General features: G+C 42.2%; 2 protein-coding genes and 1 pseudogene across 2 annotated transcripts; 2 read left to right on the top strand and 1 right to left on the bottom strand.

The window, feature by feature from the left end:
- Positions 1-2,507: 2,507 nt before the first annotated feature.
- Positions 2,508-5,255, bottom strand: LOC133132307 (uncharacterized). Its single transcript, XM_061247649.1, has 2 exons — positions 5,061-5,255; positions 2,508-3,614 (listed from the first exon to the last, which is right to left on the bottom strand). Exon 2 carries the CDS (start codon positions 3,597-3,599, stop codon positions 2,751-2,753), a length of 849 nt encoding a protein of 282 aa, XP_061103633.1. The 5' UTR covers positions 3,600-3,614; positions 5,061-5,255; the 3' UTR covers positions 2,508-2,750.
- A 14,074-nt stretch (positions 5,256-19,329) lies between these two features.
- On the top strand, positions 19,330-37,198 carry LOC133132310 (uncharacterized). The gene is made up of 3 exons (XM_061247651.1): positions 19,330-19,675; positions 21,198-21,661; positions 36,745-37,198. Exons 2-3 carry the CDS (start codon positions 21,213-21,215, stop codon positions 37,187-37,189), a joined length of 894 nt encoding a protein of 297 aa, XP_061103635.1. The 5' UTR covers positions 19,330-19,675; positions 21,198-21,212; the 3' UTR covers positions 37,190-37,198.
- Positions 37,199-47,133: 9,935 nt separating this feature from the next.
- Positions 47,134-70,408, top strand: LOC133133355 (uncharacterized; annotated as a pseudogene).
- The last annotated feature ends 1,681 nt before the right edge of the window (positions 70,409-72,089 follow it).

The raw sequence follows: 72,089 nt of genomic DNA, 5'->3' as shown, positions 1-72,089 counted from the left end.
AGTTAAGCTTAACAGCAAAGAGGTATCGGGTTCGAATCCCCGTCGGACAGGGCCTCTCTGTGCGGAGTTTGCATGTTCCCCCCGTGTCTGCGTGGGCTTCCTCCGGGTACTCCGGTTTCCTCCCACAGTCCAAAGACATGCAGGTTAGGCTGATTGGAGTCTAAATTGCCCGTAGGTATGAGTATGAGTATGAGTGTGTGTGTGAGTGAATGGTGTGTGTGCCCTGCGATGGACTGGCAACCTGTCCAGGGTGTATTCCTGCCTTTCGCCCAATGTATGCTGGGATAGGCTCCAGCACCCCTGTTCAGGATAAGCGGGTTAAGATAATGGATGGATGGATAATAAATAATAATAATAATAATAATAATAATAATAATAATAATAAATACTGGAATGGGTTCTCTGTAATTACGGCTCCAAACAATGGATTAGTAATTGCCTAACCTATAGATAATTATAGATGAAGTTTTGACTGTCGTACAATTTCTCTTATCAAGTATCGCCCGTGTAGCGTCCACAATTTCCCGGGGCTGTCAGCCAGCTAACCACCGTCAATGCGGGAGACAGCCTAAACAACAAAAAAAAGAAACCAAAACAGGAAAAGGAAAAAGAAACCCAAACAAAACGAACTGAAATATAATCGACCAGTTAAAATTCCGTTCGCGGAACCCAACATTCAACCTCGGCGTCTCTCTCGCGTCTGCCCCTTACCTGCTTCTTTTAAACCTGACTTATTAGTCAAACAGGAAACAGCTGCGTCACTCCCCCAAACCCGACAGCCGGCACGTCACATGCGTGGATCCATGTGCACACCGAGCCCCACCCAACTCTGGCAAATCCAGCCCAGCTACCAGGCTCCTGACATAAGCACTGTTTATCTGCTCGTGTCCCACTAGGACATATGACTCTGTTTAAAAGAGACCTCTCTGTTGACTTCCTAATTCAAATTCTCGAAATTTTCTATTAATATGACTAAAGAAAATGCATTACAAGTCATTGTAAAATATCGCGAGACGAAAGTAATATTGTTACTTTAGTCTCTCCGTGGGACGTTGCTTCCATCCCTGCCCTCTCTCCTGTCTCTTCTCCCTGGCTATCATCCAAGACTCGCTAACATGAAACTTGAAACCGATGCTACCATTTACTCATTAGATGTGTGAAGACAATTACAGATGTTTCCTAACTTAAACAAGTAAACTACAATTCTACAATAAAATGATTAGAAAGAGATCACGCTCCGTCTCCGTGCGCTTGACACTGGTTAACTTGCGACAAAGCGTATTTTATTTGACAGGAAAGATAGGCGTTAACTTGGGCGAAAACGAAACCACCCGGCGCTTACCGGGTACTTCCTTTTTAGAAACCACATTGCAGATTGCACATTGTAGAATTGGGAATTTCCCACGAAAATCGTGCCTTTGATAAGTGAGTCATGCAGTAACATATTGTTCCAGCAGCTGAAGTTGAACATTTCTTAGCCGCTCAATTTTACATGAGAGTTATGAAACATTTTGACTAATTGTCCGTAATTTTGCAGCAATGCGGGTTAAGTGCCTTTCCCACGAGGACATATGTTGAAAATAGACCGTGTCTTCTAATTCTAATTCTCGTCATTGTACATGAACATGAAATGACAGATTTCAACTTTTATTTCCTGCTATTTCTATAAAGATTTTTTACAACTTAGAATATATCACCTTTTGTATCAGACCACCCCATGTGACTGACAGGTGCTTCTTGTTCCCTTAGACTTAGAGAGCAACAAAAGAGAGTCTATAGCACAAGATGCAAACCAATCATCAGTAGTTACAATCGAAAGGTGAGATTACAATTTGGAATGAAGTACAGAAATGAGCCACAAAAGTTTTATGGACTGATGAGACCAAGATTAACCTCAACCAATGTGATGGAAAGGCCAAAGTATGGAGGAAGATGGCATCTGCTCATGATCTAAAACATGCAAACCCATCTGTGAAGCATGGTGGAGGTCAGGGCTTGGCTTGCATGGCTGTTGGAGTAGGCTCACTAATCTTGATGGAACGCATGCTGTTAGCAGCAGGATGAATTCAAACAAAGGACTTCATGAGGGAGAAAAAGTGGAAGGTTTTAGATTAGCCAACTCAATCACCAGACCTTAACTCAACTGAGCCAGTATTTCACCTCTCGAAGAGGAGATTGAAGGGAAAAACTTTTTCCTACAATGTTTCTTACGAAGAGTTGGATGTACCTTTGTAAATGTATACAAATGACGATGTCATCCTATCACTGAAAAATAAAACATTTGGATAAGAAATTAATAACTTGTACAATTTAGGCTGTGGTCTCATGGCGACATTTCAATGAATGTGACACACAGTTAAATCCATGGGTGAATCACAGGCTAAATCCTCAGGGATTGGTTTATCATTCCTGAAGAAACAGAAACACATCAGGGAAGACATTCTTCAGACTTTTCTAATATTTGTATGTATTTAATATAAAACAATGGTTACTTCAACCTTGTTTTACAAAAATAGAAACAAATTCACTGAGAAATGATTTGCCTGGACAAATTATAAGTAAGCACTGATTACTAACAGCCAAGATTATCAATGGCTCACAACACAAGGATACCTTTTTTATTCAACATCTGAAAATACAATCATATTTATTGTATGATTTATCAAAAGATTCTGACTGCCAAACTTAGAAAGAATAGTTTTATGCTCATGTCCCTTACATTTTATTTGATGGCTATTTTGACAGGTCTTTTATTGGTAGTAACCGCTTCCAAATCCCCAGCCCATATATGGCTGTGGTTTGGGTTGAAAAGCATTGGTTGGGTATGGCTGTGGTGTGGGTGGAAAAGCACTGTATGTGTATGGCTGTGGTGTGGGTGGAAAAGCACTGTATGTGTATGGCTGTGGTATGGGTGGAAAAGCACTGGATGGGTATGGCTGTGGTTTGGGTTGAAAAGCACTGTATGTGTATGGCTGTGGTATGGGTGGAAAAGCACTGGATGGGTATGGCTGTGGTTGGGGTTGAAAAGCACTGGATGGGTATGGCTGTGGTTGGGGTTGAAAAGCACTGTATGGGTGTGGCTGTGGTATGGGTTCAAAAGTACTGATTGGGGATGGTTGTCGTATGGGTTCAAAAGTATTGATTGGGGATGGCTGTGGTTTGGGTTTGATAACACTGATGACATTGATCCTAGAGGGGTCCCAGACACAGTCCTCCTCCAGACCACTGCGCACCACGCCACACTTAGGGGGCACCCAGGCCGTGTCATAGCCTGCTGCATGCCAGGTCTTCTGCAGGGGGTGCCCCTGGTAGTTAATCTTCATCACCCTCCCCACATTCACTTTGAGCACTAGGACCCTGCGGTCCCCTTCGGCTACATTCAGGGGGTAGCGGCTGGCTTTCTTAATGTCGCGGCTGACGTACACACCGGGCCCCAGCATGCCATCCTCTGAGGGAGTGAAGCCGTCCTTCTTGATGCTTTCAACAGCCTCCTTGCTGGTGCCATGGTACATGACGTAGGTTGAGTTGTTGGCAGGCTCAGAGTAACTCTCCAGGCAAGGAGGCCAAGGGCCCATGTTGTCATCTTCAGCCCAGTACATTCTTCTCCCTTTACACTGTAAAAAATTCAAAATTCAACCGAAATCACATCTGCAGAACATGCGCACGGTGTTGGTACGGATTGAGGATTTGCGATATTTCCAAAATTAGTAGTGTTACACACGGGTTCTAAAATATAAATGGCGCAGGCTGGGTCAACACCACAAATCAATAAAGTCATTGATACATTCGTAATTTATCTTTTTTTATATTTTACAAATTCTTTACATAACAATAATGTCAGCAGTTTGCCTGAGGTTAGGACAGTTAGCATCAGCAAAGTATTTTATATTTTCAACACATGTACTATTAGACATAATTTCATGTTTGTTTTGATTTAATAAATTCTATAGGGTCGAAATCCTAGATCCTCCAATATAATTAATTTATTAAACCTGTCAATAAAAGTAGGCTATATTGTGAGTTTCTGATATTTGTAGAATCATTTTCAAACATTATGACAGTTTATTTTGGCATCAGTGACCCTCGAATCATAGCCAAATGTTTTAATAAACCTATAGATAAATGTTTGTTGTGAGCCTATGAAATCTATATATGTAGACTAATTTAAGAAATAATAAGAAAGTGCAAGAAAAAGAAACATCTGTAACTACAAACGATTAGTTAACTTAATCCTTTTTATAAACCTAGAAAGCGTCACATGGCATAAGCACTGTTTATCTGCGCTTGTGCGCACAGATAGCTTTCCCACTAGGACATATGTCTCTGTTTAAAAGAGACCTCTCTGTTGACTTCCTAATTCTAATTCTCGTAATTTTCTATTAATATAACTAAAGAAAATGCATTATAAGTCTTTGTAAGATATCGCGAGACGAAAGTAATAGTTGGTCCCTCCATGGGACGTTCCTTCCATCCCTGCCCATGTCCATCTCCTGTCTCTTCTCCCTGCCTATCTTCCAAGACTCGCTAACATGAAACTCGAAACCGATGCTATCATTTACTCATTAGATGTGTGAAAAAAATTACAGATGTTTGCAAACTTAAACAAGTAAACTACAATTCTACAATAAAAAAATGATTAGAAAGAGATCACGCTCCGTCTCCGTGCGCTTGACACTGGTTAACTTGCGACAAAGCGTATTTTATTTGACAGGAAAGATAGGCGTTAACTTGGGCGAAAACGAAACCACCCGGCGCTTACCGGGTACTTCCTTACAATAATAATAAAAAAAAGACTTAGCTTTCCTTCTCCAATGACCAAAGATACGGCTAAAAACCAAGTTCAAGATTCTTCATATGTTTTCAGGACACACATTCATGGTCACATTTTGGTCAACACGTGCATTGATTACATTAAGCAAACCTACTTTCCAATTCATTTACGCGTTCAATATAGTACTCCACAGCTCTTTGCGAATAACCCCCCAAACACAGACCTACTGTAGGCTACTTCAAAAGTAAGTCGTCAAACTAATAAAAAAATATGGTAGGAGTGAGGTTACCTTCGAGATTTGTAATTATTCTTGTAGATCACGCTCCGTCTCCGTGCGCTTGACACTGGTTAACTGGTTAAGCGTATTTTATTTGACAGGAAAGATACCACCCGGTGTTTCTTTCTTTTTACACTAATACATAACACATTTGCGGATAGATAAGCTTAACTTCCCTTAACTTTTCCCATTCATTCTCAACGGAAGTTCTTATCACTTCGGATGCGATATATTCTTGGCCGCACGTTGATATCGCGGCGCTGTTCCGAGAAAAACGAATGACGTCCTTACAGCGCGGATTGCTTTACTATTCGAAATCGCCTGGCGCGAATCATTTCCATGGGCTCCTTTTGGTAAGTCTTATCTAGATAATTATTTTTACTATTAACGGGTCCTCGAATGATATTTATGTTGTTGAGGTATTCCCAATGTATTATTGTTATTTTGAATGTTCCAATTGTTAGTTTTTTTATGTGGGAAAATTACAGGTAAACGGGATAATGTCTCTGCATGTCTGTTTCTCAACGTCGTAGCCAGCTACATTAACATGCTATCACATTACGGTTTTAAAATATCACCGTCATTAATAGTATTGACAATTTGTATACACGTTTGATTCGTGAAGGTTCAGACATAAAATGTATTATTGTTGTTCTTATTGTCTTATTGTTGCTCGTATTATTGACATAGGCCTAACTTATTGTCATTCAGACATCTTGGTATATGTTCCTTTATTTTCCATTAATATATTATTATTGTTGTTGTTGTTGTTGTTGTTGTTGTTGTTAACTTGCCCATATTATGTAGTTGCCCAGCTAAGTACTTAAATAATAGAGCAGTTTCCACAATTATTATATTATACAATTTGGCATTTGGCAGACGCTCTTATCCAGAGCGACGTACATCAAAGTGCATACCCATAACCAGGGATAAGTTCGCTGAAAGAACCTAGAGGGAAGTACAATTTCAACTGCTACCTGTACAACAAAGATAAGGATAAGGGCCAATTTTTATTTTTTTATTTTTTTTATTTTTTTTGAACAAAGAAACAAACAACAGAGCAAAAGTGACCAAAGTTCACAATCCAAACACTGCTTACCTAGCTAACTAAAAATACTGATACACAAAGCAAGTCACAGAGACAACAATTAACGTGTGAGTGTGACGTGTGAGTATTTTGGAAGGTTGAAGACCAGACGAGCTGCTGCATTCTGGATAAGTTGGAGGGGTCTGATGGCGGACGCTGGGAGGCCAGCCAAGAGGGAATTGCAGTAGTCCAGGCGGGATAGAACCATCGCTTGGACCAGGAGCTGGGTCGAGTAGGGGGTGAGAAAGGGGCAGAGTCTCCGTATGTTGTATAGGAAGAACCTGCAAGACCGGGTCACCGCCACAATGTTATCGGAAAGGGACAGTCTGCTGTCCATCACCACGCCGAGGTTTCTTGCACTGGGTGATGGCGTGAGTGTGATATCCCCGAGGGAAATGGAGAGATCCAGATGAGGAGAGGTATTAGCAGGGATGAGTATCATTTCAGTCTTGCCTGGGTTGAGCTTTAGATGGTGGTTGTCCATCCAGCTCTGGATGTCCCTCAGGCAAGCAGAGATACGGGCTGAAACCTGCGTATCAGACGACGGGAACGAGACAAAGAGTTGGGTATCGTCCGCGTAGCGGAAGGTACACCCATGTTACCTTCAATTATATGAATATACAGTAAATACATATACTTATTGTTGTTTTTTCTTTGTTTAGTACAATAATGACTGTAATGCCAGGCATTACAGTATAATTAGGCACACAGTATAATTAGTACAGGTCTCTTGGTTACTTTCATACATTTCATAACTAATGTTACTTTGATATCTCCAGGTGATCAGCATGTGGAGGCGTGTATATTTTCTCCCAGGTAGGCTGCAGATGTACTTCCGAAGAGGTCTGTGAAGTCCTTGGCAAAATCGGAACAATACCAGTACTTCAGGAGACCCAGCCTTCACCTTCCCTCCTGCCCTGGTTATTCCAACTGCCCCAGTCCCAAGCCCAGTCTCCTTTAATATCTATGCATATCCACCATGCTAATATTGTTACAAACAACAATATATAGTTATTCATTGATATTTATATCTATATTTATATTTATATTATATATATGTTCATAAGAATTGTAATATGCAATGCCCTCCGTAATGCTTGGGACAAAAACATTAATTTAGCTCAGTACACCACAATTTTATATTCATAAACAAACGATTCAAAGTGCAAGTTCTCATATTTTATTAAGGGGTATTTTTATGCATTCTGGTTTCACCATGTAGACATGACAGCACTTTTTATACATAATCCCCCATTTCAGGGCACCATAATGTTTGGGACATATTTATGTGATGTAAATTACAGTCAGGTTTACTGCATATTTTCTGTATGCATGACTGGTTGAAGTCTGTGACCCACTGAGACATGACTGTGGTCTTCTGTGGACAGTAGTCTCTGACACATCCACGCCTGCCTCCTGAAGGGTTTTTCTGATCGGTTGGACACAGGTTTGGGGATATTTCTTCAGTATGATGAGAATTCTTCAGCTATCAGCTGTAGAGGTCTTACTTGGCTTGCCATGCCCTATGCCCCATTACATGTTCTCTCTCCTTAATGCTGTTCCAAACAGTTGATTTTGTTACACTTAAGGTTTGGCATAACAAAACAGACATTACAGACTTTTTATTTAAGTTTTTCAGTCTCATAATGGCTTCCTTGACATTCATTGGAACAACTCTGGCCCTCATGTTTAATGACAATAATACAAACCAAAGGCAAGAAAAAGCCTAGAAAAATATGTTTATTGTTACTATATATAAAACACACTGTAATTTCAATATGGTGAAACCAAAGTCTGTAAACATGACCTTCAATATTTGCTGAGAATATGCATTTTTGATTACAAATCTAAAATTGTGGAGAACAGAGCCAAATAAAAAAATGTCTTTGTCCTAAACATTACAGATGGCACTGTATGTGCCATCTGTAATGTAACCAGTTAACAAAAATGTGTAGTGTGAAAGTCAGTTGCATCAGTAGTGTGAGTGAGTGGATGTGTGAAAAGTATGCTGAAGCAATGTTGTCTGATGCAAACCCAAAAAGAACCAACAGGTACGTGGGCAGAGAGTTCCCTCCTTCAGACAAGAGTCAGGCACATTTTAACATCTGGTCACAGGTGCTCCCAATTGCGCAAATGACCTGGTACTCCGCCAACAAGGCACCTGTGAAGTAACGCCAGAATAAGTAGCACAGAGCAGGGGGCCGTAACATATCCCTCATTTTAACAATTTGAAACAATAAAATTAAAAATTTTTTACAGAGTTACAATAACAGCCATTAAAAACAATATACTTAAAACAAATTGCATATCCCATATTGTTCAGAGTGAACAGTGGGGGACAAAGCCAAATACCTTCATTGTATTTGAGATAACTATTAAGTAGAATGATGGCAGAAAGGATTTCCTATCCATAGTGAAATGGAGCTGGAGATCTAATGACACAACAAACATGATTATGGAACAATTCTACAAGGAAATAGTTTCCATTATTTATGTCATGGTTTGCCAAAGAGCGGATTCGAGCCGTGGTGACCATAAGGTCTGGTGATTGAGTTGGCTAATCTAAAACTGTAGGGGGGGGGGGGGGAGTGTTGGTGTAGGAGTAGTGGGGGGAGGGGGGAGTGTTGGTGTAGGAGTAGTGGGGGGAGGGGGGAGTGTTGGTGTAGGAGTAGTGGGGGGAGGGGGGAGTGTTGGTGTAGGAGTAGTGGGGGGAGGGGGGAGTGTTGGTGTAGGAGTAGTGGGGGGAGGGGGGAGTCTTTTTTATTTTATTTTTTTAACTAAAATAAAGCTTTTTGGCCTTTACCTGCTTCGTCCTGAGCTCCTTGTGGTGGGTGGGTTCTGCATAAGAACAATAGGAACCCGTGGAGGGGGTGGGAGTCAGCTGGTGCTTTTCCCACTCCCGACACTTACGTCATGTGACTTTCTAGGATGTTAGGATGACGTTAACTAATCGTTTGTAGTTCCAGATGTTTCTTTTTCTTGCACTTATTTCTTAAATTAGTCTAAAAATATAGACTTGATAAGCTGAGTCCTCGCAACAAACATTTATCTATAGGTTTATTAAAACGTTTGGCTACGATTCGAGGGTCTCTGATGCCAAAATCAACTCATAATGTTTGAAAATGATTCTACAAATATCAGAAACTCACAATATAGCCTACTTTTATTGACAGGTTCAATACACTAATTATATTTGAGGATCTAGGATTTATTAAATCAAAACAAACATGATATTATGTGTAATAGTACATGTGTTGAAAATATAAAATACTTTGCTGATGCTAACTGTCCTAACCTCGTTATTGTTTGTGGCTGCCCGATCTGGGATCGGTACACCACAGGAGTGGAACGACCCGTGCGCCGGCGCCAGGAGCTGGGGAAAATAATTAACATATATTTCCCTATGTCGTATTTAATAGGTCGGCACCTTGGAGAGAGCCCGGGGAGGAGAATCGGCACCAAGGCCAGCAACAATGGGGAGAGGCGTGTGTGGAATGCGAACACTCACCACTAATAATTTCTGATTGAACAGGTGCAGCTGGACCGAGTTCGAGAAAGAGAGAGACGCCCTACAAAAGGCAGAGAACAGAACGGGGCTCATGACAGAGGAAGAGATACTTGGAGCCTGCATGTGCGTGTGCGTGTGCGTGTGCATGTGCTGAAATTAGAATTTTTTACAGTGTAAAGGGAGAAGAATGTACTGGGCTGAAGATGACATGATGGGCCCTAGGCCTCCTTGCCTGGAGAGTTACTCTGAGCCTGCCAACAACTCAACCTACGTCATGAACCACGGCACCAGCAAGGAGGCTGCCGAAAGCATCAGGTGTTATGGCTTCTCTCCCTTGAAGGACGGCATGCTGGCACAACGCTGGCTATGACACGGCCTGGGTGCCCTCTAAGTGGTATGGTGCCCAGTGGTCTGGAGGAGGCCTCTGTCTGGGACCCCAGTAGGATCGTGGTCATCAGGGTTATTGAACCAGAACCACAGCCGTCCTTTGGCTGTAATGCACAATAAGGGACATGAGCACCATACGGTTCTTTGTAAGTTTTACTGTCAGAATCTTTGGGAAATCATAAGTGCTGAAATCCAGGCTGTTAGCAATGACAGTGTAATATTTCCGGCCTAGTCTGTCCCTGTACGTTTGTTTCAATTGTCATAAAACAAGGTTGAAGAAACCGCTGTTTTACATGAAATAAATACAAATATTTGAAAAGTCTGAAGACTGACTTCCCTGGTGTGTTTCTATTTCCACAGTATTTAGCCTTGGCACATGAAGGCCACCTGGGCATTGTGAAGCTATAACAGTGCAGCCGAGACCTGGTGTGGTGGCCAGGGATAGACTGAGACATTGAGGCCCTAGTCTCGAAGACTGCTCTGCCTGCCTCTCTGCCTCTGCCATGAGTGGCAAGACTGGCCACCAGGTTCCACCACCCCTGGAACCTCTTGCCTGGCCGTCTCAGCCCTGGGATCACGTACAGCTGGACATCTGTGGGGAGATCCATGGGGTTCCCCACCAACAACGCTTCTTGGCGGTTGCCTACGACTTACACTCCAAATGGCCAGAGCTCACCACTACCGGCTCTGTGACCTCTCAGGTCATAAGTGACTTCCTGGACTCCTTCTTCTCTTGCTGGGGTCTCCCAAAGCCCATCACCACCGACAACGGTCCTCAAATGGTCTCTGCAGAGTTCACTACTTGTGAATCTGGCTGTGTTATCGCCCCCAGGCCAATGCAATGTCTGTACACTGGGTTATCAGTGATGCATCGAGTTATAGCATTTTTCTACTGTGCTGCAGTCATCATATGCCTGAGTGATGGGTATCAGGCATGGGTATCAGGCATGGGTATCAGCCATGGGTACCCCCCCCCCCCCCCTAATATTTGTGAACATTTGGAATTATATGATCCTTGATAGGGCGGCACGGATGGTGCAGTGGGTAGCACTGCCGCCTCACAGCAAGGAGGTCCTGGGTTCGAATCCCCGTCGGCCGGGGGCCTCTCTGTGCGGAGTTTGCATGTTCTCCCCGTGTCTGCGTGGGTTTCCTCCGGGTACTCCGGTTTCCTCCCACAGTCCAAAGACATGCACGTTAGGCTGATTGGAGAGTCTAAATTGCCCGTAGGTATGAGTGTGTGAGTGAATGGTGTGTGTGCCCTGCGATAGACTGGCGACCTGTCCAGGGTGTATTCCTGCCTTTCGCCCAATGTATGCTGGGATAGGCTCCAGCCCCCCTGCGACCCTGATCAGGATAAGCGGGTTCAGATAATGGATGGATGGATGGATGATCCTTGATAGGGTACAGAAAGGACACAATTTGTATCTATGTTTTAGCTCTGGGAGTCTTGCCCATGAGCGTGAATGCTTGCATTTCTGAATATTTAATACAACAGTATTTGTTCATTTAAGTTCAGTTTAGGTGAAAGAGTCAGTATGTACCAATTACGGTCACCCATGAAATTAGCATATTAATTTACAATAGACTGCATAACTAGAGGTCCCTAAACAGAAGTAATGAATCTACTGGTAGCCTGCTGTTCAAGTGATTTGCTGCCACCTACTGCCTGGCTGGTCAGTCAAATGAAGACGCATTAGAACTTGTGATTCACGATATCCGATTAACTTCAAAGACTCATTCAAAAACATTCATATGGGGTATTTACGAAAAACGGTTAATTGTGACTGTAAATGAGTTATAAATGCAGATAGTGATTATAAGAGTTGCAGAACGGCACATGCCATTTTGATTGTGTCTCCTGATGCCCATGCCAACAAACTGATACTCTACATAAAATTTGTGCACATGTAAATTACCATAAAAAGAAGATCTACCGCCACCGATCTTTATCTGAACATGGCAATGGGCCCAGTATATCTAAAGCAACCTGCTCAAAGGGACAAGATGTTATCCTGGTCTGCAAAGGGGCCCTAGGAGCTGGCAAGGTGATTTTGTTAGCTTCACAGTCGTGGCATGATTTGCACCATTCCCTAATGTCCTGTGTCCACCCAGGCCAATAAAATCGAGACCTGACTCGATTGAGCAGTTTCTCGACTCCAAGATGGCCACCCGTCCTACAGTTATGCAAACTGTGCAGGATGAGAGGCACCATATATCTGGGCAAAACTCTCTGTCCTCTCCCACCTACTCCATTCCCCTTATACGTCAGGACATCCTTATCTAAATATAGCATGTCCCACACAACACAATAGGGTTTCAACTCAGTACTAGATCGTAGTTCAGCAGCGTCCCGATGGCAGCCCTGAACTTTAAGTGAAATGAGCTGCCGCAAAACAGGATCATCACGCTGCCTACTATACAAGCTCCCGTCAATATTGTTATCAGATGTGTCCACCACAGTGACCACTCGGCAAGCAGCTGCTGGGCGAGATAAAGCGTCTGCATTGGTATGTTGTTTACCCGGTCTGTGCTGAATACAATACTAAAAAGAGGATAGTTGTTCCAACCATCTGGCAACTTGACCCTCCGTTTTTATTTATTTATTATGTAGCCACCCCAATGAGTTATGATCAGTCCTCAACAAAAACTCACGCCCTAATAAATAATGCCGGAAATAATGTGTAAATGCAACCACGGCCAGCAATTCTTTCCTGGTAGTTCACGCCTGATCATTTCTCAGGCAGACAGGGAATGGGCTGATTGGGCCGATCAGTTTGCTATGGCTAGTGAAGGTAATGGGTGGAGTGACGGCAGAAAGCTTACTGGTGGCATTACTTTTTGTTGGTAAAGCTAGGGAAATGTACTGGGGACTAGCTCCCGAGGCCCGCAGTACATATGCATCTTTACGGGCGGCTATGGGGAGACACCTGGGGCCATGCAGTCAAGCTGATTGGAACCGTGCAAAGTTGCATAGTAGAGAGCATGGTACTAATGAGAGTACGAGGGATGTTGGTAATATTATCCGAAGATTAGTTGATAAAGCTTACCCTTCTGTTGATTTACCTACCCGAGATATGCTTGCCAAAGATCAGTTTATAGCAAAGATTGGGAGCGGTGATATGAGGATGCAGCTCAGGAGTGCTAAGCCCATAAATCTGGAAACTGCTGTTGAGTTAGCTTCCGAAATTGAACAGATTAAAACTCTGGAAAAGAAAGAGACTGTGGCTGTTCTAAACATGTTTTCAGACGAAGCTCAAGCTAATGCCACAGCGCCAAGTATGCAAGCAGAGCTGCATAAATTGCAACAAGAAGTATGTGAATTGCGGGCCATGGCCAATAGGCCAAACAGAGGGAGGGATCCCAGGTTTAATTTCCCCCCACCCAGTAGGGGGCGGGAAAGACCCACCTCTGATGTACTAAGTAGAGCTTGTTGGGAGTGTGGTTGTAATCGCCACTTGCGCAGAGACTGTCCCTATGTGCAGGGAAATGCCAGCAGGTGGCAGCAGCGGGCCAAATTCCCACCCATGACGCATTAGGGCCCGAGGTGTGTGAAACTATGCTGAGGTCCCTAACCAGACCAAAAACTTTCATGATTGGCCAGACACACTTCCCTCTAGCCAATCATGTAAGTTTTTGGTGGACACAGGCGCCCAAGTCTCCATACTCAGCAGATCTATATGGCAGTGTATTGAACCACAAGGTAAACTGACCCCTTATAAAGGTAGTGTGAGGGCAGCTAATGGCAGCCCGTTGGGGGTATTGGGCATCGGGAGCACTTTTTGTGAGGTTCACCATCTAACCTTAGCCTGTAACTTCCTTGTGGTAGATTCCCCCTCCCAAGAAGCTATTCTGGGAACAGATTTCCTCATTAGGTATCAGGCTGTGGTTGATGTTGCCAACCAGCAGTGTAAGCTTATGGGGAAAGAGCTCCCCCTAGTGTGTGCCTTAAGTGAGGATCAGGTATGCCGAGTATGATGCCTTGTGGATGATGTAATTTTGCCTGCCGATCGGAAGTTATATTAGAGGGAAAAATTGAAGGTGTCTGTGAAGGGCCCAGTACGGGTATGTTTGAGCCAATTGACACCCTGACCAATAGATATGATTTACTAGTAGCTAGAGTAACTACTCCTCATGTCAATTGTATCCCTCCGCTGCCACCAATGTAACGCGCCGCTTCTTTTATAACAATAGAGAGATGTAAACAACAGTACAAGGTCCAGGCAATCAGTTAAGTGAATATACAAAAAATGCTTTATTATAAGAGATGCCACTTGATACTCACACAGTGCAGTGGGTGGGACTTGGGGGAAGTAGGTAGCGCGAGGTTGTGGCGTGCTCTGTTTTTTTAAAATAATAAATGAAATAAACTTTTTGCCCTTTACCTGCTTCGTCCTGCGCTCTGCATAGAGAATAATAGGGCCGCGGAGGGGGCGTGAGTCAACTGGTGCTTTTCCCGCTCCTGACACTTTAATACTTACTAGGATGGGCAGGAAAAGTAATATTAATGAAAATGTGGAATTATATGATCCTTGAACAGAAGGAACACAATTTTTATATAAAAAAACAAACAATATGGGAATTTTGCCCATACCTAGAATATTAATATTAATTTACAATAGACTGCATAACTAGAGGTCCGTAAAAAGAAGTAATGAATCTACTGGTAGCCTGCTGTTCAAGTGATTTGCTGCCACCTACTGCCTGGCTGTTCAGTCAAATGAAGAAACATTCGAACTTGTGATTCACAACATCCAATTAACTTCAAAGACTTATTCAAAAACATTCATATGGGGTATTTATAAAAAACCGTTAATTGTGACTGCAAATGAGATATAAATGCAGATATTGTTTATAAGTTGCAGAAAGGCACATGGCATTTTAATTGTGTGTCCTGATGCCCATGCCAACAAACTGATACTCTACATTTATGACCATAAAAAGATCACCCCCCCCCCCCGCCCCCCTTCGTTTTCGCCGACGTTAACGCCTATATTCCTTGTCAAATATAATACGCTTTGTCGCAAGTCAACCAGTGTCAAGCGCACGGAGCGTGATCTACAAGAATAACTACAAATTTGGAAGGTAACCTCACTCCTGCCATATTTTTTCATTAGTTTGACGACTTACTTTACAAGTAGCCTACCGTAGGTCTGTGTTTGGGGGGTTATTCTCAAAGAGCTGTGGAGTATTATATTGTTTCATCATTTGTTTGGGTGCGACTCTTGAACGCGTAAATTAATTGAAAGTAGGTTTGCCTAATGTAATCAATGCACGTGTTGACAAAAATGTGACGATGAATGTGTGTCCTGAGAACTTGTGAAGAATCTTGAACTTTGTTTTTAGCCGTATCTTTGGTCGTTGGAGAATGAAAGCTATGGGGATGTTCAAAAAGTTTAGGCAAGAATGCACCTCTTTATTGCATAATATAGGGGAGAGCCGGGTCGAAAGTCGTGGAGGGCGAAAGTAACGTGGGTATTTTCTCGAAAACGATGGGAGCTGCAATTTATTGGTTACTACAGATAACAGTGAATGAGCTTCATCCAAAATTTCGGCGCCATCGGATCTACCGCGAGTTAAGTAAAAAATGGTAAATAATTGTGTTTACTTGTTTAAGTTTGCAAACATCTGTAATTTTCTTCACACATCTCATGAGTGAATGATAGCATCGGTTTCAAGTTTCATGTTAGCGAGTCTTGGATGACAGCCAGGGCGAAGAGACAGGAGAGTGCGATGGAGGGGCTGGGCGGAGAGCCAGGAGCGACCGAGGGTGAAACCCTCCTAAACGAACACGCGGGCGTGCTCGTCACTAAATACCCCGGGGTAACAGGAAATGAGGGATACGCAGACACTAGAAGGACTTTCTCCTTTGTTTAATTTTTTTAAGGAAACAGAAAAGAAGCCAAAAACGGCTAAGCGAAAATAAAACTAAAAAAAGTGCCAAACAATTATGCACCGGCGGTCACAGACCGAGGAGAGAAAATAAAAATACTACCGAGCGATAAAAAACTAGGCAAGAAAATAAAACCTCGAGTCGCAGCTCGGGACCAAAACACAAACCAAAATACATACCGGAGGACACCGTCCTCCAACCACCGGCTCACACGAGCCCAAAAAAACAAAACCCTTGAGGAAGATGTCAGCGAAAGAAACACCAGCCGAACACCTTCCTTACCTTCTCTGAATTTCTCTCTAGTTATAGAAACTAGAGACCACACACTAGCGACTAGCGACTAGCACGATACCTGAATCTCAGTGGCAGAGTCTACCTGTGCGTTACCGGCTTAGTGCAATCGCGAACGGTTGAACACGGTTGAATAACCTCCCACCAGGACACAGAGAGGACAGGGATGGAAGTAACGTCCCATGGAGAGACTAAAGTAACAATATTACTTTCGTTTCGCGATATTTTGCAATGATTGTAATGCTTTTTCTTTAGTTATATTCATAGAAAATTGCGAGAATTAGAATTAGGAAGTCAACAGAGAGGTCTCTTTTCAACAGAGACATATGTCCTAGTGGGACACAAGAGCAGATAAACAGTGCTTACGCCATGTGACGCTTTCTAGGTTCATAAAAAGGATGAACTAATCGCTTGTAGTTCCAGATGTTTCTTTTTCTTGAACTTTCTTATTATTTCTTAAATTAGTCTTTAAATATAGATTTGATAAGCTATGAGTCCTCACAACATACATTTATCGATAGGTTTATTAAAACATTTTGCTACGATTCGAGGGTCATAATGTTTGAGGGTCGAGGGTCATAATGTTCGAAATTGATTCTAAAAACATCGGAAACTCACAATATAGCCTACTTTTATTGACAGGTTTAATAAATTAATTATAATCGAGGATCTAGGATTTCGACCGTATAGAATTTATTAAATCAAAACAAAAATGAAATTATGTCTAGTAGTACATTTGTTGAAAATATAAAATACTTTGCTGATGCTAACTGTCTTAACCTCCGGCAAACTGCTGACATTATTGTTATGTAAAGATTTATATGAAAATAAAATATGAAAAAAATTATAAATGACTCATGTATGAATGACTTGATTGATTTGTGCTGTTGACCCAGCCTGCGCCATTTACATTTTAGAACCCGTGTGTAACACTACTAATTTTGGAAATATCGCAAGTCCTCAATCCGTACCAACACCGTGCTCATGTTCTGCAGATCTGATTTCGGTTGAAATTTGAATTATTTACAGTTTAAAGGAGAAGAATGTACTGGGCTGAAGATGCCATTATGTGCCCTAGGCCTCCTTGCCTGGACTGTTGCGATGAGCCTGCCAACAACTCAACCTACGTCATGTACCATGGCACCAGCAAGGAGGCTGCCGAAAGCATCAGGTGTTATGGCTTCTCTCCCTCGAATGACGGCATGCTGGGGCCCGGCGTGTACCTCAGCCGTGACATCCAGAAAGCCAGCCACTACCCCCTGAATGTAGCCGAAGGGGACCGCAGGGTCCTAGTGGTCATAGTGAATGTGGGGAGGGTGAAGAAGATTGACTACCAGGGGCACCCCCTGCAGAAAACCTGGCATGCAGCAGGCTATGACACGGCCTGGGTGCCCCCTAACTGTGGCATGGTGCCCAGTGGTCTGGAGGAGGACTGTGTCTGGGACCCCTCTAGGATCAATGTCATCAGTGTTATCCAACCCAAACCACAGCCATACCCAATCAGTGTTATTCCACCCATACCACAGCCATACCCAACCATTGCTTTTCCACCCATACCACAGCCATACCCAATCAGTGCTTTTCAACCCCAACCACAGCCATGTATGGGCTGGGGATTTGGAAGTGGTTACTACCAATAAAAGACCTGTCAAAATAGCCATCAAATAAAATGTAAGGGACATGAGCATAAAACTATTATTTCTAAGTTTTGCAGTCAGAATATTTTGATAAATCATACAATAAATATGATTGTATTTTCAGATGTTGAATAAAAATGGTATCCTTGTCTTGTGAGCCATTCATAATCTTGGCTGTTAGTAATCAGTGCTTGCTTATAATTTGTCCAGGCCAATCTGTTCCTCAGTGAATTTGTTTCTATTTTTGGAAAACAAGGTTGAAGTAACCGTTGTTTTATATTAAATACAGTGGTACCTTGACTTACGAGTTTAATTCATTCCGTGACCGAGCTCGTAACTCAATTTCCTCGTATATCAAATTATTTTTTCCCATTGAAATGAATTGAAATGCCATTAATCCGTTCAGGCCCCAAAAAACCACCCAAATTTTTTTTGTCCCGTGTTTTTAAATAAGAAAAATAGCACCGCATTGTATAAAAACATAATGAAAGAGAATGTAAATAAATAAACTGGTTTTCCTTAATTGCTACTTTTTTCCACTTCACTTTCGCTAAACTTAATCTTCTCCACTGTTTTTTTTTTTTTGCTTTTTCGCCACGCTTTCCACACTTTCATCTGCAAGGCGTTTTAATAAAAACCTGTCCAAGGAGGTTTGTTTCTTCCTCCCTTTCAGAATGTTTCGGAAATTAGTTAGGCAGGTGTCATTAAATAGCGTCGACGCACGACCAGTTTCAACTTTTCCCGGGTGTTTCCTTTCAATAAACTACGAAAGTCTCTCCGACCCACATTCACTTTCGCTCGCTCGTACCACAGATTTTGGCTCGCAACACAAAGCAAAAAATCGACCGAGCGACGGCTCGTAACTCGGAAAACTCGTAAGTCGGTGCACTCGTAAGTCAAGGTACCACTGTACATACAAATATGAGAAAAGTCAGAGTGTCTTCCCTGATGTGTTTCTGTTTCTTCAGGAATGATAAACCAATCCCTAAGGATTTAGCCTGTGATTCACCCATGGATTTAACTGTGTGTCACATTCATTGAAATGCCGCCATGGGACCACAGCCTAAATTGTGCAAGTTATTCATTTCTTATCCAAATGTCTTCTTTCAGAGACAGAATTACAGCATTATTTGAATACATTTGAAAGGTACGTCGAACACTTGATAAGATAAATTGTACAACAGTCAAAACTAAATCTGTAATTATTTATAGGTGAGGCAATTACTAATCCATTGTTTGGAGCCGTAATTAATTTTCAGGGGAGAACCCATTACAGTATTATTATTATTATTATTATTATTATTATTATTATTATTATTATTATTATACTGTAATGGGTTCTCCCCTGAAAATTAATAATAATTATTATTATTGGTGTACATTTTTTACGATACACCAAATACTTAGTATTACAGTAACTAGGATGGGCAGGAAATGTAATATTAATGAAACAGAAGGAACACAATACGGACAGGTCGCCAGTCCATCGCAGGGCACACACACCATTCACTCACACCTACGGGCAATTTAGACTCTCCCATCAGTCTCATCTGCATGTCTTTGGACTGTGGATGGAAACCGGAGTACCCGGAGGAAACCCACCAACACGGGGAGAACATGCAAACTATATACCATAATACTCATACCATGAAGAAGAAAGAAACACCGGGTGTAATGGAATGTAATTTAATGTAATGGGTGGCTTCGTTTTCGCCGACGTTAACGCCTATATTCCTTGTCAAATATAATACGCTTTGACGCAAGTTAACCAGTGTCAAGCGCACGGAGACGCAGCGTGATCTACAAGAATAACTACAAATCTGGAAGGTAACCTCACTCCTGCCATATTTTTTTTATTAGTTTGACGACTTACTTTACAAGTAGCCTACAGTAGGTCTGTGTTTGGGGGGTTATTCTCAAAGAGCTATGGAGTACTATATTGTTTCATCATTTGTTTGGGTGCGACTCTTGAACGCGAAAATTAATTGAAAGTAGATTTGCCTAATGTAATCAATGTCACGTGTTGACACAAATGTGACCATGAATGTGTGTCCTGAAAACTTATGAAGAATCTTGAACTAGATTTTTAGCCGTATATTTGGTCGTTGCAGAATGAAAGCTATGGGCATGTTCATAAAGTTTAGGCAAGAATGCACCTCTTTATTGCATAATATAGGGGAGAGCCGGGTCGAAAGTCATGGAGGGCGAACGTAACGTGGGTATTTTCTCGAAAACGATGGGAGCTGCAATTTCTTGGTTACTACAGATAACAATGAATGAGCTTCATCCAAAATTTCGGCGGCATCAGAAGTCGTTTGGCGGATCTAGCGTCGGAAAACCTTTTTGCGCGAGTTAAGTAAAAAATGGTCCAGTAAGTCTTTTTTTTTCATTGTAGAATTCTATTTAAGAATTGTTTAAGTTTGCAAACATCTGTAATTTTTTTCACACATCTCATGAGTAAATGATAGCATCGGTTTCAAGTTTCATGTTAGCGAGTCTTGGATGCTAGTCAGGGAGAAGAGACAGGAGAGAGGGCAGGGATGTAGGTAACGTCCCATGGAGTAACAATATTACTTTCGTCTCGCGATATTTTACAATTTTCTTTAGTTTTATTAATATAAAATTACGACAATTAGAATTAGTATCTCTTTTCAACAAAAGATATGTCCTAGTGGAACACAAGAGCAGATAAACAGTGCTTACGCCATGTGACGCTTTCTAGGTTCTTGAAAAGGATAAAGTAACTAATCGTTTGTAGTTCCAGATGTTTCTTTTTCTTGCACTTTCTTATTATTTCTTAAATTAGTCTAAAGATTTGATAAGCTATGAGTCCTCACAACAAACATTTATGTATCGGATTATTAAAACATTTGGCTACAATTCGAGGGTCACTGATGCAAAAATAAACTGTCATATTTGAAAATGATTCTCCAAACATCAGAAACTCACAATATAGCCTACTTTTATTGACAGGTTTAATAGCTGAATTATAACCAAGGATCTAGGATTTCGACCCGATAGAATTTATTAAATGAAAGCAAACATGCAATTATGTCTCATAGTACATGCGTTGAAAATATTAAATTATTTGCTGAGCTAACTGTCCTAACCTCAGGCAAACTACTGACATTGACTGTTATGTAAAGATTTTGTAAAATATTAAAAAAAAGATAAATTACTAATGTATCAATGACTTGATTGATTTGTGTTGTTGACCCAGCCTGCTCCATTTATATTTTAGAACCCGTGTGTAACACGACTTTGGAATTATCGCAAATCCTCAATCCGTACCAACACCATGCGCATGTTCTGCAGATCTGATTTCGGTTGAAATTTAAATTTTTTACAGTGTAAAGGGCGAAGAATGTACTGGGCTGAAGATGACAACATGGGCCCTAGGCCTCCTTGCCTGGAAAGTTACTCTGAGCCTGCCAACAACTCAACCTACGTCATGTACCACGGCACCAGCAAGGAGGCTGCCGAAAGCATCAGGTGTTATGGCTTCTCTCCCTCGAATGACGGCATGCTGGGGCGTGGTGTGTACGTCAGCCGTGACATCCAGAAAGCCAGCCGCTACCCCCTGAATGTAGCCGAAGGGGACCGCAGGGTCCTAGTGCTCGAAGTGAATGTGGGGAAGGTGAAGAAGATTAACAGCAAGCAGCACCCCCTGCGGAAAACCTGGCATGCAGCAGGCTATGACACGGCCTGGGTGCCCCCTAACTGTGGCATGGTGCCCAGTGGTCTGGAGGAGGACTGTGTCTGGGACCCCTGTAGGATCAATGTCATCAGTGTTATCCAACCCATAGAACAGCCGTTCTGGTTCTGTAATGTACTATAGGGGGCAACTGCTGTTTTACATTAAATAAATAAAAATATTTGAAAAGTCTGAAGAGTGTCTTCCCTGATGTGTTTCTGTTTCTTCAAAAATGAGAACCAGTCCCTCAGGATTTAGCCTGTGATTCACCCATGGATTTAACCGTGTGTCATATTCATTGAAATGCTGTCATCGGCCCACAGACAAGATTGTGCAAGTTATTAATTTCTTATCCAAATGTTTTATTTTTCAGTGATAGGATGACATCGTTATTTGTATACATTTGCAAAGGTACATCCAACACTTGGTAAGACCCATTGTAGGAAAATGTTTCTCTCTTTAATCTCCTCTTCGGGAGTTGAAATACTGGCTCAGTTGAGTGAAGGTCTGGTGATTGATTTGGCTAATCTAAAACCTTCCACTTCTTCTCCCTAATGAAGTCCTTTGTTTGAATTCATCCTGCTGCTACCATCATGAGTTACATCAAGATTAGTGAGCCTACTCCAACAGCCATGCAAGCCCTGACCTCCACCGTGCTTCACAGATGGGCTCGTATGGTTTAGATCATGAGCAGATCCCATCTTTCTCCACACTTTGGCCTTTCCATCACTTTGGAAGAGGTTAATCTTGGTCAAGCTTTTCTGGCTCATTTCTGTACTGGAGGGGAATTCCTAAGGAACAGGAACTTGGCATCTAAAAACTAAACACTGGGCGGGTACATTTATGTTTTGTTTTCCCAGAAAGTCATATCTATATGAATACTTGGCATCTAAAAACAGAAGTCTCAGTACTTCTTTGCAAATTGTAATCTTACCTTTCGTTTCTTACTACTGATGATTGGTTTGCATCTTGTGCTATAGCCTCTATTTTGCTGCTTTAATGCAAAGTCTAATGCGACAAAAAACACCTGTCAGTCACATATTCCAATACTTTTGCTCGCATAAAAATGGGGGGGTCTGATACAAAAGATATGTTCTAAGGTGAGATCAATGTTTGGAAAAGTGCCTTATGAATACAGATCTAAATGTTCTCTTGTATTCATTCATGTCATCTGGAGCAATTCATCAGCCAGGAGGTAGAACACACAGCAGGACTTTGACTTTCCAGCACTTTCCACCTTTCCTGTTGTACAATTGAACAAGATATTTAACCTGAATTGCTGCAAAAATGGCTTGCAATCTACTGAAATATAGCATAACTCTCATGTTAAATTGATATATGGCTAATAACTGATCAGATATTGCAAAAAAGTTAGTAGAGTGGTGTAACACTCATTTAGAAAATATCCAAAATCCACAATCCAACCAATTTTACACCATGAGCATTTTCTGCAGATTTCATTTCTGGTTCAATTTTAAATGTTGTTGTACTTTGTACACAATAAGATCCGCACAACCATTGGGCCCTTGAGCAAGGCCTTTAACCATACAATGCTCCAGGGTAGGATTATCTCCTGTTTAGTCTAATCAACTGTACATCGTTCTGGTTAAGAGCATCTGCCGAATGCCATTAATGTAATGTAATGTAATGAATGTATTACAGTATGAAGGGAGGATAATGTGTTGGGCTGAAGATAATAACATCGTGGTGAGACTTCCTTGCCTGCAGGTTGTATGACTTGTTTTTCAGGTCCAAAATGCTGGAGGGGAATTCCTAAGGAACAGGAACTTGGCATCTAAAAACTAAACACTGGGCGGGTACATTTATGTTTTGTTTTCCCAGAAAGTCATATCTATATGAATACTTGGCATCTAAAAACAGAAGTCTCAGTACTTCTTTGCAAACTGTCTCAACTTCCGATACTTACTACTGATGTCAGTCACATGCTCCAATACTTTTGCTCTGCTAGTATTTAGCCTGTGATTCACCCATGGATCTAACTGGGTGATTCATTCATTGAAATGCCGCTATAGGACCACAGCCTAAATTGTGCAAGTTATTCTTTTTTGTTTTATTTTTCAGTGACAGGGAGACATTGTTATTTGTATACGCAAAGGTACATCCAACACATTGTAGGACTTGTCAAAACTGCATCTGTGTTTATTCATAGGTTAGGAAATTGTTGCAATTAATCAATATCAACAATCAATATCCTTGTTAAGATATTCAGCTCTCTGAATACTGAACACAAGTGGTATTGCATGCTAGAAGCCCTCACTTATCCTTCAGATAAAATATATTTTATATGATTTAATGTAATCATTATCATTAGGAATGACAATTATCAATAACATTTTCAAATTCTTTAAAAGGTAAGTCTACCGAAAACTGGTGGAATCAACCAACAAGTCAAAACAAACTATATCAGATCCTTGGATTAAATGAATGTATTAAGAAGCAGATAGCATGATGAATAAAAATCTTATATTCTTTAAGGAATGTAGGCTCACTACATCCAATTTACAAAATACGAGACCACACCCATGGTTCCTTATGCAGCAGCTGGTGCAAGGGGGCTGTGGTGGCAGAGTACTGAGGGAGGAACTTCAGGTAGTAGGCCATCATGCCCAGGAAGGAGGTGAGCTGAGTGGCTGAACTGGGCTCGGGGCTGGCCTGAATGGCGTCCACGTTGGACTGGAGTGGAGTTATGCCACCTGTTGACAGCCGGAACCCCACAAACTCAATGGCTGGCACTGAGGACACATTTTTCAGTGTTGACTGTTAGCTTGTGCTTGGCTAGGGCTGCAAAGACCCTGTTGAGTTGCTCATCGTGGATTTCAGTGGTGGGCCCGTGTATGACAACATCGGATATATGGCCACGCCCGGTATGCCAGCCAGCACAGACACCATGAAGGCTTCCGGGTGCAGCGAAACACTCCAGCATGTGTCACAAAAGCAGGGGTTTCTGCTGCTGGGATAGAGAGGCACCTGTAAGCAGCCTTGTCTGAGGTCTAGCTTGGAGAACAGCGTAGAGCCGTAGCACTGAGCTGTAAGCTCTTCTGTGGTGGGCAGTGGATACTTGTCAGGGATCACTGCCTTATTCACTGCATGTAGATCGACACAGACACGCAGGGCTCCTGACATCTTCTTAGCCACCACGAGGTTTGAGACCCAGGCTGAAGCGTCCACTGGCTCAATGATGCCAGCTTCCAGAAGCTGCTGTAGCATGGCCGAGACCCCATCACATAGAGCCAGCGGGATGTGGCCCAGTGGCTGGATAACAGCTGAAACAGTTGTAACAGTTGTAACTGTTATCCAGTTGTAACTGCATGGAACCCCAGCACAGAGAACAGGTCCAGGCCCACCAGGCTCCATTGGCCCCATGGCGGGCAACATGAAAGACTTTTATTGGCTCTATATTGCTGCTCTCTAAGTCTAAGGGAACAAGAAACACATGTCAGTCACATGCTCCAATACTTTTGTTCACCTAAAAATGGGGTGGTCTGATACAAAAGGTGATATGTTCCAAGTTGTTGAGATAAAAATATCAGGAAATAAAATCTGAAATTCGTATCTGTCATCTCATGCACATCCTTGGACCTCAAACTCAATTGTCTTCAGGGTACAAGAAAAGCAAAGGAATTGACCTTGTGGTTCCAATACTTTTGGAGCGGTCTGTATTCCACTTTAACACCACGGGCATGTTCTGCAGATCTCATTTCGGTCAGTCACAGGATTACATTTTTATTTGCATATTTTTCATCCAACACTTGGTAAGGCACATTGTGGGATACACCAAATACTTAGTATTACAGTGTAAAACCCCACGCTAACCCAATGACGGAATTTAGCGAGGGCCGAAGGGGTTTGTGTGCTTGTCCTTCTGGTGTTGCTGGGAGAATATTAGTAGGGTTAATTATTATCCTCCGTCCAAGAACAGAGCACAATTACGTTTAAGAATATACTGGGTCCGTTGCCACGGGTCGGATATGGATTGACCTGCCCCATATCCCGCTTACGGCTGGCCTGAAACGGATCAGTACAATTCTTAATATTCTCCGTTCTCAAACGGGGTCATATTGTAAGCTTCATGGTTACTTTAGTTTTATTCGTTTATCTGACTCCATTTAAGATTAGAATTTAGAAATTTGGGTTTGAAACATACTCGAACCTCGGGAGTGATTATACTCGACTCTTACCTGCGCCACCATTACTCAATATATGCTCTCGCGATTAGCATTTATTGCTGAAATCTCAGTTCGGCGGAGAACTCAGAGGGTCTAGCCAACACAATACATGCACTACACTGACATGATAGTTGCGAGGCCCAGGTCAGCGTACATTAAATGGGCTCCTTAGAGCTAATTTGACAGGAACCAGCGTCGTAACGACCATGGGCTCCCTTCGCACCAAATTACAAGAGCCATGCAATCCTTTTATGGGCCGAACTTGACGGCCTCTCAGCTTAGAACTTTTAGGCTGAAAAAGGTACAAGATGAATTCGAGTCATGGAGATCACGCAAGTTATACGTACAACATGCTGTGTGGGAAGTCGAATACGATCTTCCCAGATTGGTCTGTCTCCCTTGCTTTTATGCCAAATCATACATTTGAAACCAGGCGGCAGTGCCGGAGGGGTGGTCAAATCTGGAATTTAGACCCCCACCCTTGGGGGTTGTTAAGTAGGGAAAATGAGATGATTACCAAGAGAGGACATGCAGGTTTTCCCTTGAGTTACTGAAACTATGGTTTATTAAACTCCATTTAGTATGAAATGTATCTCATCCGATTCCTTGTATTTAGCGGATCACATCCATACCCAACAGATTACCCTTATGTTTTATTATGTTGCAGTTATCATGAAACTTCCCTCCTGATTATCCATTTTAGATGCACTCCCTGTTACCATTACATAAGACTTAATGCAATAATACAAGGATCACATGGACAATGTTTTCAAGGTTTTACCGGGTCTATTCACTATCTCAATAGCGGTTTTGAATATTTAATCTAGGAGAGCAGTCACTGGTGTAATGACAGCAGTGCCCAAATGAGGGCACTGTGGCATTGTCCAGAGTCTTCCCCCTTGGAAGTGACCAGGTATGGGGTCACAGGGAGGTCACCAATGTTCTGGAGGATTATTTTCCCATGACCCAACGGCCCTTGGACCACTCATACATATCCCTTATCTTTGCCCGAAACTCCCCAAAAGGTAGTCTAAACAGCATTGACCAGAAACCCCAGCTCTGAGGCCCCTCACAAATGGCAGCCCTTCCTGACCTTAACCACTACGCTACAGGCCGCCCCATCATATCTATGAATGCTGTAGTTGGGAGTTTTCATGATAACTGCATTATGCTGTAAATATGTATTTGTGCCTCTCATGGTAATATACCTTTTGGATAAACCTGATTTGGGTGAATTAAAGGAAAAGAGACACAACCCCAGATTACGAGGTTTCTTCTCCTTATCTCCGAAATCCAGGCCTTAGTTCTTGACCCTAAAAGTGAGTCACCCATCTGTAATTTACCGCCAACCCCCACTAGGCAATGGTCAGGGGGCTAAAACACATGGCTTCTACAGAGACAGCTTTTGCCCAGTTTCCCCTCGGCTCCTGAATGGTTATGCTATCAAAGGTAGACTGTTACAAAAACTAGACCATTACACCAGTCGCACTGAACCAATCAGAATAACACCAAACATTACTATATTCTGACCTGGGATTATCATGAAACATCTTTATGCCATCTCCAGTATTCCTGTGCTCTAACCCTGAAGGAATGTGGGGGCCCAGCAAGGCTCCTCCAGGAATCCTTCTCTAACTCTCCCCCACAGGCATGTGTGCCAAAAGGTGGGGGCTAACAATGTATGCTCCGGGAGGGGGAAGTCAGCAAGCTGACCAGCGCATGACACTAAATGTTACTTATGACTGTCTTACAGATTCCCCCCTTGGCCCTGTGGGACAAACAACACAGTTCCAAGGGGTCACTGTGAAAGTCGTGGCTGTACAGGTAATTCCCTGCGGATGCTTGGGGTCTCAATCCTGACAGTGTTGGCACCTGCAGGGGGCTGAGCACCGAAGCAGCAGGGGTAGAGGATTTTAGGGAGTGGATGAGGCTGGTGATGACGGACCCTTAGAACACCCAGTCTCACCAGTCCCACCATATGTAGGCATCCTGGGCAGAGCTGGTAGAGGAGCTAGCCCTAGACGACCCGTTGCACCAGGTCCATTAGGTTAGGCAGAGACGCATACTGCATACTGTCCAGAAATAGTGTCCTTCCACCTCCAGCGGAATTCTCCTCAGAATGCAGATCTGACCCATTGCGAAGTCCTCAATCACTTTCAGTTGATCAAGTGACTCGCTGGACAGGTCAGACCTTCATGGGTGAAGGAGCTCATCTCGCTGATGACGTACTACTGTGGGTGAGACACCTGGACGATCTCAGCATGACCATACAAAAACTGAACACTAATACATTTGGTACAAAATGGGAAAATATTGTTAGACATATAATCATGGCAAGATGTTTCATGACAACCAGTGCGAGTGGTGAATATGGTCTTCATGTCCCTTATAGTGATATGCACCAATAACGGTGATCTAATTTCAATACCTGATTCTTCACTACTACGCAGGTTGAGCGTATGGTAGTGGAATTTAGATAGACCTGTTTTAGGTGAATCAAAGAAAAAGAAACCAAGAATTCAATACAGACAGTACAACTACTTATGATAAACATACACACAATACATACATACACTAATGAGGTGGATAATTAGTGAATATTTTATCTTTGTTCTGACACAATCCACCTATGCCAGTCTAAGGCTTCAATGAACTCCCTTACGACATGACTAGGGTTCTTGTGCAGTCAAAAGTCCAGAATCTCTTGCTGGCAGCAGCAAACCAACACTTGGCATATGTTCTGCAGGCTAAGACACGCCCGATGGTATGGGTCTGATTGACAAGTGAACGGCTGATAGAAAAGAGCGCCTGCGCTTCAGATCTAACAGCCGTGAATATATTTTTTGTAAACTATTAATGATATGTTTGAGACCAGTGAGTACTCAGAAACGAAATTATCGAGCTGTGCCTGTAGCCATGCATACTTCTAGATTGCAGTATATTGCATGCAGAACAGAATGCTGGGAAGGTTAAAACTAACATATACCAAACACAAGATGTATAATGCAGATATTTGCTTCAAAATATAAACATGTATGCAGGGTGAATGTCTGCATAAATCTGCAATCAAATTAAAGAATTGATCAAAAACAATACATCAAAACAAAACGAGTGTAAGACCAGTGAACCTGCACTCTCAATGGTTTATCTTGAGAGTGCAGGTTCACTGGTCTTACAACAAGAAACACCACAGGTGACAAAGACTTAGGGAAGGAGAGACAAAACGAGCAAAGGGAGCAGTGGGAGCTGTGAGGGGGCAGTGAGGAACTGAGAAGTTTGAAACTGTGGGGGGAGTAGAATAACCCAGAGACGAGTCCTTGCCAGAAAATGACCCCCCTTGCTAAGGTTTATGCCCAGAGATGTAAATAAGAGGAGGATTTTTTTCATTTGGAACGCCTTCCAAAATATAGGCTAAGCCAATTCAGTGTTACTGGGCTATAAAGACCTCTCCTGTTGTAAACATCTCACTGTATAGGCACAGATGCCACAGGTCACTGTAAATCAGAGAAAACTTTAAAAGGTTCATTTCATGGCATTAACTAGTTTATCTAAGGTCTAGAAAATATTCTAATGTATATATTTTGTGTTAGTAGGAGAAACCACACAAACATACAATTAGATTTAAGTACACACATGCCTCAGTTAATCTAACTGACATCCAAGTAAGTATGCTAGTGTTATTAACTACATGGCATGCACAGACATGCAGTATAGCGTATATAATAATATAAATCTTCTGCATTCACAGTGGTGCAGCTAGAGCACACAAAGTGAAGCAGAAGAAACTGATATGGTGCACCAAGATGCACTATACATTTGGCTTATGCCTAAATAATTTAATTTATCCTAGGATAAATTATGTAATCAGGGAATTCATCCTTTTTATTAAGGATGTATCCCTACTAGGGCAAAGTTTATTTGACATTTACTACAGAACATTTGGTATATTTAACTATCCATGCCAATAACAAATATATATAAATAAACTATAGCCTATGTATTTAATTACAAGTATACAACTGTTGCCAATACAGGTAGCACATGCCAGAGGACTCAGTTTCCAGCAGCTCAGAAAGACAGAAATTCTGTGAGGCGACACCCGACACCAGTCTCAGAGGTCTAGACATAGGCACCACGTGCAGCAGATTCCCCAATCTTGTAGCATCACATCAGAGTGGTGGAGACTTGTATCTGCTGTGGCACCCAGCGGCCCTATGACGTAACATCGGGCCCAGTACAGAGGAATCGCGACCACTGATACAGACCTCAATCACTGAGACTTAAAACTGCTGTTCCCTATGGACAGATACCCGATAGTCTCAAGTCTTGTTGCAAACACCACACTTGTTATAACTACCACAATCAGAGGGCTTGAGACATATACCCGCCGTGGAACACAGACACCCTCGGTTCAGCATCAGCACTCTCCAGACTCTGCTTCTAGGAGAGGTCTCTTTTCAACAGAGACATGTGTCCTAGTGGGACACGAGCAGATAAACAGTGCTTACGCAATGTGACGCTTTCTAGGTTCATAAAAAGGATGAAGTTAACTAATTGTTTGTAGTTCCAGATGTCTGTTTTTCTTGCACTTTCTTATTATTTCTTAAATTAGTCAAAAATATAGATTTGATAAGCTATGAGTCCTCACAACAAATATTTTTCTATAGGTTTATTAAAACATTTGGCTACGATTCGAGGGTCACTGATGCCAAAATAAACTGTCATAATGTTTGAAAATTATTCTCCAAACATCAGAAACTCACGATATAGCCAACTTTTATTGACAGGTTTAATAAATTAATTATATTCGAAGATCTAGGATTTCGACCCTATAGAATTTATTAAATCAAAACAAACATGAAATTATGTCTAATTGTACATGTGTTGAAAATAGAAATACTTTGCTGATGCTAACTGTCCTTTCGTGCTGCTTTCCTCTCTCTCCTCAGCCCTTGACTCTCTCTGTCCTCTTGTCTCCCGGCCTGCTCGATCCTCCCCTCCCAGCCCATGGGTTTCTCACCTTCTACGTTCCTCCAGGCCCAGCCTATGTGCAGCTGAGAGGAAGTGGAGGAAATCAAAAGACCCATCGGACCTGTCTTCCTACCAGTCTCTCCAGGTGGAATTCTCCTCCACTATCACCACTGCCAAAAGAAATAACCCTTGTCAACTGTTCTCCATTTTCTCCTCTCTCCTCAGCACACCTCCCCCACCATCTCAGTCCTCGCTCACTGCTGATGACTTTGCAGGATTTTTTGACGAGAAGGTTGTAGATATCCTCAGCACCTTCGCAACCACCACCACTTCTATGCCTGCCTCCATTTCTGTGTCTGCCCCCTGTTTCTCCTCTTTCTGTCCCATTACAGATGCTGATGTGTCTCACCTCCTGCTCTCCCACCACCCTACTACTTGTGCCCTGGACCCCATCCCCTCAAACCTCTTTCAGGCAATCACGCCTGACATCCTCCCATTTGTCACCTCCCTTGTTAACTCCTCTCTGTCCTCTGGCTGCTTTCCCTCATCATTCAAGAGGGCCTGCATCACCCCGCTCCTAAAGAAACCCACTCTAGACCCCTCCTGCATTCAAAACTACCGTCCGGTATCTCTCCTTCCTTTTCTATCCAAATCCATTGAACGAGCTGCCTCCAACCAACTCTCTTCCTTCCTCTCACAGAATAACCTGCTGGACCCCCACCAGTCCGGCTTCAGACCTGGCCACTCGACGGAGACTGCACTCCTCTCTGTCAATGAGTCCCTTCAGGCTGCACGAGCAACCTCTCTCTCCTCAGTCCTGATCCTTCTTGACCTCTCTGTGGCATTCGACACGGTCAACCACTCCATCCTCTTAGCCTCCCTGGCATCTATAGGGATCTGTGGCACAGCCTTAGAGTGGATCAAATCTTATCTCTCTGGCCGGTCCTCCCAGGAGTCCTGGGCTGGAGGAGTGTCAACCCCTCGCCCCCTTGTTACAGGAGTCCCCCAGGGCTCAGTCCTCGGACCCCTCCTCTTCTCCATCTACACGAGATCCCTTGGCCCCGTTATCTCTGCTCATGGCATCTCCTATCATTGTTATGTCGATGACACCCAACTCTTTCTCTCCTTCCCCCCATCAGACACACAAGTCTCTACCCGTATCTCCGCCTGCCTGAGAGACATCCAGAGCTGGATGGGCAACCACCATCTAAAGCTCAACCCAGGTAAGACGGAGGTCATCTTCATCCCTGCTTTAACCTCTCCCTTTTCTGATTTCTCCATCTCGCTAGGGGATACCCCAGTGACCTCATCCCCTAGTGCAAGAAACCTTGGAGTGGTGATGGACAACAGGCTATCCTTCTCCAAGAACATCGCTACGGTGACCCGGGTGAGCAGGTTCTTCCTGTACAACATCCGGAGAATCTGACCCTTTCTCACCACCTACTCCACTCAGCTCCTTGTTCAAGCAATGGTCCTGTCCCGCCTGGACTATTGCAATTCTCTGCTGGCTGGCCTTCCAGCATCTGCCATCAGACCCCTACAACTCATCCAGAATGCTGCAGCCCGTCTGGTATTCAATGTTCCCAGACATTCACGTCACGCCCCTGCTCAGCAACCTCCACTGGCTGCCTGTTATGGCTCGCCTCCCCCTCGCCACACCTGCACTTCACGCTCACGACTGCTGTCTGTCCTGGTCCCACGGTGGTGGAATGACCTCCTGGTGGATGTCAGAACGGCAGAGTCTCTGACCTCCTTCAAGCGCAGACTGAAGACCCATCTCTTCAGGCTACACCTTTCCCTCCCCAACTCACAATCACCATGATTAGCCTAAGACTGTAATGGCACTTATGTATAGATATCGTTACTTGAATAGGTATTATTGTTTTTATTGGCTGTTGCATTGTTGTATTCTAGCTGCCAACTGTGGTATGCTAGTTTGAAAGTTGATTGTACTCTTCAAGGGTTCTGAATTTCTGTATGTTTACACTAGGACTCGGAACTGTACTGTCCTCTCAGGTCCTCTTGGCACTTGTGTTTGATTTGCACTTTGTTGTACGTCGCTCTGGATAAGTGCTAAATGCCACGTAATGTAATGTAATGTAACCTCAGGCAAACTGCTGACATTATTGTTTTGTAAAGATTTTGTAAAATATAAAAAAATTATGAATGACAAATATATCAATGACTTGATTGGTTTGTGTTGTTGACCCAGCCTGCGGCATTTATATTTTAGAACCCTTGTGTAACACTACTAATTTTGGAAATATCGGAAATCCTCAATCCGTACCAACACCGTGCGCATGTTCTGCAGATACGATTTCGGTTGAAATTTGAATTATTCACAGTGTAAAGGGAGAAGAATGTATTGGGCTGAAGATGACATGATGGGCCCTAGGCCTCCTTGCCTGGAATGTTACTCTGAGCCTGCCAACAACTGAAACTACTTCATGTACCATGGCACCAGCAAGGAGGCTGCTGAAAGCATCAGGTGTTATGGCTTCTCTCCCTCGAAGGACAGCATGCTGGGGCGTTGTGTGTACCTCAGCCACGACATCCAGAAAGCCAGCCGCTACCCCCTGAATGTAGCCAAAGGGGACCGCAGTGGTCCTAGTGGTCATAGTGAATGTGGGGAGGGTGAAGAAGACTAGCCGCCAGGGGCACCCCCTACGGGGAATTTGTTTCTATTTTTGTAAAACAAGGTTGAAGTAACCGTTGTTTTATATTAAATACATACAAATATTAGAAAAGTCTGAAGAGTGTCTTCCCTGATGTGTTTTTGTTTCTTCAGGAATGATAAACCAATCCCTCAGGATTTAGCCTGTGATTCACCCATGGATTTAACTGTGTGTCACATTCATTGAAATGCCGCCATGGGACCACAGCCTAAATTGTGCAAGTTACATTTCTTATCCAAATGTCTTCTTTTTCGGAGACAGAATTACAGCATTATTTGAATACATTTGAAAGGTACATCGAACACTTGATAAGAGAAATTGTACGACAGTCAAAACTTCATCCGTAATTATATATAGGTTAGGCAATTACAAATCCATTGTTTGGAGCCGTAATTAATTTTCAAGGGGAGAACCCATTACAGTATTATTATTATTATTATTATTATTATTATTATTATTATTGGTGTACATTTTTAAGGATACTCCAAATACTTATTAATACAGTAAGTAGGATGGGCATGAAAAGTAATATTAATGAAAACGTGGAATTATGTGATCCTTGAACAGAAGAAAAACAAACAAACAAAAAAAAACATTGCTTTAGGTATGGGAATTTTGCCCAGAATTGTGAATGTTTGCATTTGTGAATATTTAATAAAACAGTATTTGTTAATTTAAGTTCAGTTGAGTAGAAAGATCCAGTATGTAGCTATTACGGTCACTCATGAAATTAGCATATTAATTTACAATAGACTGCATAACTAGAGGTCTGTAAAAAGAAGCAACGAATCTACTGGTAGCCTGCTTTTCAAGTGATTTGCTGCCACCTACTGCCTGGCTGGTCAGTCAAATGAAGACACATTAGAACTTGTGATTCACGATATTCAGTTCTCTTTTAAGACTCATTAAAAACATTCATATGGGGCATTTACAAAAAAAGGGTCATTGTGACTGTAAATGAGATATAAATGCAGATAGTGTTTATAAGTGTTGCAGAAAGGCATTTTGATTATGTGTCCTGATGCCCATGCCAACAAAGTGTTACTCGACATAAAATTTGTGTACAAATCTAAAGAAGGAAGAAACACCGGGTGGTGTCGTTTCCCCTAAGTTAACGCCTTTTCTTTCCTGTCAAATAAAATACGCTTTGTCGCAAGTTAACCAGTGTCAAGCGCACGGAGACGGAGCGTGATCTACAAGAATAACTACAAATCTGGAAGGTAACCTCACTCCTGCCATTGTTTTTATTAGTTTGACGACTTACTTTACAAGTAGCCTACAGTAGGTCTGTGTTTGGGGGGTTATTCACAAAGAGCTGTGGAGTACTATATTGTTTCATCATTTGTTTGGGTGCGAGTAGGTTGAGTAGGTTTGCCTAATGTATTCAAGGCACGTGTTGACCAAAATGTGACCATGAGTGTGTGTCCTGAAAACTTATGAAGAATCTTGAACTTGGTTTTTAGCCGTATCTTTGGTCGTTGGAGAATGAAAGTTTAGGAAAGAATGCACCTCTTTATTGCATAATTTAGGGGAGAGTCGGGTCGAAAGTCATGGAGGGCGAAAGTAACGTTGGTATTTTCTCGAAAACGATGGGAGCTGCAATTTCGTGGTTACTACAGATAACAGTGAATGAGCTTCATCCAAAATTTCGGCGCCATCGGAAGTCGTTCTGATCTACTAGTCGTTCGGATCTACCATCTGAAAACTTTTTTGCGCGAGTTAAAAGTAAAAAATGGTCCAGGAAGTCTTTTTTTATAGTAGAATTGTGTTTACTCGTTTAAGTTAGGACACATCTGTAATTGTCTTCACACATCTAGTGAGTAAATGATAGCAGAGGTTGCAAGTTTCAGGTTAGCAAGTCTTGGATCCACGTTCCATGGAGGGAGTAGCACTATTTCGTTTCGCGATATTTACTTTTATAATTATAATTTTATAATTACTTATAATGCATTTTCTTTTGTTATATTTATAGAAAATGACGAGAATTAGAATTAGTAAGACATAGAGAGGTATCTTTTCAACGGATATGTGCTAGTGTGAAAGCTATCTGTGCGGACAAGCGCGATAATCATGGCTTATGCCATGTGACGCTTTCTAGATTTATAAAACATAAGCAACAAACATTTATCTTCAGGTTTAATAAAACGTTAGGCAACGATTCGAGGGTGACTGTTACGAAAATCAACTGACATAATGTCTGAGAATTACTCTACAAACATCAGAAACTCACGACATAGCCTACTTTTATTTACAGGTTTAATACATGAATTATATTCGAGGATCTAGTGTAGCTATTAATCCCAAATAATGCATTTCAGTACGATTAATCTTGTTTCGCAAAACATTTCATTGGTTGCGCACGGTTAATTTGGATGAATTTCGAACCTATAGCATTTATTGAATCGACACAAACATGAAATTATGTCTAATCGTCCATGTGTTGAAAGTAAAGAGAATTACAATCCCCAAAAACAGAGATAGGACACACATTGCGCACCCATAGTTTACCGTTACTTTTGACCAACTCTTATGTTACTTTTGTTCCACTGGGTAGGGACAAAAGTAACATTGCGCTCGGCCCGTTCTCCACGTATTCATGTCAAAATCATATATTCTCGAATGAAAATTACAGTTGAAAATAGGGAAGGACCTGTGCAAGCTGTGTGTCATTGTGTAGGATCTCTATCTCTATTCATTTGTAAATGGGATCAGACAAAAAAGCGTTAGATTCATCCCGGCTCTCCCTTACCTCTGTTCTAAACTCAGATAAACTGCCTAAATAATATATAATTCTGGACCTAGCTAAATGTTTTTGTCAACATAAAATACTTTGCTGATGCTTCAAAGACTTGATTGAATTGCAATGTGTACCTATGCCATATAGAAAAGAAAACTTATTTTACATGTATAGTAGTTCTATCTTAAATTAGTTTGGGGGTGCATTCTGGAACAGTTGTGCAGTCGCATACAATAATATATCATAATTTGTTTGGGTAAAGTTTCTTAATTTTATTAAAGTACAGAAAGTTGCTAATTGTAAAAATGGCAGCTATGACCAAGATTTGAGACAAGGTTTTATCCTCCTTATTGCATATAATACTGTCCTAACCTCATGCAAACTGTCAGCATTATTGTTCCGAAGGATTTTTTAAAATACAGTATAAACTATAAATGACTATGTATCAATGACTTGATTGATTTGTGTTGTTGACCCAGCCTGCGCCATTTACATTTTAGAACCCGTGTGTAACACTACTAATTTTAGAAATATCGCAAAATCCACAATGCTTACCACTTTAACACGATGCGAATGTTCTGCAGATCTCATTTAGTTAGAATTTGGAATTTTTTACAGTATGAAGGGAGAAGAATGTCCTGGGCTGGACATGACAACATGGGCCCTCGGCCTCTTTGCCTGCAGAGCCACTCCAAGCCAACCAAAAACTCATGCTACATCATGTACCACGGCACCAGCAAGGAGGCTGCTGAAAGCATCATGAGGAACGGCTTCACTCCCTCAATAGACGGCATGCTGGGGCGCGGCGTGTACCTCAGCCGCAACATCCAGAAAGCCAGCCGCTACCCTCTGAATTTAGCCAATGCGGACCGCAGGGTCCTGGAGCTCAAAGTGAATGTGGGGAGGGTGAAGAAGATTAATCGCCAGGGGCACCCCCTGCAGAAGACCTGGCACGACGCTGGCTATAACACAGCCTGGGTGCCCCCTAACTGTGGCATGGTGCCCAGTGGTGAGGAGGAGGACTGTGTCTGGAATCCCCATAGAATCAAGGTCATTAGGGTCATCAGGGTTATTTAAGCATTGTTATTCTACTGTAACGTAAAATAAGGGACATGACACCATACGGTTCTTTGTAAGTTTTGCTGTCAGAATCTTTGGGAAATCATAAGTGCTGTAATCCAGGCTGTTAGCAATGACAGTGTAATATTTCCTGCCTAGTCTGTCCCTGTACATTTGTTTCGACTGTCATAAAACAAGGTTGAAGAAACTACTGTTTTACATGCAATAAATATACATATTTGAAATGTCTGAAGACTGACTTCCCTGGTGTGTTTCTGTTTCCGCAGTATTTACCCTGTGATTCACCCATGGACCTAACTGGGTGACTCATTCATTGAAATGCCGCTATAGGACCACAGCCTAAATTGTGCAAGTTATTCTTTCTTGCTTTATTTTTTAGTGACAGGGTGACATTGTTATTTGTATACGCACAGGTACATCCAACACATTGTAGGACTTGTCAAAACTGCATCTGTATTCATTCATAGGTTAGGAAATTGTTGTAATGAATCAATATCAACAATCAATATCCTTGTTAAGATATTCAGCTCTCTGAATACTGAACACAAGTGGTATTGCATACTAGAACCCCTCACTTATCCTTCAAAGAAAATATATTTTATATGATTTAATTTAATCATTATCATTAGGAATGACAATTATCAATAACATTTTCTAATTCTTTAAAAGGTCAGTCTACCGAAAACTGGTGGAATCAACCAACAAGTCAAAACAAACTATGTCAGATCCTTGGATTAAATGAACGTATTAAGACAACCTTGTCTGTCCCAGTCATTTACCTTAACCACTACGCTACAGGCCGCCCCTGGATGTCGGTGCAGAGCTGAGAGAGGACAGGGCGGAGGCTTCCTTGAGCTCCTGCAGAGAGACAGTGGTCTGCAGCCTCACGCTCACCCACTGAGTACCGCTGCTCAGTCTGGTCGACGCCTCTCTGGATCTGTGACAGCACAGCCCCTATCACTGTGGCTGACGCCTCACAGGTCACAAGGGTGGGGCTGGAGATGTTGAAGTGAGTCAGCACTGGGGGTGGAGTTCGCTCTGGATAAGAGCGTCTGCCAAATGCCAATAATGTAATGTAATGTAATGTCAGGGATCACTGCCTTATTCACTGCATGTAGATCAACACAGACACGCAGGGCTCCTGACATCTTCTTAGCCACCACAAGGTTTGAGACCCAGGGCGAAGCGTCCACTGGCTCAATGATGCCAGCTTCCAGAAGCCGGTGTAGCATGGTCGTGACCCCATCATATAGAGCCAGCGGGATGTGGCCCAGTGGCTGGATAACAGTTGTAACAGTTGTAACAGTTGAACTGTTTTCCAGTTGTAACTGCATGGAACCCCAGCACAGAGAGCAGGTCCAGGCCCATCAGGCTCCATTGGCCCCATGGCAGGCAACATGAAAGACTTTTATTGGCTCTATATTGCTGCTCTCTAAGTCTAAAGGAACAAGAAACACATGTCAGTCACATGTTCCAATGCTATTGTTCACCTAAAAATGGGGTGGTCTGATACAAAAATGTTCCAAGTTGTTTAAAAAATTGAGATAAAAATACCAGGAAATAAAAGCTGAAATTCGTATCTGTCATCTCATGCACATCCTTGGACCTCAAACTCAATTGTCTTCAGGGTACAAGAAAAGCAAAGGAATTGACCTGAATACTTTTGGAGCGGTCTGTATTCCACTTTAACACCACGGGCATGTTCTGCAGATCTCATTTCGGTCAGTTACAGGATTACATCGTTATTTGCACATGGTTTGCAAGGCTTCATCCAACACTTGGTAAGATACATTGTAGGATACACCAAATACTTAGTATTACAGTAAAAAACTGTAGGATGGGAATGAAGAGTAATATTTGTGAAAATGTGGAATTATATGAGCCTTGATAGGGTACAGAAAGGACACAATTTGTATCTGTGTTTTAGCTCTGGGAGTCTTGCCCACAAGCGTGAATGCTGGCATTTGTGAATATTTAATAAAACAGTATTTGTTCATTTAAGTTCAGTTTCGTAGAAAGATCCAGTATGTAGCTATTACGGTCACCCATGAAATTAGCATATTTATTTGCAATAGACTGCATAACTAGAGGTCCGTAAACAGAAGTAATGAATCTACTGATAGCCTGCTTTTCAAGTGATTTGCTGCTGTGTCCTGATGCTCATGCAAAAAAAACTGATACCCCCCCGTCGAAAGCTGAAAGAAACACCGGGTGGTTTTGTTTTCGCCGAAGTTAACGCCTATCTTTCATGTCAAATAAAATACGCTTTGTCGCAAGTTAACCAGTGTCAAGCGCACGGAGACGGAGCGTGATCTACAATAATAACTACAAATCTGGAAGGTAACGTCACTCCTGCCATATTTTCGACGATCTAGGATTTCGACCCTATAGAATTTATTAAATCAAAACTAACATGAAATTATGTCTAATAGTACATGTGTTGAAAATATGAAATACTTTGCTGAGCTAACTGTCCTAACCTCAGGCAAACTGCTGACATTATTATTATTATGTAAAGATTTTGTAAAATATAAAAAAATGCTAAATGACTAATGTATCAATGACTTGATTGATTTGTGTTGTTGACCCTGATTGCTGTTAGCAGTCAGTGCTTACTTATAATTTGTCCAGGCAAATATGTTCCTCAGTGAATTTGTTTCTATTTTTGTAGAACAAGGTTGAAGTAATCGTTGTTTTATATTAAATACATACAAATATTAGAAAAGTCTGAAGAGTGTCTTCCCTGATGTGTTTCTGTTTCTTCAGGAATGAGAACCAATCCCTCAGGATTTAGCCTGTGATTCACCCATGGATTTAACTGTGTGTCACATTCATTGAAATGCCGCCATGGGACCACAGCCTAAATTGTCCAAATGTCTTCTTTTTCAGAGACAGAATTACAGCATTATTTGAATCCATTTGAAAGGTACATCGAACACTTGATAAGAGAAATTGTACGACAGTCAAAACTTCATCTGTAATTATTTATAGGTTCGGCAATTACTAATCCATTGTTTGGAGCCGTAATGAATTTTCAGGGGGAGAACCCATTACATTATTATTATTATTATTATTATTATTATTATTATTATTATTATTATTAATATTATTATTATTATTATTATTATTACTATTATTATTATTATTATTTTTAATATTATTATTATTGGTGTACATTCTTTGAGGATACACCAAATATTTAGTATTACAGTAACTAGGATGGGCATGAAAAGTAATATTAATGAAAATGTGGAATTATGTGATCCTTGAACACAATTCTTATTTTAAAAAAAGCAAAGAAACAAAAAATTGTGTTGTTTTTTTTTTCATTTAAATTCTATGAATGGGAATTTTGCCCATAATTGTGAGTCCTTGCATTTGTGAATATTTAATAAAACAGTATTTGTTCATTGAAGTTCAGTTTCGTAGAAAGATCCAGTATGTAGCTATTATGGTCACCCATGAAATTAGCATATTAATTTGCAATAAACTGCATGCTGCCTACTGCCTGGCTGTTCAGTCAAATGAAGACACTTTAGAACTTGTGATTCACGATATCCAGTTCACGTTTAAGACTCATTAAAAAACATTCATATGGGGTATTTACAAAAACAGTTCATCCATCCATCCATCCATCCATTATCTGAACCCGCTTATCCTGAACAGGGTCGCAGGGGGGCTGGAACCTATCCCAGCATACATTGGGCAAAAGGCAGGAATACACCCTGGACAGGTCACCAGTCCATCTCAGGGCACACACACCATTCACTCACACACTCATACCTACGGGCAATTTAGACTCTCCAATCCGCCTATATAAATGCAAATAAATGTAATACTTCAGCCAGGAGGTAGAACTAATTTGTGAAATGAAGAGACACAAGACAGGACTTTTGCTTTCGGATCCCTGGACTTTACACTATTTCTATTGTTGTACAATTCAACAAGGTACATGAAGATATTGCTCGCTATTTACTCAAATCTCTCAATACTCTCATGTTGACTGGGATGTGGAAAGTTGGTGGTGAAATCCCCAGTGTAGTAGAATGGCCCATAACTCCTTCTTACTCCAGGAGGTATTGGCCCCTGCTTAGTCTACTCAACTGCAAGTCCGTTTGGATAAAAACTTCAGCTAAATATCCATAATGGAATGCAGGTAATATTCCAAATCCACAATCCCACCAATTTAACATCATGAGCTTGTTCTGCAGATTTTGGTTGAATTTTGAATTCATTACATTATGAAGGGCGGAGGACATGGAGCTGAGGTGTCCTTGCCGGCTGATTGCATGACTCAAATTTGAATGGCAACATAATGAAGAGGAAGTCTCAATTCCACAGAAATTGGCCTCTAAAAATAGGGACACGGTAAAACCCATGGACTTAACGGTGTGTCACATTCATTGAAATGCTGTCATAGTGCAAGTTATTAATTTCTTATCCAAATGTTTTATTTTTCAGTCATAGGATTACATTGTTATTTGCATATGTTTTGCAAAGCTTCATCCAACACTTGGTAAGACACATTGTAGGATACACCAAATACTTAGTATTACAGTAAAAAACTGTAGGATGGGAATGAAAAGTAATATTTGTGAAAATGTGGAATTATATTATCCTTGATAGGGTACAGAAAGGACACAATTTGTATCTGTATTTTAGCTCTGGGAGTCTTGCCCATAAGCGTGAACGAACGATCCGGCATGTTGCGCCACGTGGGTAGAAAACCCCAGAAGGGCCCGCACAACGCAACCCCGCAACCGTTACGCATTGGGAGAGGTATGCGAAGGGGTCTATTTTCCTAGGGAAGTGATGGGGAGATCAGCACCATGGAGAGAGAACCCTCTACCTGCAGTCCAGGACCCCGGACAGCTTACGTAAGTGAACACTGTGGAAAACTACTGACTCAGCTGCAGCCCTTTTCCCTAATGAGCAGGGGAAGATATTTAAGGCGCGGTCGAGGCTGCAAACGGGTTCCGTCGGCGCCTATGCTGAGGAAAGAAGAGCAGCGAGAGGAAAGAGCCGCTGCAGTACTGACCTGGAGGATTGAACCTAACAGGAGGCCCCACCTTTACCAATGTATACCTGGGCCCACCCGCTGCCTCAGTATCTATTACGGTCGCCCATGAAATTAGCATATTAATTTACAATAGACTGCATAACTAGAGGTCCGTAAACAGAAGTAATGAATCTATTGGTAGCCTGCTTTTCAAGTGATTTGCTGCCACCTACTGCCTGGCTGGTCAGTCAAATGAAGACGCATTAGAACTTGTGATTCACGATATCCATTTGACTTCAAAGACTAATTGAAAAACATTCATATGGGGGTATTTACAAAAAAAGGTTCATTGTGACTGTAAATGAGATATAAATGCAGATAGTGTTTAAGAGTTGCAGAAAGGCACATGCCATTTTGATTGTGTGTCCAGTCAAGTAAAAAATGGTCCAGTAAGTCTATTTATTGTAGAATTGTGTTTACTTGTTTAAGTTTGCAAACATCTGTAATTTTCTTCACACATCTAATGGGTGAATGATAGCATCGGTTTCAAGTTTCATGTTAGCGATGATATCTTGGATGATAGCCAGGGAGAAGAGACAGAAGAGAGGGCAGGGGTGGAAGTAACGTCCCACACTGTAAAAAAAATAAAATAAAAAAAATAAATAAATACTGTAAAAATACGGCCAAATGCAAACAGTAATGTACAGTTTTTCTTAAGTACAGTACAATACTGTAAAATGCAGCGCTTTTTTGGCGCCAGAAGCATGACTTGCCGTAAACGGCATGCTACTGTGAAATGTTACTATTTTTTTGTTTTGTTTTTGGTTTTTTTTTAACCAGAAGACGGTTGATTTTGAGCCGGCCCAAATGCGCCCATAACTGCGGACACACACCTGTATTTTTCCCAGAGTTTTTTTTTTTTTCACCAACTTCGGTGAAGTTAAGTGATTTGTTTTGCTATTTATACAAAATGCGAAGAGTAGAAACTGCAGCCACGACGGAGAAAAGGCTTTCATCGTTGGAAACCCCTCTTTAGTTCGTTGAGTAACTAAAATATTATTTCTGGAGACTGCACTTCACTGAGTAACCTTAGACCAAACGAAAAACCCAACAGGTAACGCGGCTGGCTAGCTCACACTGTTTATTGGACGCAGTAAGCAGTAACGTTAACTGTATATTTCCGTTCTTCTGGAGGAAAATCACATTCATATGCTGCTTGCTTTTAGCTTTGGAATACGATTCAGGTTCAGTTAGAATGTTTGGCGAATATTGTATATTGCAGATCTAGGCTACAATAAAACAGCCCGATAGCCAATACCATTACTTCAGCTAAATAACGTTACCCGCAATTTCTGACTTCCAGTCTGGTTTACCAGCGCTAGCTTTTCCGGTCATTTGTTGAAGCACAGTGCTATTGTTAGCTAGCATAATAGAGCAAAATCAAAATATTTGACTGGCAATCTGTTCCCTCGGTTTCATGTTATTATCCTGTGAGAGTACATCACAAATGTATGATCACTCCAGAACTGTAAAAATCTTCATCGCCTTTATTTTTCTCGTGCAGCACCGTGACCTTTGGAGCTTTGATCAACCTGCGGAAACATTCTGTTACCTCTGGCTGCATCCATTTTCCCCACCAAGGCTAAAGAATGCAAATGCCAATCCAAAGGTGGCCCCTTTTTTATATGTGGTAACGGGGCACAAACAACAAACACCTGGGTAGGTTGTTCACTGAAATGACAGCCAGGTGTTTCAGCAGTACATTTACAGCAGTAATAGTGGAAAAATCTCTTCAGTGTCTACATCTATATTTACCCTATATACATGCACATTTCAATGCAAGTATGATCACTTTTGTATAGATGGTAACAAGGCTGCAAACAAAAAAAATTGAATAAACGGAATAAACTTTCTGCTCAAATCAGAATGTTCTGTCTTGCGTATTTCAAGCATATAGTTTCATTTATCTACCAAAATGCAGCATATTTCCTTCCACAATGGTCAGAATTTTATTGTGTTTTGAACTGAAAGTTAACGGTTTTGAACAATGTCTTGTGAGCCATTGATAATCTTGGCTGTTAGTAATCCGTGCTTATTTAATTTGTCCAGGCAAATCTGTTCCTCAGTGAATTTGTTTCTATTTTTGTAACACAAGGTTGAAGTAACCGTTGTTTTATATTAAATACATATAAAGGCAATTACTAATACATTGTTTGGAGCCGTAATTAATTTTCAGGGGGAGAACCCATTACAGTATTATGATTATTATGATTATTATTATTTGTGTACATTTAATGATACACCAAATATTACAGTAACTAGCATGGGCATGAAAAGTAATATTAATGAAAATGTGGAATTATGTGATCCTTGAACAGAAGGAACACAATTTTTATTAAGAAAACAAAGAAACAAAGAAACAAAAAACAAAAAAAACATTGATTAAATTTTTTTTTTTATTCTAGGTATGGGAATTTTGCCCATAATTGTCAATGCTTGCTTTTGTGAATATTTAATAAAACAGTATTTGTTCATTTAAATTCAGTTTAGTAGAAGGATCCAGTATGTAGCTATTACGGTCACCCATGAGATTAGCATATTAATTTGCAATAGACCGCATACTGCCTTCTGCCTGGCTGGTCACTCAAATGAAGACACATTAGAACTTGTGATTCACGATATCCAGTTCACTTTTGAGACTCATTAAAAAACATTCATATGGGGGAATTTACAAAAAAAGGGTCATTGAGACTGTAAATGAGATATAAATACAGATTGTGTTTATAAGTGTAGCAGAAAGGCACATGGCATTTTGATTGTGTGTCCTGATGCCCATGCCAACAAAGTGTTACTCAACATAAAATTTGTGTACATGTAAATGACCATAACAAGATCTACCACCCCCCGTCTAAAGAAGGAACAAACACCGGGTGGTGTCGTTTCCCCGAAGTTAACGCCTAACTTTCCTGTCAAATAAAATACGCTTTGTCGCAATTTAACCGGTGTCATGCGCACGGAGACGGAGCGTGATCTACAAGAATAACTACAAATCTGGAAGGTAACCTCACTCCTGCCATATTTCTTTATTAGTTTGACGACTTGCTTTACAAGTAGCCTACAGTAGGTCTGTGTTTGGGGGGTTATTCCAAAGAGCTGTGGAGTACTATATTGTTTCATCATTTGTTTGGGTGCGACTCTTGAACGTGTAAATTAATTGGAAAGTAGGTTTGCCTAATGTAATCAATGCACGTCTTCACACATCTAGTGAGTAATTGATAGCATCGGTTTCAAGTTTCATGTTAGCAAGTCTTGGATGCTAGTCGGGGAGAAGTGACAAGAGGGAGGGGAGGGACGGAAGTAACGTCCCACGGAGGGACCAAAGTAGCACAATTTCGTTTCGCGATATTTCTTATAATGCATTTTCTTTTGTTATATTTAAAGAAAAGGACGAGAATTAGAATTAGGAAGACACAGAGAGGTCTCTTTTCACCAGAAACATATGTGCTAGTGTGAAAGCTATCTGTGATAAACATGACTTATGCCATGTGACGCTTTCTTGATTTATAAATCAGATTAAGTTAACTATTCGTTTGCAGTTCCCGATGTTTCTTTTTCTTGCACTTTCGTATGTCTACTCTTACCCGTTGTTAGGGCAACTTGTTTAAGCCTGCAGTAAAAAATGAACAGAAAACGTTTGTTGTCGCCTCGAGCTCATTCTATCTTGCAAAATCAACTACCTAACGTTTGAAAATTAGTCTACAAAAATTGATATTTATAAGCTATCCTCACAACAAACATTTATCTTCAGGTTTAATAAAACATTAGGCGACGATTCGAGGGTGACTGTTACGAAAATCAACTGACATAATGTCTGAGAATTTCTCTACAAACATCAGAAACTCACGATATAGCCTACTTTTATTGACAGGTTTAATACATAAATTATATTCGTGGATCTAGTGTAGCTATTAATCCCAAATAATGCATTTCAGTACGATTAATCTTGTATCGAAAAACATTTTATTGGTTGCGCACGGTTAATTTGGATGAATTTCGAACCTATAGCATTTTTTGAATCGACACAAACATGAAATGTCTAATCGTACATGTGTTGAAAGTAAAGAGAATTACAATCCCCAAAAACAGAGATAGGACACACATTGCCCACCCCACCGTTACTTTCGACCCACTCTTATGTTACTTTCATTCTGCTGGGTAGGGACAAAAGTAACATTGTGCTCGGCCCGTTCTCCACATATTCATGTCAAAATCATATATTCTAGAATTAAAATTACAGTTGATAATAGGGAAAGACCTGTGCAAGTTGTGTGTCATTGTGTGGGATCTCTATCTCTATTAATTTGTAAATGGGATCAGACAAAAAAAGCGTTACTTTCGTCCCGGCTCTCCCCTCCCCTTCCCCTACCAGGTACAGATTCCACATACTGTATATTTCTTAAAAAGGCGCAGGGAGGCTTGCATGACTTTACCTTGATCCACTACTCCTATCACAAGCATTGACTTCAGTGTGTTTCACTCGACTAGTCTGTTGTTTAGCCTCTGGCTTTCTCTGTTCATCACCACAACTTCTATCAAACTAACCTGTTTGATGAACACAGAAAGGGAACCTTAGACCTCCTATATTTTTATTAGCACCAAAAACATATTTTACATATATAGTAGGTCTATCTTAAATGAGTTTGAGGGTGCATTCTGGAAGAGCTGTACATTAGCATACAATATAATTTCATAATTTTTTTGGGTAAAGTTTCTTCATTTTATTTAAGTACAAAAATTAGCAAATTGCAGAAATGCACGCTATGGCAAAGATTCATGACAAAGTTTATCCAGGAATCACGCCCAGCCATATTGCATCTACTACTGTCCTAACCTAAACAGGGAAGATTTTGTAACATAATTTAAAAAAATTATGAATTTATCAATGACTGGATTGATTTGCGTTGTTAACCCAGCCTGCACCATTTTAGAACCTGTGTGTAACGCTACTACGGGGCCCGGCGTGTACGTCAGCCGCGACATCCAGAAAGCCAGCCGCTACCCCCTGAATGTAGCCGAAGGGGACCGCAGGGCCCTGGAGCTCAAAGTGAATGTGGGGGTGAAGAAGATTGACCGCCAGGGGCACCCCCTGCAGAAGACCTGGCACGACACTGGCTATGACATGGCCTGGGTGCCCCCTAAATGTGGCATGGTGCGCAGTGGTCTGGAGGAGGCCTCTGTCTGGGACCCCAGTAGGATCGTGGTCATCAGGGTTATTGAACCAGAACCACAGCCGTCCTTTGGCTGTAATGCACAATAAGGGACATGAGCACCATACGGTTCTTTGTAAGTTTTGCTGTCAGAATCTTTGGGAAATCATAAGTGCTGTAATCCAGGCTGTTAGCAATGACAGGGTAATATTTCAAACCTAGTCTGTCCCTGTACATTTGTTTCAATTGTCATAAAACAGGGTTGAAGAAACTGCTGTTTTACATGAAATAAATATACATATTTGAAAAGTCTGAAGACTGACTTCCCTGGTGTGTTTCTGCGTTGGCAGTATTTAGCCTGTGATTCACCCATGGACCTAACTGGGTGACTCATTCATCGAAATGCCGCTATAGGACTACAGCCTAAATTGTGCAAGTTATTCTTTCTTGTTTTATTTTTCAGTGACAGGGTGACATTGTTATTTGTATACGCAAAGGTACATCCAAGACATTGTAGGACTTGTCAAAACTGCATCTGTGTTTATTCATAGGTTAGGTAATTGTTGTAATGAATCAATATCAACAATCAATATCCTTGTTAAGATATTCAGCTCTCTGAATACTGAACACAAGTGGTATTGCATGCTAGAACCCCTCACTTATCCTTCAGATAAAATATATATTATATGATTTAATTTAATCATTATCATTAGGAATGACAATTATCAATAACATTTTCAAATTCTTTAAAAGGTCAGTCTACCGAAAACTGGTGGAATCAACCAACAAGTCAAAACAAACTATATCAGACCCTTGGATTAAATGAATGAATTAAAAAGCAGATAGCATGATGAATAAAAAGCATCCATTCTTTATTGAATGTAGGCTCACTACATCCAATTTACAAAACACAACAAGACAATAATTACAAATACCAGAAAAAACAGATAAGTCAGACCTTGCCAGAGTATTACCCCAAGAAGCAGCCCCAAAATAAAAAAGGAAATCCTTCTCTTCCAAAGATCCAAATTCTAACACACAAGCCTGTTCCTGCAGCCATCCTTGTCCAAGCAATGGTCCTGTCCCGCCTGGACTATTGCAATTATCTGCTGGCTGGCCTTCCAGCATCTGCCATCAGACCCCTACAACTGATCCAGTATGCTGCAGCCCATCCGATATTCAATGTTCCCAGACATTCACATGTCACCCCCCTGCTCAGCAACCTCCACTGGCTGCGCTGTTATGGCTCGCATCAAATTTAAAACTTTGGTGCTCGCATACCAGGCAGTTAAGGGATCAGCCCCTGTATATATTCAATCACTTCATATACACCATACACCATATACACCAACAAGACCCCTCCGTTCTGCCACTTCATGCCGTCTGGCGCCTCCCCCTCACCACACCTGCACTTCTCGCTCACAACTGCTGTCTGTCCTGGTCCCACGGTGGTGGAATGACTTCCGTGCGGATGTCAGAGTCTCTGACCTCTTTCAGACTCATCTCTTCAGGCTACACCTTTCTCTCCCTAACTCACCACCATGATTAGCCTTATAGACTGTAATGGCACTCATATAGTTGTGTAGATACTGTTGTTTTGTATTGTTGTACTTAGGGTATTCTAGCTGCCAACTGTGGTATGCTAGTTTGGAAGTTGATGTATTCTTCAAGGGTTCCGATTATATATGTATGGTTACACTAGGACTCTGTACTGTACTGTCCTCTCAGGTCCTCTTCGCACTTGTACTTGTGTTTGTTCTGCACTTCGTTGTACGTCGCTCTGGATAAGAGCGTCTGCTAAATGCCATGTAATGTAATGTAATGTAATCTTAAATACCTTAGCCAGGCTACCCAAGGATGCTTGCCCCTGATTGGGTGATGCTGAGTTTAGGTGTAGAAGGAAGCGGGGGGTCATACTAATTTATATCCTGAACTAGCCCATCCAAAAGAACAATGTACTTATTAATTAATTTTACCATATATTGTTGAAAGCAGGACTAAGCACCATTATATTATTCGGAAAAGATTCACGGTTATTGTATCTTTTTAATGACATTGAACATAAACGTGTTAGGTGGTAATCCTGCTCAGGTATTGAATACTACTATATTCGACAGGATCACACTATGACACAGTAGCATCAACACAACACCTGTTTACTTACGCATTCGCAACCTCCTAGACCAGAGCAACACAATTCTATACCTATCACTCAGGCATATGATGATTGCAGCACAGTAGAAAAATGCTATAACTCGATGCATCACTGATAACCCAGTGTACAGACGTTACATTTGCCTGGGGGAGATAACACAGCCAGATGCCCTTGCTTTCAAAGTAAGTAGTGAACTCGGCAGAGACCAGTTGAGGACAGTTGTCGGTGGTGATGGGCTTTGGGAGACCCCAGCAAGAGAAGAGGGAGTCCAGGAAGTCACTTATGACCTGAGAGGTCACAGAGCCGGTAGTGGTGAGCTCTGGCCATTTGGAGTGTAAGTCGTAGGCAACCGCCAAGAAGCATTGTTGGTGGGGAACCCCATGGATCTGTCCACAGATGTCCAGCTGTAGGTGATCCCAGGGCTGAGAGGGCCAGGCAAGAGATTCCAGGGGTGGGGGAGCCTGGTGGCCAGTCTTGCCACGCTACAGGCCGCCCCTGGATGTCGGTGCAGAGCTGAGAGAGGACAGGGCAGAGGCTTCCTTGAGCTCCTGCAGAGAGACAGTGGTCTGCAGCCTCACGCTCACCCACTGAGTACCGCTGCTCAGTCTGGTCGATGCCTCTCTGGATCTGTGACAGCACAGCCCCTATCACTGTGGCTGACGCCTCACAGGTCACAAGGGTGGGGCTGGAGATGTTGAAGTGAGTCAGCACTGGGGGTGGAGTAAGTTGCATTTTGAGGGTAAGCACAGCATCGCTACATGCCTGAGACCACACCCATGGTTCCTTATGCAGCAGCTGGTGCAAGGGGGCTGTGGTGGCAGAGTGCTGAGGGAGGAACTTCAGGTAGTAGGCCATCATGCCCAGGAAGGAGGTGAGCTGAGCGGCTGAACTGGGTTCGGGGCTGGCCTGAATGGCGTCCACGTTGGACTGGAGTGGAGTTATGCCAACTGCTGACAGCCGGAACCCCACAAACTCAATAGCTGGCACAGAGAGGACACATTATTCAGTGTTGACTGTTAGCTTGTGCTTGGCTAGGGCTGCAAAGACCCTGTTGAGTTGCTCATTGTGGATTTCAGTGGTGGGCCCGTGTATGACAACATCGTCCAGATATATGGCCACACCCGGTATGACAGCCAGTACAGACACCATTAAGGCTTCCGGGTGCAGCGAAACACTCCAGCATGTGTCACAAAAGCAGGGGTTTCTGCTGCTGGGATGGAGAGGCACCTGTAAGCAGCCTTGTCTGAGGTCTAGCTTGGAGAACACCGTAGAGCCGTAGCACTGAGCTGTAAGCTCTTCTGTGGTGGGCAGTGGATACTTGTCAGGGATTCACTGCATGTAGATCGACACAGACAGGCAGGGCTCCTGACGTCTTCTCAGCCACCACGAGGTTTGAGACCCAGGGCGAAGCGTCCACTGGCTCAATGATGCCAGCTTCCAGAAGCTGCTGTAGCATGGCCGTGACCCCATCACAGAGAGCCATCGGGATGTGGCACAGTGGCTGGATAACAATTGTAACGGTTGTAACAGTTGTAACTGTTATCCAGTTGTAACTGCATAGAACTCCAGCACAGAGAACAGGTCCTGGCCCATCAGGCTCCATTGGCCCCATGGCAGGCAACATGAAAGACTTTTATTGGCTCTATATTGTGCGAATCTTATTGTGGCTACACCAGGGACCGACCTTTGCGGGTCCCAGTCATGTACCTCATGTACTATGCCACATGCCGCCCATGTAGAGCAAAATGTGACCATGGATGTGTGTCCTGAAAACTTGAAGAATCTGGAACTTGGTTTTTAGTCATATATTTGCTCAGAGAGCCGGGTCGAAAGTAACAAGAGCAAAATTTCTCAAAAACTATGGGAGCTGCAATGATGTAGTTACTACATGTAACAGTGCATGAGCTTCGTCGCAGGCGAAGATAGTAGAACTATGTGCTAGTAATGGAAGAATAAATATGTTTACTGAATAATTATGAAGAATCTGGAACTTTTTAAACCTCTTTTATTGTTTTTAACCGAATCGTTAAACTGTAACCCTACTTCTGTTAAAAACACAGGCAATCTTACTGCATAAGTATTCTGAACGCAGAAAAATATCTTTGTGAAATATAATATTTCCTGATTTATCAAAAACTGGATTGAATTGCAGTGTGACCTTTTTGGAAATATCCCAAATCTACAGTCATGAGAATGTTTTGCAGATTTAATTTCATTTGAATTTATTACAGTATAAAGGGAGAAGAATGTCCTGGGCTGAAAATGACAACATGGGCCCTCGGCCTCCTTGCCTGCAGAGCCACTCCAAGCCAATCAACAACTCACCCTACATCATGTACCATGGCACCAGCAAAACATCATGAGGGACGGCTTCACTCCCTCGAAGGATGGCATGCTGGGGCCCGGCGTGTACCTCAGCCGCGACATTCAGAAAGCCAGCCGCTACCCCCTGAATGCAGCCGAAGGGGACCGCAGGGTCCTGGAGCTCAAAGTGAATGTGGGGAAGGTGAAGAACATTGACCACCAGGGGCACCCCCTGCAGAAGACCTGGCACGACGCTGGCTATAACACAGCCTGGGTGCCCCCTAACTGTGGCATGGTGCCCAGTGGTCTGGAGGAGGACTGTGTCTGGAATCCTCATAGAATCAAGGTCATCAGGGTTATTGAACCAGAACCAGAACCGTCCTTGCGCTGTAACGTACTATAAGGGACATGAGCACCATACGGTTCTTTGTAAGTTTTGCTGTCAGAATCTTTGGGAAATCATAAGTGCTGTAATATTTCCCACCTAGTCTGTCCCTGTACATTTGTTTCGATTGTCATAAAACAAGGTTGAAGGAACTGCTGATTTACATGCAATAAATACAAATATTTGAAAAGACTGACTTCCCTGGTGTGTTTCTGTTTCCGCAGTATTTAGCCTGTGATTCACCCATGGACCTAACTGGGTGACTCATTCATTAAAATGCCGCTATAGGACGAGAGCCTAAATTGTGCAAGTTATTCTTTCTTGTTTTATTTTTCGTTGACAGGGTGACATTGTTATTTGTATATGCAAAGGTACATCCAACACATTGTAGGACTTGTCAAAACTGCATCTGTGTTCATCCATAGGTTAGGAAATTGTTGTAATGAATCAATATCAACAATCAATATCCTTGTTAAGATATTCAGCCCTCTGAATACTGAAAGCATCTTTCCCCACACTTTGGCCTTTCCATCACTTTGGAAGAGGTTAATCTTGATCTCATCAGTCCATAAAAACTTTTGTGGCTCAGCTCTGTACTTGGAATCTCATCTTCCGATCCTTACTACTGATGATGAGTGGTTTGCATCTCGTGGTATTGGCTCTATATTGCTGCTCTCTAAATCTAAGGGAACAAGAAAAAAGCTGTCATCTCATGTACATCCTTTGACCTCAAAATCAATTGTATTCAGGGTGCAACAAAAGCGAAGGAATTGACCTTGATGTTTCAATACTTTTAGAGGGGACTGTATAACCTTTTAATGATTTCGGTTGGCTATGAAACAGTGACAAGGCTTTTACTTTTTGACCCTTGGACTTGCCAGTACTGCTGTTGTTGTACAGTTGAACAAGCCACGTAACCCGAATTGCTGCAAAATTGCTTACAATTAGTTAAAACGTCCCACAACTCGCATGTAAAATTTATAAACGGCTCAGAACAATATGCTACTAGATTGGAAAGATGTATGAGGACAATTCCTAAGTTTACAGTAATGTGGTCTCGAAAAAAGAACAACCTGGAATTAATTTTTAATTTTCGTTTTTGTCGCAAGCTAATCAGTGTCAAGCGCACAGACCGGGAGCAGTATCGACAAGCATAACTACAAATCTGAAAGGTAACCTCACTCCTGCTAAATTTTTTATTAGTTTGACGACTTACTTTACAAAATAGCCTATTTGCGGGTTTATTCTCAAAGGGCTGTGGAGTACTATATTATTTCCTTATTTGTTTGGGTGCGAATCTTGAACGCGTAAACTGCATGAAAGTAGGTTTGTCTAATGTATGCAATGCACATGTAGACCAAAATGTGACCGTGAATGTGTGTCCTGAAAACTTATGAAGAATCTTGAACTTGTTTTTTAGCCTTATATTTTCTCATTGTAAAATATAAGCTAGGGGGAATTTGATAAAGTTTAGGCAGGAATGTATCTCTTTTTTGCCTGATATATTGGAGAGCAGGTTCGAAGGTAACGGAGGGCGGAATTTCTCGAAAACGATGGGAGAGGCAATGACGTGGTTACTACAGATAACCGTGAATGAGCTTCATACTAAATGCCGGCGCCGTAGGAACATGTTTGCTGGAGCTACCGTCCGAAAACTTAATTAACAAAGTTAATTAACAAAACGGCCCCGTAAGGCTTTTTGGATTGTAGAATTGTGTTTACTTGTTTAAGTTAGCAAACAAATGTAATTTTCTGAACACATCTAGAGAGTAAATGATAGCATAGGTTTGAAGTTTCATGCGAGCAAGTCTTGGATGCCAACCAGGGAGAAGAGACAGGAAAGAGGGATGGGACGGAAGTAAAGTCCCATGGAGGGACATCAGTAGCACTATTACTTTTGTCCCGCGACTTCTAATGTATTATCTTTTGTTACATTTACAGAAAATGACTCCGACACGTTTTTAGGGCCACTTGTTTAAGCCTGGAGTAAAAAAATAAAAAAAATAAACAGAGAACGTTTTTTGTCTCATCTAGTTACTTTTATCTTGCAAAACTACGACCGAATGTTTGAAAATTAGTCTACAAATATGTGATCATTAGAATTGTGACTGCTTCATATGCTTTTAGTCCTCACGACAAATATTTATCTTCAGGTTTAATAAAACGTTAGGCGACGATTGGAGGGCGACTGTTATGAAAATCAACTGACATAATGTCTGAGAATTACTGTACAAACGTCAGAATCTCACGATATAGCCAACTTTTATTGACAGGTTTAATAAATAAATTATATTCGAAGATCTAGTTTTGCTATTAATTCCAAATTATGCATTTCAGTGCGATTAATCTTGTATCGCAAAACATTGTATTGGTTGCGCTGGGTAGGGACAAAAGTAAAATTACGCTTAGCCCGTTCTCCACGTATTCATGTAAAAATCATATTTTCTAGAATGAAAATTACAGTTGATAATAGGGAAGTACCTGTGCAAGTTGTGTGTCATTGTGTGGGATCTCTATCTCTATTCATTTGTAAATGGGATCAGACAAAAATGCTTTACTTTCGTCCCGGCTCTCCCCTACTTCTCTTCTGAACTCAGACAAACTGCCTAAATAATATATTATTCTGGACCTAGCTAAATGTTTTTGTCAATATAAAATACTTTGCTGATGCTTCAAAGACTTGACTGAATTGTAATGTGTACATACACCATATAGAAAATTTTAGAACCAATGTGTAACCCTATTAATTTGGGAAATATCCCAAATCCACAATCCATGCCAATTAGGAGTGCACCAATACTATTTTTAAAGACAGATACCGAATACTGAATAATTAGTAATGGTAGTATTGGCCAATACCAGGTACAGATGCCACATACTGTATATTTCATAAAAAAAGGCACAGGGAGGCTTGCACGACATTACCTTGTTCCACGACTCCTATCACAAGCATTAACGTCAGTGTGTTTCACTCGACTAGTCTGTTGTTTAGCCTCTGGCTTTCTCTGCTTATCACCGCAACTTCTATCAAACTAACCAGTTTGAAGAACACAGAAAGGGAACCTTAGACCTAGACACTACCAGGCCTACGGACACACCCAGTTACCTCGCGGTAACTACGTGGCCTATAGTGAGTGGAAATTGTTGTACGCAGAACGCTACATCAGTTTACCCCAATAAAGCTCAACAACGAAACAGCAACGAACTTTTCCACCCGGAAAAAGGACAAGCGAACATCCTTCCAGCAACCGAGTGGACCAGACGACAACGCGCGGCTAAGACGCCCCAGCCTGCGCACCTCTCCAGGACACGCATTCACAGCACCATCGCGGCTCCTATAAGGACAGCACGTCTTTTGGATCCAATGCGTATGAACTCAGTAAGAGAACAAACATTCAGGCATAGGCAGTGTTTAGTTTAGTCTTAACTGTTTTTGTGAATCTGTGTTTCAATATTTACCATCCTACCATTGTAATGTGTTTGGTTAGCTACATATATATGTACGTGAATTGATTCGCCGTCTTTTGCGCATATATAGAGTAAAACTACGCAAGTAGTCCCTTCTCACAGCTAACTCTAACTCATTACCACACCCAGAACTCTAGCTTACTCAAGCTAGCTACTCCCACTTTTCCTTTGTTCAAGCGACACGCGCGCTTGCGCGCGCCACACACACGCAACTAAATGTCCTTACTAACTTCCCGTTAGTTTATCTGTTCTGTGTTTTACGTTTGTTTAATAAACATATTTTATTAAACCCCGGTGTCCGTTTTGGAATCGCATAGACATGAGAGCCGAGTTAAAGCAGTCTTTCGAAGAACTTCCAACCTTCAGGTTATCGGTATGTTTAATCATTAATATTGGTTATTTTAATTATTAATTAAAATACTAAATTTGTGGTTAGATATTCCTGATAATAGTAATTTTATGAGACTGATTACTTTTTGCAGTTATACTGACTGCTACACAACGTTTAACTGACGCCCCGGTTTCGTAGAGAGTAAAATCCCTGCGTTATTTGGCGGCCCGTGCGAGGACCCTACATAATTTGGAGTCCCGTGCGAGGACCCCTACATATTTTGGTGCCCCATGTGAGGCAGACTAGCTTTGGCTCAAATTTCATGTCTTGTGACTTCATAACGAATTCCCCTTCCTAATTTGGAGCTCTGCATGAGAAAGACGAGCTTTGGCTCATGTCACGTGACTCCAGAACGAATTCTCGGCATTCTTTCTCAGCTAAATTGCCACAAGTGCAATTTTCTGAAAACACCACTAGATGTCACCCTTGTACCACTTTTGAAAGCCTGCATGAGCCGCTTTCTCAATATACTGCCCCCTCGTGTAACATTGTGGCATTACATCCGTAATCTTACACGGTAGTTTGTTGATTGGCATTTACCTTCCGGTATAATACGTATTATCAATAATAGTATTATTAGCCGCACTGTATTATTAATTATAATGACTTTGTCAAAGTAATTTTAATAATTCATTGAATTTTACATTTAAATCCAAATTTAATTGTAATTTCAACCAATCACATTCTGGTATTTAGGATTAATGTGGTCAGCATCACAGTTCCTATTTTACTGTCTGAATATCCGCCATATGTTCGGTCATTTTGCTGTTGTTGCATTGCAGTACCGCTAGTGCAACTTGAGTCCCTGTGTGATGCTATAGCTACCTTGTACTATAGTTATAGAGAATATTCAAAGAGCGTTTTAAATTCTTTATCCTTCATCACAACTTGTATGTTGGATTGTGATATTGGGAAACAATTCATTGCCAACTGTTAGGAGCTCAAGGCCCTTGTCAAATTGTGAACTTCAAGAGTACCCTCTTAAGTTACTGATTTTAGCTTTTAGCTTCATTTGGCTTGAGATATGGAACCCATATCTATTGATGAGTACCTTTCCCTTTTAGCCCAAGGTTTAGCACCTGGCTACATAGCTTTCCTGAATCAGATGAACCTCACTGATTGTAGGAAAGAAATGTTCTTTGTGAAAGGTCACTCCCCCAACCATTCAAAAGACCCAATTCTAAGTTGTCTGGTCTTGAATTTTGCCAGACAGATTAGTCTTGCTCTTCAGAGCAACAAAAACTTAGACTCAGAGATGGCATACCTCAGAGGACAACACACCAGTGTTTTACTTGAGCTTCAAACTGTTGGCAAGAAAGCAGTACAATACTTGCGTGATCTGCATTCAGCCGAATCAGATCTTTGTTCCTACAGAGAGGAATTATTTCAGTTGAAGAGTGGATGCCACAAGCTACCACATCCACTCTCTTCTGTAAGCCTGCTTTCTCAGGCTTGCCCAACTCCAGCTTCTCCTGCTTCCTCCTTACACCACAAGGCAGGGGAAGGGGGGTCACAAATTGATTCGGGTTTGTCAGATCCTGGTTCCACAGCTTGCTCTGATGGAGACTCGTCAGTCTCCTCAGATTGCAGTGCTGTTGACCACCCATGCAATGGTTTGCCCACCTCTTCCCTGGAGAGGGAAAGGGGGGACTCCATCCCAACGGTGGTCCATCTCCGCAAGGGAGAAACAGTCAGGCAAGTACAGGACTGCACCTTCCATGCCCACCCCTCTCATGAGGAGGTCAGGGAACCCTCCCGTGGACACGGTAGAGGAGATCTAACGTTATTAATTGGTGAAGGCCGTCTTCTCCCTCGCCTGGGGGGTTAGGGGCACCTGCCAGTACCCTCGGGTGAGGTCCAGGGTGCTGATGTATCTGGCCGGTTCCTTGGGACTCCTCGATCACCCCCAAGTCCAGCATCCTCGCCACCTCCTCCCTGATGGCCTGTCTTCTGGCTTCCGGGATCCGGTAGGGTCGCAGTGGCACTTTCTTCCCAGCCTCGGTCACTATGTCATGTCGGACCAGCCTTGTCCGGCCCGGGAGGGAGGAAAACACGTCCGTATGCCGGCTTCCCATCTCCCGGAGATCTTGGCGCTGTCTGTCCATCAACTGCTCTCCGGTGACCACCTCTGGAGTTCCGGTGGCGCCGTTCCATTCCACCAGCCCGTCTGTCTGGGGGTGGTAGACCGATGTCCTCATCTGTTTAATTTTGAGCAGTCTGCACATCTCCTTCATTACCCCAGACATAAAGCAGGACCCCTGGTCAGTCAGGCTATCCCCACCCTGCTAAACAGCAGGAAAAGTTCCCTCGCAACACTTTTCCCTGTCGTGGCCCGTAACGGCACGGCCTCAGGGTATCGGGTGGTGTAGTCTAGGATTACCAGGATGTAGCGGTGGCCCCGGCTAGACTTGGGTAGGGGTCCCACTATGTCCATGGCAATCCTGCGAAATGGCACGTCTATGATGGGGAGGGGTATCAGGGGGCTGCGATATGTTACCTTCGGGCTGTGCAGTTGGCACGTCGCAGACTGCCGGCAATAGTCCTCCACGGCCCTCTTGACGCCCGGCCAGTAGAACCGGGCTAAAATCCTCTCCTCCGTCTTCTCACGCCCCAGGTGCGCCCCCAACAGGTGAGTGTGGGCGAGATACAGGACCTTGGAGACGTGAGTCTGGGGTATCAGTAGCTGCTCCACTTTTTCATCGTAGATCCTGCAGACACGATACAGGAAGCCATTCTGAACATGGAAATATGGCAAGGCCGGCCTACTCACCCCGTCTTGTGGGATGCCCTCAATATAGGCTGCGGTCTTCCAGGCCTGGGCAAGGTTGGGGTCTTGTAGTTGGGCAGTGCCGAAGTTGGTTGGGGCTCTTTCTGCCTCTGGTCGAAACTCTGAAAATTCCCCGGTGCTGCTGGGTTCGGCCACCAGGGGTTGCTGTGGGGTCGGGCCCTCCGGGGCGGTGTCCGTGGTTCCCGTGGGGGTTTGCGCTGTTGGTCGTCTCCCCGCTGGGGTTGGGGTCTCCTCTCCGTCACTCTCCCTGGATGGGGCTACCCAGACCGGGTGTGGCCCCCGGTGACCCCTACGGCGGGATGGGGGGTTGGCTGCTGGCCTCCCTGGTGTCGGCCTCTCATCCCAGTTGCTCAGGAACAACGGGCAATCTCGCCCCAACAGCACTGGCACCACACCCACCTTCCCCTTGAATTGGCCCCTAGGGGTGGTTATGGTTACCTCGGTGGTGGGGTAGTGTCGCACGTTACCAAGAATACAAGTGACTGCAATTGCTTCGCCACGTCTCTCTCCGGCTAGGACGAGAACCTTCTCGAGAAGGTTGACGATGCCATCAATGGTTCAGGCCCCTGTTGGGCCACATACTTTTAAATTTCTGGGGCCAGGGCCCGGACACAGTGGTCCAACACCACCCGGTCGAGGAGGGGCAATCCGTCGCCCTCCACCGACCAGCTCTTGGTCAATCGCCCCAGGGCCATCACCTCGCCGGGAGGGCGGGGTCATATGTCCACTGGTGGAACCTCTGTGCCCGGGCTGGCAGGCTGTACCCGTACTGGGCGAGTATAGTAGCCTTCGGAGTGGGGTAGGCATGGGCCTCGGCGGGGGGTAGGCCTCGGTAAGCTTTCTGGGCCTCCCCGCTGAGAAACGGGGCCAGGATAGAGCCCCAGGCATCGCGGGGCCATTTTTCCAGGTGGCCCAAAGGTCTCCAGGTACGCCTCGACCTCGTCGTCCGGGGTTTACTTCAGCAGCACATCCTTGAGCTCTGGCTGGTGTCTCCGATCCCGTTTTCTGGCAGAGTTCTGCGATGGCCTTCTGCAGGGCGCCTTGGGAGCGCAGTAGGGCGTCTATCGCTTCCTCCATGGTCAAGAGGGTTGAACTTTTTTGCACCGGGTCTCTCTCTCGTGGTAGCTGGGTTCACAGTGCCCGCATTCTCAACCATATGTAGTGACCCGGTGGTTGAGAGAGACAGAGAGAGAGAGTAAAATTGGTGAAAATAATAGATTTTTATTTTCCACGTGCCTGCAGGGCACTTCAATTTTCTAGCACCGACAAGTGCTTTCTCTTGGGAAAACTCAAAAAGAAAAACAGCGAAAAAAAACCAAAAAAAAAACTGTGGCCAAAAAATTAGGAATTCCGTTAATTTTAGAAACACAAAAAAAAAAGAAAGAAAAAAAAAGCCGGCATTCAAGTGGCCACGTGAAGCGATGCTTAAAATAAGCATTAATAAAAATAAAATAAAACATTTTTGTGGTAATGTTTCTTTGTTCTCCTTTGTTGGGCAGCGGGCTGGCGTGGCTGCGAACCCGGACAATAGTACCGCTGCACCGAGGGACATTTGGAGCGAGCTGCCCCGGGACAGAGCCGCGGAACGTTGCGGGAGTTGGGGAAGGAGCTGCGCTGTTTCACCGGAACAACATTGCGAGGGGACACGACAGGCCCTGATGAGGGCGGACGAACATTCCGTCTCCCGCTCTGAACAACAGTGGGCGATATCCAGCACTGGGGCCGGCGCCGACTCGCTTCCCAGGGGCTAGGCGCAGCCGGGGCTCTTCACCTTAACTTTGGTGCAGCGGCCAGCAGAACAGTCCGGGCCGCGGGCCAGTAGCCACAAACCTAACGATAGTGGGAGGCGGCGGGCCTGGGAGGGGGGAATTGGTTGGTTGTTTGGTTGGGATTATTTTCTTTCTTTTTTCCTTTTTCTTTTTTTGGGTAGTGAGACCCAGTCAGGAGGTGTTGTCTCACTACCTTATTTTTACCTTATTTCTGTGTGGCATTACAGCAGACGTGTGTGTGTGTGCGGCAGTGCAAGTTAGGTGTGTGAGACCCCGTCTGAGTTCAGTGATTCCCCCAGTTAGAGGGTAGAGGTTCCCCCACTTCTGGGCAGGGCTGTGGCGCAGGGGTGGCCTGAGTGGGACACTGGTGGTTTAAAGCTTTGGGCGTGTGCACGTGTGAGAGGTAACCTTCGTGGCTTGGTGTGCTGTGCTGTGTGTGTGCTCCTGCCTGTGTGGGGGCTCTGTGGGGGAAAGGGGGGTGCCTACTAGACGGGACCTGGGGGAATTATTATAAAAAAATGTTTTAAACAATACATTTAAATTAAATTAAATTATTGCCCTTTACCTGCTTTGTCCTGAGCTCCTTGTGGTGGGGGGGGGGTTCTGCATAGAAAATAATAGGACTGTGGGGGGGGTGGGAGTCAGCTGGCGCTTTTCCCGCTCCTGACACCACTATGTTCGAAAGGATCACACCATGACACAGTAGCATCAACACAACATCTGTTGACTTATGCATTCGCGACCTCCTAGACCAGAGCAACACAATTATATACCTATCACTCAGGCATATGATGATTGCAGCACAGTAGAAAAATGCTATGAATCGATGCATCACTGATAACCCAGTGTACAGACATTACATTGGCCTGGGGGCGATAACACAGCCAGATGCCCTTGCTTTCAAGGTAAGTAGTGAACTCTCCAGAGCATTATTGGCATTTGGCAGACACTCTTATCCAGAGCGACGTACAGTTGATTAGACAATCCTCCCCTGGAGCAATGCAGGGTTAAGGGCCTTGCTCAAGTGTCGAATGGTTGTGCGGATCTTATTGTGGCTACACTGGGATTAGAACCACCAACCTTGCCTGTCCCAGTCAGTTACCTTAACCACTACGCTACAGGCCGCCCCTGGATGTCGGTGCAGAGCTGAGAGAGGACAGGGCGGAGGCTTCCTTGAGCTCCTGCAGAGAGACAGTGGTCTGCAGCCTCACGCTCACCCACTGAGTACCGCTGCTCAGTCTGGTCGACGCCTCTCTGGATCTGTGACAGCACAGCCCCTATCACTGTGGCTGACGCCTCACAGGTCACAAGGGTGGGGCTGGAGATGTCAAAGTGAGTCAGCACTGGGGGTGGAGTAAGTTGCATTTTGAGGGCACGCACAGCATCACTACATGCCTGAGACCACACCCATGGTTCCTTATGCAGCAGCTGGTGCAAGGGGGCTGTGGTGGCAGAGTGCTGAGGGAGGAACTTCAGGTAGTAGGCCATTATGCCCAGGAAGGAGGTGAGCTGACCGGCTGAACTGGGCTCGGGGCTGGCCTGAATGGCGTCCACGTTGGACTGGAGTGGAGTTATGCCACCTGCTGAATGCCGGAACCCCACAAACTCAATGGCTGGCACTGAGGACACATTTTTCAGTGTTGACTGTTAGCTTCTGCTTGGCTAGGGCTGCAAAGACCCTGTTGAGTTGCTCATCGGGGATTTCAGTGGTGGGCCCGTGTACGACAACATCGTCCAGATATATGGCCATACCCGGTATGACAGCCAGTACAGACACCATGATGGCCAAAAGGCATCTGGGTGCAGTGAAACACTCCCGCATGTGTCACAAAAGCAGAGGTTTCTGCTGCTGGGATGGAGAGGCACCTGTAAGCAGCCTTGTCTGAGGTCTAGCTTGGAGAACACCGTAGAGCCGTAGCTCTGAGCTGTGAGCTCTTCTGTGGTGGGCAGTGGATACTTTTCAGGGATCACTGCCTTATTCACTGCATGTAGATCAACACAGGCACAGTGATGCCAGCTTCCAGAAGCCGCTGTAGCATGGCCGAGACCCCATCACATAGAGCCAGCGGGATGTGGCACAGTGGCTGGATAACAGTTGTAACAGTTGAACTGTTTTCCAGTTGTAACTGCATAGAACCCCAGCACAGAGAACAGGTCCAGGCCCACCAGGCTCCATTGGCCCCATGGCAACATGAAATACTTTTATTGGCTCTATATTGCTGCTCTCTAAGTCACATGTTCCAATACTTTTGTTCACCTAAAAATGGGGTGGTCTGATACAAAAAGGTGATAGGTTCCTTGTTGTTTAAAAAATTTAGATAAAAATACCAGGAAATAAAAGCTGAAATTCGGATCTGTCATCTCCTGTACATCCTTTGACCTCAAACTCAATTGTCTTCAGGGTACAAGAAAAGCAAAGGAATTGACCTTGTGGTTCCAATACTTTTGGAGCGGTCTGTATTCCACTTTAACACCACGGGCATGTTCTGCAGATCTCATTTCGGTCAGTCACAGGATTACATCGTTATTTGCATATGTTTTGCAAAGCTTCATCCAACACTTGGTAAGACACATTGTAGGATACACCAAATACTTAGTATTACAGTAAAAAACTGTAGGATGGGAATGAAAAGTAATATTTGTGAAAATGTGGAATTATATGATCCTTGATAGGGTACAGAAAGGACACAATTTGTATGTGTTTTAACTCGGGGAGTCTTGCCTATAAGCGTGAATGCTTGCTTTTGTGAATATTTAATGAAACAGTATTTGTTCATTTAAGTTCAGTTTAGCAGAAAGATCCAATATGGTGCCATTACGGTCACCCATGAAATTAGCATATTAATTTACAATAGCCTGCATAACGAGAGGTCCGTAAACAGAACTAATGAATCTACAGGTCGCCTGCTTTTCAAGTGATTTGCTGCCACCTACTGCCTGGCTGGTGAGTCAAATGAAGACACATTATTACTTGTGATTCACGATATCCACTTAACTTCAAAGACTCATTCAAAAACATTCATATGGGGTTAATTGTGACTGTAAATGAGTTATAAATGCAGATCGTCTTCATAAGAGTTGCAGAAAGGCACAAGCCATTTTGATTGTGTGTGCTGATGCCCATGCCAACAAACTGGTACTCTGCATAAAATGTGTGTACATGTAAATGACCATAAAAAGATCTACACCCCCCGTCTAAAGAAGAAAGAAACACCGGGTGGTTTCGTTTTCGCCGAAGTTAACGCCTATATTTCCTGTCAAATCAAATACGCTTTGTCGCAAGTTCACCAGTGTCAAGCGCACGGAGACGGAGCGTGAGCTACAAGAATAGCTACAAATCTGGAAGGTAACCTCACTCCTGCCATATTTTTTTATTAGTTTGACGACTTACTCTACAAGTAGCCTACAGCAGGTCTGTGTTTGGGGGGTTATTCGCAAAGAGCTGTGGAGTACTATATTGAACGCGTAAATTAATTGGAAAGAAGGTTTGCCTAATGTAATCAATGCACGTGTTGACCAAAATGTGACCATGAATGTGTGTCCTGAAAACTTACGAAGAATCTTGAACTTGGTTTTTAGCCGTATATTTGGTCGTTGGAGAATGGAAGTTATGGGGATGTTCATAAAGTTTCGGCAAGAATGCACCTCTTTATTGCATAATATAGGGGAGAGCCGGGTCGAAAGTCATGGAGGGCGAAAGTAACGTGGGTATTTTCTCGAAAACGATGGGAGCTGCAATTTCGTGGTTACTACAGATAACAGTGAATGAGCTTCATCCAAAATTTCGGCGCCATCGGAAGTCGTTTGGCGGATCTACCGTCTGAAAACTTTTTTGCGCGAGTTAAGAAAAAATGGACCAGTAAGTCTTTTTTTTTTAAATTGTAGAATTGTGTTTACTTGTTTAAGTTTGCAAACATCTGGAATTTTCTTCACACATCTAATGAGTAAATGATAGCATCGGTTTCAAGTTTCATGTTAGCGAGTCTTGGATGATAGCCAGGGAGAAGAGACAGGAGAGAGGACAGGGATGGAAGTAACGTCCCATGGAGAGACTAAAGTAACAATATTACTTTCGTCTCGCGATATTTTACAATGACTTGTAAAGCATTTTCTTTAGTTATATTAATAGAAAATTGCGACAATTAGAATTAGGAAGACAACAGAGAGGTCTCTTTTCAACAGAGACATATGTCCTACTGGGAAAGCTATCTGTGCGCACAAGCGCAGATAAGCAGTGCTCATGCCATGTGACGCTTTCTGGGTTCATAAAAAGGATTAAGTTAGCTAATCGTTTGTAGTTCCAGATGTTTCTTTTTCTTGCACTTTCTTATTATTTCTTAAATTAGTCTACAAATATAGATTTGATAGGCTATGAGTCCTCACAACAAACATTTGTCTATAGGTTTATTAAAACATTTGGCTACGATTCGAGGGTCACTGATGCCAAAATCAACTGTCAACTGTTTGAAAATGATTCTACAAACATCAGAAACTCACAATATAGCCTACTTTTATTGACAGGTTTAATAAATTAATTTTCGACTAATTAATTAATTAGGATTTCGACCCTATAGAATTTATTAAATCAAAACAAACATGAAATTATGTCTAATAGTACATGTGTTGAAAATATAAAATACTTTGCTGATGCTAACTGTCCTAACCTCTGGAAAACTGCTGATATTATTGTTATGTAAAGATTTGACTTGATTGATTTGTGTTGTTGACCCAGCCTGCGCCATTTATATTTTAGAACCCGTGTGTAACACTACTAATTTTGGAAATATCGCAAATCCTCAATCCGTACCAACACCATTCGCATGTTCTGCAGATATGATTTCGGTTGAAATTTGAATATTTTACAGTGTAAAGGGAGAAGAATGTACTGTGCTGAAGATGACATGATGGGCCCTAGGCCTCCTTGCTTGGAGAATTACTCTGAGCCTGCCAACGACTCAACCTACATGATGTACCACGGCACCAGCTGCTGCTGAAAGCATCAGGTGTTATGGCTTCATTCTCTCGAAGGACGGCATGCTGGGGCCCGGCGTGTACCTCAGCCGCGACATTCAGAAAGCCAGCCGCTACCCCCTGAATTTAGCCGAAGGGGACCGCAGGGTCCTGGAGCTCAAAGTGAATGTGGGGAAGGTGAAGAAGATTAACTACCAGGGGCACCCCCTGCAGAAGACCTGGCATGCAGCAGGCTATGACACGGCCTGGGTGCCCCCTAAGTGTGGCATGGTGCCCAGTGGTCTGGAGGAGGACTGTGTCTGGGACCCCTGTAGGATCAATGTCATCAGTGTTATCAAACCTAAACCACAACCATGTATGGGCTGGGGATTTGGAAGTGGTTACTACCAATAAAAGATCTGTCAAAATAGCCATCAAATAAAATGTTAGGAGCATGAGCATAAAACTATTCTTTCTAAGTTTGGCAGTCAGAATCTTTTGATAAATCATACAATAAATATGATTGTATTTAAAGATGTTGAATAAAAATGGTATCCTTGTGAGTGTTGAGGAAATATTTTTGTCTCTTTTCCTCCTCGTCCCTTTTACGTGGGTGAAGTTGTTTTGGCAGCAATGATGTTGAAGAAATATTCAGACTCAGTAGTAGCTCATTATAAATCTTTAGTTGAAAATAAAACAGATTAATCTGGGGAGTCTGTGCGCTCCAGAGAACTTCCAGAGATCAGAGAATTCCAAAGTAACAGTAGGAAGTATCCTAGTCTTTATACATTATAGCTAACCAATCATTTGTAATAAATCATCACATTGTCTCTCTTAACCCGCCTTAATATTTTCTGTCACTGTATGAAAGCTGAGCAGTCTTAACCTTTCGCCTATATAATGATGCAGGCAAATTGGGCTGGTGATCACTAACTCAAAACATCTCTTTGCAAAGACCCACATCTCTTGGACTGCATCACAGAGTCAAAACAGGCCGCATCCAATGCCATGGTTTGTAAACACCTGATTAAGTGTTCTCTGCACTTTCATTAAACAAACTGTACTTTGCAGCTCAGTTTGTTTTAACAGACACACAGTTCTAATTGCTCAAGATGACTGACTTATTCATTTTAACATAATTAATAATAATTCTTCAAACAGTATGGCTTATCATTGTAGTACTAAACAGCATTTGAAATATAGTATATAGATACATAGTAACATTTAGGAAAGGGTATTTTTGCACATGATTCTGAAAGTATTTAAATAAAACTTCATCTTTCCTGGTTTTCAACTAGGGAATTTTGATCAAACTTCAACATGAGCCATTGATAATCTTGGCTGTTAGTAATCAGTGCTTACTTATAATTTGTCCAGGCAAATCTGTTCCTCAGTGAATTTGTTTCTATTTTTGTAAAACAAGGTTGAAGTAATTGTTGTTTTATATTAAATACATACAAATATTCTAAATGTCTGAAGAGTGTCTTCCCTGATGTGTTTCTGTTTCTTCAGGAATGAGAAACCAATCCCTCAGGATTTAGCCTGTGATTCACCCATGGATTTAATTGTGTGTCACATTCATTGAAATGCCACCATGGGACCACAGCCTAAATTGTACAAGTTATTCATTTCTTATCCAAATGTCTTATTTTTCAGAGACAGAATTGCAGCATTATTTGAATACATTTGAAAGGTACATCGAACACTTGGTAAGAGAAATTGTACGACAGTCAAAACTTAATCTGTTATTTAAAGGTTAGGCAATTACTTTGTTTGGAGCCGTAATTAATTTTCAGGGGGAGAACCCATTACAGTATTATTATTATTATTATTATTATTATTATTATTATTATTATTATTATTATTATTATTATTGTTATTGTTATTATTATTGTTATTATTATTATTATTATTATTATTATCGTTATTATTATTGTTATTATTGGTGTATATTTTTGAGGATACACCAAATATTTAGTATTACAGTAACTAGGATGGGCATGAAAAGTAATATTAATGAAAATTTGGAATTATGTGATCCTTGAACAGAAGGAACACAGTTTTTATTCAAAAACAAACAAACAAACAAAGAATTGTGTTTTTTATTTTAATTTAAAAAAAATTCTAGGTATGGGAATTTTGCCCATAATTGTGAATGCTTGCATTTGTGAATATTTAATAAAACAGTATTTGTTCATTGAAGTTCAGTTTCGTAGAAAGACCCAGTATGTAGCTATTACGGTCACCCAGGAGATTAGCATATTTATTTGCAATAGACTGCATACTGCCTACTGCCTGGCTGGTGAGTCAAATGAAAACCCATTAGAACTTGTGATTCACGATATCCATTTGACTTCAAAGACTAATTCAAAAACATTCATATGGGGGTATTTTCAAAAAACGGTTCATTGTGACTGTAAATGCGATATAAATGCAGACAGTGTTTATAATAGTTGCAGAAAGGCACATGTAATTTTGATTGTGTGTCCTGATGCCCACGCCAACTAACTGATACTCTGCATAAAATCTCTAAAAATATCTACCCCCCCCCCGCCCCCCCGCCCCCCATCCCCCGTCTAAAGAAGAAAGAAACACCGGATGATTTAGTTTTCGCCGAAGTTAACGCCTATATTTCCTGTCAAATCAAATACACTTCGTATTTGTTAATCAGTGTCAAGCGCACGGAGACGGAGCGTGATCTACAAGAATAATTACAAATCTGGAAGGTAACGTCACTCCTGCCATATTTTTTTATTAATTTGACGACTTACTTTACAAGTAGCCTACAGTAGGTCTGTGTTTGGGGGGTTATTCTCAATGAGCTGTGGAGTATTATATTGTTTCATCATTTGTTTGGGTGCGACTCTTGAACGCGTAAATTAATTGAAAGTAGGTTTGCCTAATGTAATCAATGCACGTGTTGACAAAAATGTGACCATGAATGTGTGTCCTGAAAACTTATGAAGAATCTTGAACTTGGTTTTTAGCCGTATATTTGGTCGTTGGAGAATGCAAGCTATGGGGATGTTCATAAAGTTTAGGCAAGAATGCACCTCTTTATTGCATAATATAGGGCAGAGCCAGGTCGAAAGTCTTGGAGGGCGAAAGTAACGTGAGTATTTTTTCGAAAACAATGGGAGCTGCAATTTCGTGGTTACTACTGATAACAGTGAATGAGATTCATCCAAAATTTCGGCGCCATCGGAAGTCGTTTGGCGGATCTACCGTCTGAAAACTTTTTTGCGCGAGTTAAGAAAAAATGTTCCAGTAAGTCTTTTATTTATTGTAGAATTGTGTTTACTTGTTTAAGTTTGCAAACATCTGTAATTTTCTTCACACATCTAATGAGTAAATGATAGCATCGGTTTCAAGTTTCATGTTAGCGAGTCTTGGATGGTAGCCAGGGAGAAGACATATGTCCTAGTGGTTAAGCTATCTGTGCGCACAAACGCAGATAAACAGTGCTTATGCCATGTGACGCTTTCTAAGTTTATAAAAAGGATGAAGTTAACTAATCGTTTGTAGTTCCAGATGTTTCTTTTTCTTGCACTTTCTTATTATTTCTTAAATTAGTTTACAAATGTAGATTTGATAAGCTATGTGTCCTCACAACAAACATTTATCTATAGGTTTATTAAAACATTTGGCTACGATTCGAGGGTCACTGATGCCAAAATCAACTGTCAACTGTTTGAAAATGATTCTACAAACATCAGAAACTCACAATATAGCCTACTTTTATCGACAGGTTTAATAAATTAATTATATTCGAGGATCTAGGATTTCGACCCTATATAATTTATTAAATCAAAACTAACATGAAATTATGTCTAATTGTACATGTGTTGAAAATATAAAATATTTTGCTGAGCTAACTGTCCTACCCTCAGGCAAACTGCTGACATTATTATTATGTAAAGATTTTGTAAAATATAAAAAAATGATAAATGACTAATGTATCAATGACTTGATTGATTTGTGTTGTTGACCCAGCCTGCGCCATTTACATTTTAGAACCCTTAGGTAAAACTACTAATTTTGGAAATATCGCAAGTCCTCAATCCGTACCAACACCGTGCGCATGTTCTGCAGATGTGATTTCGGTTGAAATCTGAATTTTTTACAGTGTAAAGGGAGAAGAATGTACTGGGCTGAAGATGACATGATGGGCCCTAGGCCTCCTTGCCTGGAAAGTTACTCTGAGCCTGCCAACAACTCAACCTACGTCATGTACCATGGCACCAGCAAGGAGGATGCAGAAAGCATCAAGCGGAACGGCTTCACTCCCTCAGAGGACGGCATGCTGGGGCCCGGCGTGTACGTCAGCCGCGACATCCAGAAAGCCAGCCACTACCCCCGGAATGTAGCCGAAGGGCACCGCAGGGTCCTAGTGCTCATAGTGAATGTGGGGAAGGTGAAGAAGATTGACCACCAGGGGCACCCCTTGCAGAAGACCTGGCATGCAAAAGGCTATGACACGGCCTGGGTGCCCCCAAACTGTGGCATGGTGCCCAGTGGTCTGGAGGAGGACTGTGTCTGGGACCCCTGTAGGATCAAAGTCACCAGTGTTATCAAACCCAAACCACAGCCATGTATGGGCTGGGGATGTGAAAGTGGTTACTATCAATAAAAGACCTGTCAAAATAGCCATCAAATAAAATGTAAGGAACATGAGCATATAACTATTCTTTCTAAGTTTTGCAGTCAGAATCTTTTGATAAATCATACAATAAATATGATTGTATTTTCAGATGTTGAATAAAAATGGTATCCTTGTCTTGTGAGCCATTGATAATCTTTGCTGTTAGTAATCAGTGATTATTATTATTATTATTATTATTATTATTATTATTATTATTATTATTATTGGTGTAAGAGTGTCTTCCCTGATGTGCTTCTGTTTCTTCAAAAATGAGAAAAGTTTTTCCCTTCAATCTCCTCTTCGGGAGTTGAAATACTGGCTCAGTTGTGTTAAGGTCTGGTGATTCATTTGACTAATCTAAAAACTTCCCTTATGAAGTCCTTTGTTTAAATTCATCCTGCTGCTACCTCCACCGTCCTTCACAGATGGGCTTCTATGTTTTAGATCATGAGCAGATCCCTTCTTTCTCCACACTTTGGCCTTTCCATCACATTGGTAGAGGTTAATCTTGGTCTCAACAGTCCACAAAACCTTTGTGGCTGATTTCTGTACTTCTTTGCCAATTGTAATCTCACCTTTCGATACTTTATAGCCTCTATTTTGTGTAAGGCAACAAGAAACACATGTCAGACACATGTTCCAAACTTTTGCTCACTTAAAAATGTCTGATACAAAAGGTGGTATGTTCTAAGTTTTGAAAAATCTTGATAGAAATAGCAGGAAATAAAGGTTGAAATCTGTCATTTCATGTACATTTACAATGACGAGAATTAGAATTAGAAGACACAGCAAGGTCTATTTTCAACATATGTCCTCGTGGGAAAGGCACTTAGCCTGCACTTAGCTGCAAAATTACATACAATTAGTTAAAATGTGTCATAACTCTCATGTAAAATTGAGCGGCTAAGAAATGTTCAACTTCAGCTGCTGGAACGATATGTTACTGCATGACTCACTTATCAAAGGCACGATTTTCGAGGGAAACTCTACAGCAATGTGGTCTCTAAAAAAGAAGAACCTGGTAAATGCCAGATGGTTTTGTTCTCGTCGCAAGCTTACCGCTACCCCAAGCGCACAGAGAGGGAGCGTGATCGACAAGCATAACCACAAATCTGAAAGGTAACCTCACTCCTGCTACATTTTTTATAAGTTTGACGACTTACCTTACAAGTAGCCTACTTTGGGGTTTATTCTCAAAGAGCTGTGGAGTACTCTATCATTTCATCATTTGTTTGGGTGTGCATCTTGAAGGTGTAAATTGCATGAAAGTAGGCTTGCCTAATGACAATGACAATGACAATACCTCATGTACCTCATGTACTATGCCACATGCCGCCCATGTAGAGCAAAATGTGACCATGGATGTGTGTCCTGAAAACTTGAAGAATCTGGAACTTGGTTTTTAGTCATATATTTGCTCATTGTAAAATATAAACTATGGGAAAGTTCATAAAATTTAGGCAGTGATGCTTCTCTTCATTGCATAATATAAGGGAGAGCCGGGTCGAAAGTAAGGAGAGCGAAATTTCTCAAAAACTATGGGAGCTGCAATGATGTAGTTACTACATATAACAGTGCATGAGCTTCGTCGCAGGCGAAGATAGTAGAACTATGTGCTAGTAATGGAAGAATAAATATGTTTACTGAATAATTATGAAGAATCTGGAACTTTTTAATCCTCTTTTATTGTTTTTAACCGAATCGTTAAACTGTAACCCTACTTCTGTTAAAAACACAGGCAATCTTACTGCATAAGTACTCTGAACGCAGCGAAATGTCTTCGTGAAATATAATATTTCCTGATTCATCAAAAACTGGATTGAATTGCAGTGTGACCTA

Source organism: Conger conger, chromosome 7 (genome assembly GCF_963514075.1).
Source record: "Conger conger chromosome 7, fConCon1.1, whole genome shotgun sequence".
Lineage (NCBI taxonomy): Eukaryota > Metazoa > Chordata > Actinopteri > Anguilliformes > Congridae > Conger > Conger conger.
Note: the sequence above shows the minus strand (reverse complement) of the source record. Positions and strands in the feature narration are given on the sequence as shown.

What these genes read in the sequence shown, in the direction of transcription:
- LOC133132307 (XM_061247649.1), bottom strand. Translation starts at nt 3,599, where the DNA reads ATGTACTGGGCTGAAGATGACAACATGGGCCCTTGGCCTCCTTGCCTG.
- LOC133132310 (XM_061247651.1), top strand. Translation starts at nt 21,213, where the DNA reads ATGTACTGGGCTGAAGATGACAACATGGGCCCTAGGCCTCCTTGCCTG. An exon ending in ATCCAACCCATAGAACAGCC is followed by an intron (nt 21,662 to 36,744) that starts GTTCTGGTTCTG and finishes TGAAGGGAGAAG; the next exon opens with AATGTCCTGGGCTGGACATG.